This window comes from Helianthus annuus, chromosome 12, assembly GCF_002127325.2.
Source record: "Helianthus annuus cultivar XRQ/B chromosome 12, HanXRQr2.0-SUNRISE, whole genome shotgun sequence".
Lineage (NCBI taxonomy): Eukaryota > Viridiplantae > Streptophyta > Magnoliopsida > Asterales > Asteraceae > Helianthus > Helianthus annuus.
Window position 1 is genome coordinate 136,156,168 of NC_035444.2, and position 72,089 is coordinate 136,228,256.

Sequence of the window (72,089 nt, forward strand, 5' to 3'; positions counted from 1 at the left end):
AACACCGGTTATCACACGAAATTCCCGATAAAGTTCTTATATTTCTTTCATTAAAATTCTGAGTTCTGCGTATAATGAGTTAACTTTCGTGTTTTTACTTCTTCTAATGGTCATCATCCCATGAGGATTTCTTTCATAGTAGCAAATATTGATTCATTTCATTTCTTGGTAAATCCACACGTTACACATGCACTGTTTGTTGCGCATGTGGTTCGTTTGATTTATGAAGACCACTGGAGGGCTTCATTCCAATTTGTTGTTTTTATCAAAAGTTCAAATATCGTTTCACTATGCTTGATCTTTGCATTTATAAACCACGTTTATTGCAAAACGATGACTCTTTGATATCGAGTCAATAAGTTTCTTGAAAAAAAAACTCAATTTCCTTTGGCATACATGGTTTTTGTCGTGACCATGTCCAAAATTTCTTATTGATATATGAACTCGTTTTGTTTACACCAAGTTCAATTGTTTGAACTTGCTCACATTACGTATTCAATTCAAAGTCCCATATGATGGATTAAAGCCATCATATTCAAAATAGTCCCAACAAGCACTTCAATTCTCTTGAACTATAACATGCTTGTTTAGTCTTCGAATTCATCAAATCATTTCTTTGATCACGATCATCTTGTGGTGACGTTTTCACAAAGTTTGAAACTTGCGCTAATCACGTTGCTCACATCATGCTCGGATTTAATTATTTATTATGTATTGATATTAAATCCGCTTGTTCGATCTATGTATTATCAGTCTTAATGCAATTGTGTGTTAAGATAATGGTACCCCAGTTCGTGTTAAATATTCCGGTGTACCTCTTAACGATTCTTACACCATCGAGCGAACATTTCGTGATATTTATTGTCTTTCCTCTTCGCTCAAAAATACTGTTTATTCGTTCCATTTTTCAGTTGTGGATCCTATAAAAAAATTATTTGAAACAAATATTCAGATTTACTATATGACCCCTTCGCTTAATACTTGTTTGATCATTTCTATTATTGCCTTGTTTCAATCACTACGACACCTTGTGGTGTTGGTATGAACTTGCAAATTGTGCTAAATTACTATCAATCATTTCATGCGGAACTATTTATACTTTTCACACATTATATATGGATTTAATTTGTACTGAATCCGATTTGTTGGTTTATCCTATAAAAGCCATCTTAACACAATCGTGTGCTAAGATAATGATATACAAATTCTTGTCATAGTGTATCTCTTAATGATTCTTACAACATCAATCGAGCATTTCGTAATCTTTATTGCTTAATCATTTTCAATCGAAAAACATTTATTCAACTGTTACATTTTCAATTAAAAATCCTACTAGATTGTTTGAAACAAACTTTCAAACTTACTTCGTTAAACTTTCATTTGGTTTCAAACATGATGAACTTATTTAAATCACCGCTATTATTATTCCAATCACTCCGACACCTTGTGGCATCAGTATAAATTTGTGGCTTAGGCTAATTATAAGCATACAAATCATTCCAAAATCATGTATTTCTTTCGCTTGACTCATCCTTAAAAATGGTCTTAATACAACTATGTGTTAAGACAAAGATACACTAAACTCTTTTATATTCTGGTGTATCCTTGTAATTCAATAAATGTCAACCCATTGATTTTTCCTAGTTGACAAATCATTTTCGTATTTTTATTTCATTCAAGCTTGTTGATTCTGATTCTTTCTCAGTTGACAATCGAAATAAGTTTCTTTTGGCAAATCATTCACAAACATTCATATCCATTGATCATATATCTTTTGGCTTGAATCTAATCACCTTGGAAATTATATCATTTCATCTCATTCATTTGAACATCTCATCTTCTGAAATATCCAGATTCGCTTCCTTGAAACTCTCAGTTAATTTCGAAAAACAGGGAATTCATTCGGTCACCATAATTATTGAATTCTTAACAACACTTTGCAGTGTTCGTATAAATTTGTAGCCTGTGCTAAATAATAAACCTTATTCATACATCACTTCGTTTGATTTGTCATTTTAATAGTCCTGATACAGTTATGTACTCAGACCACGATACACTAAATTCTATTGTCCAGTGTATCCTTACCATTTAAGTAAACGATATTGATTTTCGGGTTGATTATTGATAAATCATTTTTTTCATTCACAAAATAGAGATTTATCAATTCAGAATCCCCTCAATGGATCAAAATAAGTTCTTTTCTGACATTAAATCCTATTGTTTCTACAAGTCATTTTATTTCAAATTTCACGCCTATCCAATATCCTTTGATTCATGAAACTTAGTCAAACTTGTTAATGATATTATTTCATCTCCTTTGGTTAACATCGATTCCTGAAACTAAAACTTTAAAACCATTGAATTCCAACTACCCTATGGTATTGATCTTTTGATTCCATCCGAGACACCATTATATATTGTTTTGATGTAAACCCAAGAAGATATCATAGTCCAAATCTCGAGGACGAGATTTAAAACAAGGTGGGGAGGATGTAACAACTCTCACTAAAATTAATACTTATTATATTAATTCTCCAGTAAGGAAAACCTAATTGAGAAACCCAAGTAATCCTGCACAATCCCTAAAATTTTCAGAACAATCAGAATCAGGATCAGGGCCCCTAAAACTCAGGGGGGATATTCCCTACTCGACGATTATCCACATATCTTGCTGTCTAATTCGAATTTATCAATTCTGTCGACTCAGCTAGCCTACCCATGTGTGACAACTCGAGTTTCTGACTTTCACTTTCGCATTAAATGCGCGTTGACTTTGACTGTTTGGTTGTTTGGATTGTGGACTTGAAATTGTACGCGTTGTGTTTTAAATGAAACGTATTGTCGTTTTGCCTATATGTGATTAACTTGCTGTGGTAGAAAATAATATTAGAATTATTAATTAAACACTTAGTCTAAATCACGAAACATGACATACAGTTCGAAGGATCTCGAAACATATCCTTCGATACGAAGGATCAACTTTCGATTCGAAGGATCTCGAAACATATCCTTCGACCGAGGATTCTATCCTTCGACATCTTTCGGCCCAGTCTTTCTAATGGGCTTGGCCCATTCCTGTGATACGTTTAAATACGTGAATGCATGTAAGTCGACGGTTAGTTTCAAAAACCCTAGTTCCCTTATGTGTGTGTGACGGCATATAGCAGACCTACTCTCTGTTCGAAGGATTTCATTCCGTAATCCAGATTTCCGGTTAGTGTGTGATGTTGTTTATGATGCTTTGATTTCATGGTTAATAAATTGTCTTGCAATATATTGTTAGTATGTTAATCGGATCTGTTTTGATGATGTTCAATGATGATGTCTTGTGGATCGGCTATGATAACCGGATATGTATGTTAGTATTGCAATATGTTGTTTGTATGTTAACCGGATATGTATGATAATTGGATATATGTTAATCGAATTGTTCATATTGTAATCGGACATGTTTATGTAATCGGCACCTATGTGTAAATCGGATAGTTTGAATGATTTTGTTATTCAGATTAGGGTTCTTGATAAACATGGGAATCATGCTTGTTTGATCTTGTTGATGTTAGCTGATTTGTGAAATTTGTGTTAATTGATAATCGGATAAACTTGGAAGCTTTGTGTAAACGTAACTGTTATTTGTCGAAGGATGGTAGTTACTCGAAACATAGTTGTGACCGAAAGATACTTGTTAGTCGAAACATAGTTGAGACCGAAAGATACATGTCCTTCGAACCATAGTAGTGTTGACCGAAGGATAGCTTTGACCGAACCATAGTAGTGTTGACCGAAGGATAGCTTTGACCGAAAGATGACATTGGTTCGAAACATAACATTCGGTCCGAATGATAACTGTGATAACTGTTTGTCGAAAGATCACTATGTGTCGAAAGATAACAGCTGGATCGAAAGATATTAGGGATTATGAACATACCTTGAATGATGGAACATGTGCTTGATTTATTTGGCATGCCATGCTTGGTGATGAACATTAACATTTGTATTCGTGCACACTAGCTGATGATTTAATGTGAAATAATACGTGTTGTGCCGATATGCAAACTGACTGTTAGGTGAACATTAAATTGCATGCGTATCATTGTGAACATGAACTGATTTGTTATACGTGCATACAATAGGACGTGATTAAATTACTTGTGAGTGCATAACCTAGCATACCGAGCAAACCAAGGTGAGTTCACACTCTTACCAAGGCATGGGATTCCCGGGGTGTTGGGAATGGGATTGAAAGGATAAGTTTGAATAGATATGCTACTGACACTATGACTGGACTACCACATTACTATCCTCGGATGTGAAGGATACTTATACTGATCACTATCCTCGGATGTGAAGGATACCTATACTGATCACTATCCTCGGTTGTGAAGGATACATACACTGATCACTATCCTCGGATGTGCAGGATACTTTACTTATATTGATCACTATCCTCGGTTGTGAAGGATACCTATAGTTACGAGTAGTCTAGTGGTTATGCAACGTGGAACACCACCACCAATAGAACATACAATCGGCCCAGTAGAGCCACCTGTTACAAACGAAGTTACTATTACGCATTTACTTTCTGTGAACTCGCTCAACTAGTTTGTTGATCATTCTGTTACATGCCTTGCAGATCGTTAGGTACTTGGAGCTTGCACTGGAGAAGCGGGTCGTTGTGGACAAGGATCGTGGCTTTTCTGTTGAACTATTATGACACTTAACATTGTTAACTACTACTGGATTATTTACTATGCTTCCGCTACATTTTGAAACTATGGTTTTGTTTGAACACCTTTCGTGTTGAATGGATGGTTTACCTTTATTTTACTTAATATTAATTACACGTTCAATATGATTGGTGGCTTGATCCTGGTCAGTCACGCTCCCAAGCGGTGATACTCCGCGTGTGGAATTTGGGGGTGTGACAGATTGGTATCAGAGCCATTGGTTATAGAGAACTTGGTTTTAATATGGAAAAACGTTTTTATTAAAACCAGACTATAACCAGAACAGTGCTCTCAACGATCCACAACGACGCTTCGCTCCACGTGCAAGACTCAACTTCCTAGGTAATGAGGTTTATGTTTATTGCCTACATACTAGAATTTGCATAGAACTTTGCTCGTAGTATGCTTACATTACTTTGCTCACAACTTGTCATTGCATGAGAATACTTATGTGCTTACACTCTTCTGTCATCGCACTATTCGCGAACCTTTCTCACTTATGTTGCCTTTGATGTGAAGATCAATGGCCGCACGAATTACCATGACTCAAGCCCAGCTAGAGGCTCTCGTTGCTGCGGCAGTTGCAGCCGCCCAAGCAGGTAGTATACCCTGCAGTATAGACACTAGGATCTTTAGATCCTACATTAATTCTCGTACTTAACTTTGCCCTATTCGTACACAATAGGTCAACCCGCTCAGCAACAACCTGGGTGCACCTTCAAGAATTTCATGGAATGTCGCCCTAGTTCGTTCAGTGGCACGGAGGGAGCAGTTGGACTCCTCCACTGGTTTGAAAAGCTCGAGTCAGTTTTCGAGATGTGTGAATGCCCTGAGGCTCGCAGGGTGAAGTTCGCCACTGGCACACTTGAAGGGATTGCGCTCACTTGGTGGAACGCACAAGTGCAGATCTTAGGGTTGGCAGCTGCTAACGCCACACCCTGGAATGATTTCAAAGAACTGATCAAGAGGGAATACTGCACTAGAGAAGACATTCACAAGTTGGAGGACGAGTTGTATAACTTGAAAATGGTTGGTTCGGAAATCGAAGCTTACACCAAGAGATCAAATGAGTTGGCTGTGTTATGTCCAACTATGGTGGACCCTCCATACAAGCGTATTGAGTTGTATCTCAAAGGATTGGCACCAGAAATACAGAGCCACGTTACCTCGGCTAACCTCAACAACATCCAGGAAATCCAGCGTCTCGCTCATCGCATCACCGATCAGGCAGTGGATCAGAACAAACTGCCTAAGCGTATCAGTGCTACTGCTTCTACTACACTTGCTACTCCCAGTGAAAGTAAGAGAAAATGGGATGGGGATTCTAGCAAGGGATCAGCTTCAGTGCAGTCGCAAGCTCAACAGCGAAAGACAGACAGTTACCAGAGTCCAAGTCAGCACTCCTCAGGCAGCCACAGACAGGGAGGGTATCGAGGAAACCTTCCAAAGTGTAACACCTGCAACAAACATCACAGTGGCCAGTGTAATAAGGTTCGTTGTCAAAGATGCCTCAAGATGGGTCATGAGGCCAAAGATTCTAGAAGCGCTCGACCTGCGAACCAGAATCAGCAGCAGCCACCAGCACAGCAGAATCAACAGCAGGGTAACAAAGGGTGTTTTCAGTGCGGTGCAGAGGGTCACTTCAAAAGGCATTGCCCTCAGTTGAACAGGAACCAGAACAACAACAACAATCAGGGTAATGGTAACAACAACAACGGGGGAAACAACAACAACAACGGCAATGAAGCTCGTGGTCGTGCTTTTGTGTTGGGTCGAGGAGATGCAGTGAATGATCCCAATGTAGTTATGGGTAAGTTTCTTCTCGACGATATTTATGTTACTGTCTTATTTGATTCGGGTGCTGATACAAGCTATATGTCATTGAAAATGAGTAAATTGTTAAAACGTACACCAACACCCCTAGACACCAAACACGTCGTAGAACTAGCCAATGGTAAAAGTGTAGAAGCCGCACAGGTAGTCAAGGGTTGTAGTATTGTTCTAGCGGGTCAGACTTTCTCGATTGATCTCATACCCATAGTTTTGGGTAGTTTCGACGTCGTCATCGGTATGGATTGGTTATCCCAACATCACGCGGAGATCTTATGCAAGGAAAAAGTTATTCGTATACCTCGCTCCAGTCAAGAACCTCTCGAAGTACAAGGTGACAAGAGTGGTGCTGTGGTTGGCATCATCTCATTCTTAAAGGCGCAGAAATGTTTACGAAAGGGGCATACTGCCATTCTGGCACTTGTCACTGACGCATCTGCAAAGGAAAAGAAGCTGGAGGATATACCAGTTGTGCGTGATTTTCCTCAAGTGTTTCCTGAAGATTTACCTGGTTTACCTCCTCATCGTCAAGTCGAGTTTCAGATTGAGTTAGCTCCTGGAGCAGCACCAATAGCCCGCGCACCGTATCGTTTAGCTCCAACCGAATTGGAAGAACTGTCGAAGCAGCTACAAGAGCTCTTGGAAAAGGGCTTTATTCGTCCAAGCTCTTCGCCTTGGGGAGCTCCAGTGTTATTTGTGAAGAAGAAAGACGGTACGTTCAGGATGTGCATCGACTACCGCGAACTCAATAAGGTGACGGTGAAGAACCGTTATCCTCTTCCGCGTATAGATGACCTATTCGACCAGTTGCAAGGGTCGTGTTACTATTCCAAGATTGATTTAAGGTCTGGGTATCATCAGCTGAGAGTCCGGGATGAGGACGTCTCCAAAACCGCTTTCAGAACTCGCTACGGTCATTACGAGTTTCTTGTCATGCCATTCGGGCTTACGAACGCGCCTGCAGTCTTCATGGATCTTATGAACATGGTGTGCAAACCTTATCTTGATAAGTTTGTTATCGTTTTCATCGACGACATTTTGATTTACTCCAAGAGTCAGGAGGAGCACGAGCAGCACTTACGTCTTATCTTGGAACTTCTTCGAAAAGAGCAACTGTACGCAAAGTTTTCGAAATGCGACTTCTGGCTTCGTGAAGTTCACTTCTTAGGTCATGTGGTGAACAAGGATGGGATTCATGTCGATCCATCCAAGGTTGATTCGATCAGAAACTGGCCAGCACCGCGTACACCGACTGAAATACGCCAATTCTTGGGTTTGGCGGGTTACTACAGGCGATTTATTAAAGACTTCTCCAAGATCGCGCAACCACTTACTATGCTAACACAGAAAGGTGTCGTTTACAGATGGGGTAATACGCAAGAGACCGCTTTTCAGTACTTAAAGGATAGGCTTTGCAGCGCACCTATTCTCTCATTGCCAGAGGGCACAGATGACTTCGTGGTATACTGTGATGCATCCATCCAGGGTCTTGGATGTGTGTTGATGCAACGTGATAAAGTGATAGCCTACGCTTCTCGGCAACTCAAGGTTCATGAACGGAACTACACGACGCACGATTTAGAGCTGGGAGCTGTTGTTTTCGCGCTTAAGATATGGCGACACTACCTGTACGGTACCAGATGCACGATTTACACCGATCACAGGAGTCTCGAGCATATTCTTAAGCAAAAGGATTTGAATATGCGTCAACGGAGATGGGTTGAACTTCTAAACGACTATGAATGCGCCATCAAGTACCATCCAGGCAAAGCCAATGTTGTGGCTGACGCCCTCAGTCGGAAAGACACTCTACCTAAGCGCGTGCGAGCGCTACAGCTTACTATTCAGTCCAGTCTTCCTGCACAGATACGAGCTGCTCAGTTAGAAGCACTGAAACCCGAAAACGTCAAAGCTGAAGCCTTACGCGGCTCAAGGCAACGCATGGAACAAAAGGAAGACGGCGCCTACTATGTAACGGGGCGTATTTGGGTCCCACTTTATGGCGGTTTACGCGAACTTGTAATGGATGAAGCTCACAAGTCTCGCTATTCGGTACATCCAGGGTCGGATAAAATGTACCACGACATCAGCACTACCTATTGGTGGACTAGTATGAAGGCTCACATCGCCACCTATGTTGGCAAATGCTTAACCTGTGCGAGAGTCAAGGTTGAATATCAGAAACCATCTGGTCTACTTCAGCAGCCTAAGATACCGCAATGGAAATGGGAAGAAATTTCCATGGATTTCGTTACGGGCTTACCTAGATCCCAGCGTGGGAATGACACTATTTGGGTGATTGTTGATCGACTCACCAAGTCTGCACACTTCCTGCCGATTAAGGAAACGGACAAGTTCTCCACTCTCGCAGACGTCTATCTTAAAGAAGTTGTTTCGAGGCACGGAGTGCCCACCTCTATTATTTCGGATCGCGATGCACGATTCACATCAGAGCTTTGGCAAGCGATGCACAAATCCTTCGGCTCACGATTAGACATGAGCACAGCATATCATCCTCAGACGGATGGGCAGTCTGAGCGAACTATCCAAACTCTAGAAGACATGCTTCGAGCGTGTGTCATTGATTTCGGCAACGGCTGGGAAAAGCACCTCCCTTTAGTGGAGTTTTCATACAATAACAGCTATCACACCAGCATTCAAGCCGCTCCATTCGAGGCATTGTACGGACGTAAATGCCGGTCACCTCTCTGTTGGGCAGAGGTGGGGGATAGCCAGATTACGGGTCCAGAGATTGTAGTGGACGCCACAGAAAAGATTGCACAGATACGACAACGCATGGCGGCAGCACGCGACCGTCAGAAAGCCTACGCGGACAAGCGTAGAAAACCATTGGAATTTGAGGTCGGGGACCGGGTTTTATTGAAAGTTTCACCCTGGAAGGGTGTGGTTCGATTTGGTAAACGAGGCAAACTGAACCCGCGGTACGTCGGACCATTCGAAATCTTAGAAAAGATTGGCAAAGTAGCCTACAGGTTAAACCTACCAGCAGAACTCGGTGCAGTTCACAATGTATTTCACGTGTCGAGTCTGAAGAAATGCCTATCAGATGAGACCCTTATAGTTCCTTTTAAGGAACTCACTATCGACGAGCGGTTGCAGTTCGTCGAGGAACCAGTTGAAATCACGGACCGGGATGTTAAGGTCCTCAAACACAAGAGAATCCCTCTTGTTCGAGTTCGTTGGAACTCCCAGCGTGGTCCAGAGTATACCTGGGAACGCGAAGATCAGATGAAAGAAAAGTACCCCCAGCTATTTGAAACCAATGCATCCACTTCTGAGGCTGAAGCTACTACTACTGAATTTCGGGACGAAATTCCAAATCAACGGGAGGATGATGTGACACCCCAGGAAAACCAGTGAACGATGTAACTTACCTAGCTTCCTCAGTGAGTGCGTACCAAATTTCGGGACGAAATTTCTTTTAAGTTGGGGATAATGTGACAACTCGAGTTTCTGACTTTCACTTTCGCATTAAATGCGCGTTGACTTTGACTGTTTGGTTGTTTGGATTGTGGACTTGAAATTGTACGCGTTGTGTTTTAAATGAAACGTATTGTCGTTTTGCCTATATGTGATTAACTTGCTGTGGTAGAAAATAATATTAGAATTATTAATTAAACACTTAGTCTAAATCACGAAACATGACATACAGTTCGAAGGATCTCGAAACATATCCTTCGATACGAAGGATCAACTTTCGATTCGAAGGATCTCGAAACATATCCTTCGACCGAGGATTCTATCCTTCGACATCTTTCGGCCCAGTCTTTCTAATGGGCTTGGCCCATTCCTGTGATACGTTTAAATACGTGAATGCATGTAAGTCGACGGTTAGTTTCAAAAACCCTAGTTCCCTTGTGTGTGTGTGACGGCATATAGCAGACCTACTCTCTGTTCGAAGGATTTCATTCCGTAATCCAGATTTCCGGTTAGTGTGTGATGTTGTTTATGATGCTTTGATTTCATGGTTAATAAATTGTCTTGCAATATATTGTTAGTATGTTAATCGGATCTGTTTTGATGATGTTCAATGATGATGTCTTGTGGATCGGCTATGATAACCGGATATGTATGTTAGTATTGCAATATGTTGTTTGTATGTTAACCGGATATGTATGATAATTGGATATATGTTAATCGAATTGTTCATATTGTAATCGGACATGTTTATGTAATCGGCACCTATGTGTAAATCGGATAGTTTGAATGATTTTGTTATTCAGATTAGGGTTCTTGATAAACATGGGAATCATGCTTGTTTGATCTTGTTGATGTTAGCTGATTTGTGAAATTTGTGTTAATTGATAATCGGATAAACTTGGAAGCTTTGTGTAAACGTAACTGTTATTTGTCGAAGGATGGTAGTTACTCGAAACATAGTTGTGACCGAAAGATACTTGTTAGTCGAAACATAGTTGAGACCGAAAGATACATGTCCTTCGAACCATAGTAGTGTTGACCGAAGGATAGCTTTGACCGAACCATAGTAGTGTTGACCGAAGGATAGCTTTGACCGAAAGATGACATTGGTTCGAAACATAACATTCGGTCCGAATGATAACTATGATAACTGTTTGTCGAAAGATCACTATGTGTCGAAAGATAACAGCTGGATCGAAAGATATTAGGGATTATGAACATACCTTGAATGATGGAACATGTGCTTGATTTATTTGGCATGCCATGCTTGGTGATGAACATTAACATTTGTATTCGTGCACACTAGCTGATGATTTAATGTGAAATAATACGTGTTGTGCCGATATGCAAACTGACTGTTAGGTGAACATTAAATTGCATGCGTATCATTGTGAACATGAACTGATTTGTTATACGTGCATACAATAGGACGTGATTAAATTACTTGTGAGTGCATAACCTAGCATACCGAGCAAACCAAGGTGAGTTCACACTCTTACCAAGGCATGGGATTCCCGGGGTGTTGGGAATGGGATTGAAAGGATAAGTTTGAATAGATATGCTACTGACACTATGACTGGACTACCACATTACTATCCTCGGATGTGAAGGATACTTATACTGATCACTATCCTCGGATGTGAAGGATACCTATACTGATCACTATCCTCGGTTGTGAAGGATACATACACTGATCACTATCCTCGGATGTGCAGGATACTTTACTTATATTGATCACTATCCTCGGTTGTGAAGGATACCTATAGTTACGAGTAGTCTAGTGGTTATGCAACGTGGAACACCACCACCAATAGAACATACAATCGGCCCAGTAGAGCCACCTGTTACAAACGAAGTTACTATTACGCATTTACTTTCTGTGAACTCGCTCAACTAGTTTGTTGATCATTCTGTTACATGCCTTGCAGATCGTTAGGTACTTGGAGCTTGCACTGGAGAAGCGGGTCGTTGTGGACAAGGATCGTGGCTTTTCTGTTGAACTATTATGACACTTAACATTGTTAACTACTACTGGATTATTTACTATGCTTCCGCTACATTTTGAAACTATGGTTTTGTTTGAACACCTTTCGTGTTGAATGGATGGTTTACCTTTATTTTACTTAATATTAATTACACGTTCAATATGATTGGTGGCTTGATCCTGGTCAGTCACGCTCCCAAGCGGTGATACTCCGCGTGTGGAATTTGGGGGTGTGACACCATGAACGTGGCAACCCTATGGTGAAAGGTGTTCCGTCGCGCCACGCGAAGGAGACAGGTCTCCCTGTCGCGACACGCGGGGGAGACCATTTTCCAGCTATAAATAGAAGGGTGTGGGACTGAGATTTTTGCAATTGAACGACGTTCAAATTCGTTTCCTACACTGAGTCATTCACTTTCTCATTCAAAACACACACAACACGAAACGCTGCCGCGATAACAGGGTAATAACTCGATCACAAAAGCTACGTTTCAAACGGTTCAATTCTTTTCCTTCAGCTTCTATTATAGCTAGGGTATTATATTCTAAATCCCGAAACTCTGCTCGTTATTAGAATAATAACTCTAATCACTAGTACGATACTCTATCCGATCGATTGAAACTATCCGACAGGATGTTTAAGTGTTATCCTTTGTCATTAGTCGTGATTCCGACAGGATGTTTGAGTACCACCCGAACTCGGAGAATACTCTGTCATTCGTTGTGAATCCGACGGATGTTTAAGTGATTGCACTTTATCATTCGTTGTGAGGGTTTTATCTCGTGATTATCGTTAAAGTTGAATTGAGTTAATACACTAATACGAGTTCCCTTGTATCTAGAAATTAGAACTCGTAAGCAGGAAGCTGCTAGAATACTTAAAAGCTAAGTAAACTTAATAAATTAAATAAACTTAGCAGTTAAGTTAGCTGAGTAGATTAATTTGTTAATTAAGTTAAGTATGATTAAATAATCAGTTAATCAATATTAATTAAGCTAACAAGATTAATTAAGCTAAGTAAGATTTATTAAAAAATAGATATATATGGGGTCGTATGAGAACGTTTAATATTAATAATTAAATATATTATTTTTGACCTTACTCCGTTTTTAATGAAACTTAGGTTAAAACATAGATAAAAATATGCTCGTTCTAAAGACATATTCGTCGTTTTATAAAACGTCATATTTTAAAAGTTATACGAGAAAAACGAGTGAAGCAGCTGAATTAATATATATATAAGCAAGCTAGCTAGCATGTCAAGCAGGTAGGTAGACATGTCAATTTATCCCACATCGACCAGAAGATTTGTTGAGGTGCTTGCTTGCTTGCTATAAATAAGAACCTAAGATTTCATTCTTCGTTGCTCATTTCTTTTCTTCTTCTCTCTATACGCTGCTGTTCTAACTAATAATCACCGATGCGATATTCTATCCGATCGATTCAGGAACCAACTAATGGATGCCAAAGTATTATACTTTTTGAGTTCGTTAAACGGATGCCAAAGTGTTATACTTTGTGAGTTCGTTAAACGGATGCCAAAGTACTGTCTGAATAAGACTATACTTTGTGAATTTCGTTAAGGTTCGGATCTCGTGACCATCGTTAGGTTTGATGTGGTTTTACACTAATACGTATTCCACTCTATTAAACTAAATGTTTAACTACCCGAAACTCTACACCATACTCCTACAATCAAAATGGATGCTGAATCATCAGAAGATCCAAAATAATAAAGTATACGCTTAATTATCAGAAAGAGTAGAATCAAGAAGCTTGTTAAATCAATAGTGCATGCTTATACTGTGAGTCATTCTCTTTTTATCAACTGTTTTACAATACTCCAAATTATTTTCCAAAGTTATAATTACAGGGATTAAGTCTTTGTAATCGCCAAATTTACAGCCAGTATGTGGGGTATTGTGCACATTACTACTGTTTGTATCATTTTAGGTGAGCGAGCCTAAATCATGATATACACTATTAGATAGTCGGACCTAAATAGTGATTTACGTCACTTGTGGGTGAAGGACCCAACAGTGATATGACCACAGTCACAAATCCGGTCGAGTGACAAATACTGTGGGTAGTTGGTTGATATGGAAACATTGTAATCGCTCTTAATACTGTGAATTATAGCAAATATACTTTTATATAAACCTGAATGAACTCACTTAGTATTTCCCGCTGACAAAACTTTTTTAAAACGCGTTTCAGGTAACTACAGTAGAATGGAGTAAGGATTGGATCCGGCACTGAAGGACTTCAAGAAGTGGCTTATTTTACTATTAAATTAAATTAAGAAATATTGTTTTTATTAAAAGCTACCTTTGTAAAATATGAGATTATTCCATCTAAATAAAATCCGGTGTTTTCTAAACTCTGATATTTGTCCTAACTCACGGTCCTGATGAAATTTCCGCTGCAATGTTTTTCAAAAATAATCACTGGTACCACTGGGCTGCTCACGGCTCCCGATTCCGCCCAGGGTGGGTCGGGGGTCGTGACAATTAGCTTGAGAATTTGGATTCAATTGCTTGATTTGCTTGAGCTAGGGTTTCCCCCTCCCCTGCCTTGTTCGATCGATCCCCCAGACACACTTACAGTGTGTTTGGGGTTATAATTGTTTTATTTATTTAACTTAACATCTTTACACTTTCACCCCCTTTACTTAGTTGTTAATTACAATTCTAATCTTAAAACCACATTTAACTACCATCTTGCCATAAACCCTTAACTATGTTTAGTCTATTATTTATCCTCACTTATTTTATTGTGTTATCGTTTTTGGGGTGTTACAAGTCTACCCCCCTTAAAAGAGGTTTCGTCCCCGAAACCTTTCTCATTCCAACTAGACCAATTCTACTCCTACTTTTTCGTCTTTTCATTCACGATGCTTACTACAACATAGATGCATTCGAGATCTTGGCAAGAGTTTCATTCATGCATAAACGTCTTTGTACGCATTGTCCCTCCGTTCTTAAATTAAGTAAATTACTTTCATAATCACCTATAAGTCAGAATCTGGTCCAGGGCTCTTATTAGCGTCGTTTTCACTTTATAATGCCAGTTCCTAGCATACATCATCACTAACGATTCGTCCATTGGAATTTATTCCAATGTATACTATTGGTCGTACAAGCTTATGCTTACGGCTTGTTTCTATCTTTCTAAATAAGCGTAACATATTCATACATTTACTAATATAAATAAATCAATTTATTTTATTCCACACACGAATCATGCACGGCATAATTCATTATTGTAATTATAAGCAACCCCATCATCCCATTACTAACGTTCTTCCAATTACTTTCTTGCTCATATGAGGGCTTAGCATAACATTATACGTATACTATAGACATTTAATGACTTAGTGGTACTAATACAAAGCTTCCCACTTCCTAATTACTTTTTCATACTTAATACGAGTATAAGGCATCATTCTACGGTTACCACCGTCACTTGAACTAATTACAAGTTTGAGTTTAGCCTTGAATTTAATCCTTCGCACCCTTTATTATTAGCTCCTTGCATGAACTACTTTTGATAACAACTAGGTATGTTGTGTATGAGCACCATACTAGCGTTTAACCAATTCAGCTCAAACTTTCATTTAAGGTCTTTAATTCTCCCTCTTTATGACATTCATACCTTCTCACGCTGACCATTACAGGTCGATCACTATATAGCATACCATAATTATTCTACCATTCATTTTGTTCACACTTACAAATAAATCTACGGATTCTTAATCATTAACTAAGAATTAAACATTTTACTAACCTCGCTTTCAATGTATAAGTCGGTTATCCGTGTGCCGGATCGATCCGCTTCTTTATATGTACCTTCCGTACCAGAATTGGTCTAATTCATTCATGAAATATGCTCCCACTCGTGGGCATCCTTCCACTAGCTTCAATACTATCATTTCACTAAGAATTCCATCATATTTATCTATAAATAAATAATTAGCACATAACCTTTCATAATTGTGTCCTACAGGGTGTTTGTTCGCCTATTGTCTCTTTCAAAATTTTCTTACGTACATGCTAATCATATCATACATTCCATTTCTTTTTATTGGTTATCTCGCCAACTTTCGCAGTTTGACCTTTCAGTGTCAGATTAACACCCCCTTACCTATTGTAGTTGCATCGAGGTACACGTTCGTACCTTATACTTGCATAATTGCAAGGACTTCATTTATTTCGTTTGACCTTTCGGAGGTCTAATTGTAAATACATTCTCACATATGGGTATCAGTTATCCTATTCTGTCACACCATTCTCTAGTCGAGCCCTATGCTCCTATTAAAAATATAATCTTTTTATACCTACCTGGCGCGGGTCAGAACCCTTGACTCGTCATTCATACTTTGCAACGGTTAATACTTTTCAAACTGTGACAATGCATGCCCATACATTATGCTCACCTATAAGTAATAAACTTGACAAATCGAATATTAAATACCGGGTTCAAATGGCGATGGCCATTTGACCCGTATGACTCATTTGAGTCTCGTTTTTAGTTTCTATTCTTATTCGTTTAATCCGTCTTCATTTACGGATTCGAACTTTTAATTCATTACCTTTCATTATTACTAGTTTGACCCGTGCTTGCTTACGGATTCAACCTTTCATTCCTTACATGGTCGAATCCATTTCTCAGATTCAAACATTTTCCTCCGTACCTTCCTTTCTTCTGCCGTAACATTTACCATGCCATTTCTTACGAAACGTTTTCATATTAATCTTCTACATTCAACTTCGAGTGTTGGGTCCTAACACTTAATTCCATGTCCTATTTCATGTAGCGCGTCTCAACGCGACACTTTACATCCTATTTCTAGTGGTGTTCCCACCCTTCTTTCTTAAGTTTGTCTTACATTCAATCGTAGGCTTATACTTTTCATTCTTATCCTTCTTTCTTTCTTATATTGATCCGTTCCTTTAAGAATCGTTAGACCCCTTTTTGCTAGCTTGACCGGACATAAGTGAGGTGATTCTCATGTTTTTCTCGAGCTTCGGTCAATACATGACCATCCCTTAATATACCATTTCCATTTGTTTGTTCACCGTATTAGGTGTTAATGTTCTCTAACATGTCTTTCACTAATGAGTATTCTACTTTACACGTATTTCTTACGTAATACTTCCAGCATTTGTAAGCAATTATTATTCACTGACTTCTACAATATAACCTTTTAAGGTCAACCACCACCCAGTACTTTTGTATATAAGTATTGTAGTACGAGTTGTTCTTACTTTCAATTCGAACACACTTACAAAACGCCTTTAGCTAACATCTGAACTATTATCCTTTCCATACCTTTCATTAACATTACCAAGTTCTCATTTAATTATACGTTCCACTTAATTTCAATTATTCTAACACGCATACATCTTTATGTAAATACATTCGAAGTGATTGCAAATTCACCTTCCTTTAGCGTCCATGCTCATGCTTACTTTATTACTTCCTCTTAACCCTTTTTGCCATCCATGCTCAAGTAAATTGACAGGATTCCCATCCTTACATATCAGTACTTTCGTAATATCATTAGTTTATGTGAGCATATATACGACTGTTCACTTTCTTTCTATTCATACGTTAATCGACTTTCGTTAGTAGAATTTCGTATAAGTGAGACGTTCATTAATAGTTATCTCATTTCAAATCCATACAACTAAACTATCATCCATCATAACACGTAATTTATCTAGTACGTAACACATTAACTCTTTACTTAAACAATTGTGTCTAATGGCCATCTCATGATATCCCTATACTGTTGACCTTCAGAAGGTCAACTGTCTCATTTACACACTTCAAACCTTCGAACATGTATTCATCTAAATATGGTAGGTCATAATAATAATATCCTGCGTATCTCATACTCGTATTGTACGACACGTACAATTTACGTGATCCTCTAGACAATACACATATACATTCACATACACGTATTTTCACATGCTAATGCTCCATGATTCTACAATTAGCAAATTTCATTCGAAACAACTATATAACATAATTTCAACATATCCTTTACTAATTAGCTCGTATGATTCACATTTAGCACATATTCGCCTCTTAATCATACTAAAGCAAATCATTAAATACACATAAGCATCACACCATTCATGTATAAGGTACAAGCCTCTAATGCATAATTCTATCAAAGCATACATTCATCCGAATTTTCATACGAATTCTAACTCCACTTTATACATTCGTCATTCATTTCATGCCATTCCATACGTTACATTCGATTTTTATAAATTTTACTTTATCGCCGACGGTCTAATCTTCTTATAACTTGACAGGAACATAAAACGGGCATTTCTGAGAAGTATGGGAACTTAAATCATAATTCACAAGCTTCAATACATCATAGTTCATTAGTCCATAATTACTTCGTTCGCATTCTTATATTTTAAGCTTTACTCGCTTTTTCAGCTTTCATCATTCTTTCGTGTCATTCGACACATTACCTTCGAGTTTGATAAATTTCTTTCTAACGTAACCACTAATCGTGGTTGCATATATCTTACTAGGCCTTATATAGACCCTACACGAACATTCATTAGGCTTTTGAACGACTTAGAAACTCATAATACGAAAACAAGACGAAACAAAAACTTTTCAGCGGATTTGAATTCCGCTATCCGTAGGCGACGGCTTCGCACCCCGTCGGCGATGGGCTCTGTAAACGTGCGTCGCCCGTAAACGTCCGTAGACAGCTAGCTAAGCCGTCGGCAAACATGAGGGCGTCGGCGACGGCCCTTCCTTTGCTGAATCGCTGAAAAATTTTGCCCAGACACAGCTGTGTTGATTATCTGAGTACAATGTCACACAGCTGTGTCAGCCTTGCTACACCCCCTGATCTCAGCAACAAGCATCAATGGTCCACACAGCTGTGTCACTTAACGACACAACTGTGTGCGACGCCAGATCTGATATAACCCAATGTTTAACTCCCATTATTACTATTTCACATACTTAACTTAAATATTTATCATAAACACACTATACATACTTGTATTAAACAAAAACTTAAAGTTTTACCTCATTGGCGATCTCGGAGTGAGCACACATTTGCACGAGCCGTCGGTTTGAGTTCAAGCACTATTACTCTTGCTCGAATCCCTCAAACCTAGGCTCTGATACCAACTTGTTAGAACCCCACTTTTCGTTGATGGAATAATGACCAATAGTTTTTACTAGAAGCATAAACCTTTAAATGTACTAATATCATTAATGCATAATTTTACAAAATTTGGGCATGACCCGTCCGTAAAACGAGTATACCCCTGTTTGAACCATAATCAAGACAAATACCATTCTACAAGATACTACTAAAACCAAAACATCGAATGCTAAAAAAGTGTGTCTACCAATAAATTGTACAAAAAGATATTTTGACCCAAAACATTAGTATCAACTAGCGGAAGCGCTTGGCATCACATATGAAGAACACGTGCTCGCTCCAATTCACCGAGTCACCTAAATTAAGGATTTACCTACATTTAACAACAAGCTTTAGAAAGTTAGTCATAATACTTATTTTGCTTATGATACCACTTTTTAGTTGCATTCGTTTATATACTTTCATTACTCTTACGCATTCGATTACCCATTTAAATGGGTTAAGGCATATACTCTCATAATGAGATTCAAGCATACCACTTACGACCCGGTAATATCGGGTTAATTGCTTTCAACATAAATCTTTCGTTCTATCCATATAACGGATTGAACTTCATACTTTCGTTATTGCATTCATGACCACCCGTACTAAACGGTTGGTACTATATTCTTACTCGACATGGTTCGACTCGAACCGGTCGACTTGCATAGCATAATATAACCTTCGTTAGCATAACCAAATCCGCAAGGGATTTGCTATCTACTACTTTCTAGCCACCATAATCATTGTAACAAGGGTTGTTTTTCATAACATAAACGAAATGTAAATAAGGTTTTGTATGCAACGAAACATACCTCGGTCTTGCGTGCCTTCCGTTTTCTTAGTGCTCGTACCTTCTTCCTTCACGCCTACATTACAACATTCATTCATTCATTTAGTCTATCTACTTCATTCTACCATTTTCCATGTTACACATACATTTATCTCTTAAGCATTTCATCAAACACTTGGTAGGCGTCATAATTAAGGTATAAGATACAAGTCTTTAAAGCATATCTTTACTAGTTCATCATTACCCAACATTCACATCTATTCTAATTGCATAATTATTTCCTCCTACATCAATTTATCTAGCATTCAAGTGTTACAAACGAGATCATATATCAAGATAACATACAATCTTAATCATTATGATCTTCCTAATCATAACATAATTTCACAAAGTGGGTTTTCACTACAACCCTTCATATAACCTAAATCAAACATGATTCTTGTTCTAGAAAGCAATTTCTAACTCAGATTTCCTACAATTGATACAAGAAATCGTGATTGGGTTTAACCCCTCATTCTACAAATCATATTTTCAGAAAATTAAGCTTACTACTTAAGAAATTGGGGTTAGCTATTCGAATTTAATGACTTATGCACTGGATTAGCTTGAGAATTTGGATTCAATTGCTTGATTTGCTTGAGCTAGGGTTTCCCCCTCCCCTGCCTTCGATCGATCCCCCAGACACACTTACAGTGTGTTTGGGGTTATAATTGTTTTATTTATTTAACTTAACATCTTTACACTTTCACCCCCTTTACTTAGTTGTTAATTACAATTCTAATCTTAAAACCACATTTAACTACCATCTTGCCATAAACCCTTAACTATGTTAAGTCTATTATTTATCCTCACTTATTTTATTGTGTTATCATTTTTGGGGTGTTACACATATTGAGTAAATTAATATATTACCCTTTATGTTTTAAAATAATTGTGCATATGTGTCATAGTCTGATTGGTGGAGGGGAGTTCTCGCGGTTCTCGCAACTGTGAATGGTTTTCATTTTAGCAGTCCCTATATATATATATATATATATATATATATATATATATATATATATATATATAGAAAAAGTCTAACATACAATAGGGCTTATCGTACGATACGTACGTGATCATCCCAGTCGTACGATCTGGTGCGAATTCAATCTTCGCGTGTTATAAAAAGGCAAATGAAATCGCATGGCTTGAAAATGCAATGAAATCGCATGTTTTGAAATCCCATGCAAATGAAATTGCATGTGAAAAAATGGCTAGCATGGGGTAACGTGAAAAATGGCGTTTTCTATGGACCCCATAAAATAATTTAGTTGGAACCCATAACAATGAGAGTGAGCCTGGTGCATTGGTAAAACTCCTTGTTTACACACAAAAGGTCCCCGGTTCGATGCCTATTTGTTTCGTTTTTTTTGTGTTTTTTTTTAAATCTGATTTTAAAATTGAGTATTCTAATACCCTTTCAAAACAATCAGATCACGCAGCGAAATCGAATCTGTTTTCTCCGCGTATCTGCACATCTAGCTCATATGCTACCCAGGTAATAATTATATTTTCGAAATTGATGATTCCTTTTTTGTTCTCTCATCTATTACACATAGGATTGGTCATAATTGTTATAGATTAGGGCTTATTATTTTTTTTAAAATCAAGTTTTTGAGATTATGGTACATATTTAAAGTTGTTGATTTGGTGAATTTGCAATTACATACTTACAGTTCTTGAATCTTGGTGAATTCTTGCACTGGCCCATTTTTAGAAGTTGAATATTGTTTCAAAACTTTGTTTTTTTTTTTCAAATAATTGTTTGTCATAATCAAGCAATTTATATTGTCACCTTTGGATGGGCTAACACTTTGACAAATACCAAAAAACGAAATTAGTTTTATCTAGCAGAGTTTTGATGTTCGAATCCAGATTGTACTAATTTTCTACCGTTAACCATTTTGGTATTGGTATGATTTCAAGTTTAAACTGTTGTTCTCAAACTAAAACCATTAGTAAAGTGTTCCCGATCAGCTAGTAAATCACTTGTAGTTTAGTTATGATATTGTTTTCTATTATGTTTCTCGATCTGACCCGACCCGAACAACGACCGATCCACAAAATTTGAACACCGGCAAAATGGGACCCCATTGTCCAAAAATCCTGGGTCCGCCACTGTTTATGTCGGCTTTTCATTATTAAAAATCTTTTTTTCGAATGTATCGTCTTACACTTACCGGCGTTAAGACTTATATCCTTTAGTATTAACCATTTTTTTAATATCTCTCATAATATTCATATTTGTTAGAACGTTGTTTTTTAATAAAACTGAATTTTAGTTTAACGTTTATTTCTTTAACTTATGTCAATTACTCTTATCTAGGAATTGACGACAAGAATTTATTCTTTTCCGCTGGAGCATTCCCGACCGAGTTTCGACAACAATATCACGATAGTCTATAGCTTTATCTATGTCTCCGACAACCAATGCAGCAACTTCAAATGTGGTGGGTAAGTTATATGTCCTGCCGTCTTTTTATCTTCTATAAATAAGTCGCAGACTAAGGTTGGGCTCTGAAGATTGGTGAAAATGGTCTCTAACCATCCTATATGTCATAACTAACATATTTTGTGAATCTAATAAAGCCCTCAAATACTCTATCATTTCGACATCTATATATATAGGCTTATCTTTGTGAAAACCCGGTATTCCGAGCTAAAAATCATTTAACTTTTTGATTTCTTTTTCTATGCTGATGTCCCAACTTAACTGTCAAAATCATTTGGTTACTAGGCCCTACAATTACAAAAGTTATTGTTTTTTAGACATACAAGTAACACTTGTTTACCTGTAGGCTATATTTATGTACTTTACGTTCCGGAAAAGAAAGCATATGTTGTTTTTTGTTTTTTGTTTTTTGTTTTTTGTTTTTTGTTTTTTTTTTGTCATTACTTGTGTGGTATTTTGATAAATTTATGTTTCGATTTTACATATATTCATACTAGGTTAGAACCCCGTGTATTACACGGGTTGAATAAATGTAATTTTATATACTAAAATAAAACAATTATTCTTTAAAAATCTTGTTTATTACACGGGTTGAACAAATGTAATTTTATATATTAAATAATAAAAAAATTATATCTCTAAGAACCTCATGTATTGTACTGAATAAATGTAATTTTATATACCAAATAATAAAAACCCGTGTATTGTACGGGTTGAATAAATCTAATTATATATACTAAATAATAAAAAAAGTTATATCTTTAAAAACACTGTGTATTACAAGGGTTAAATAAATGTAATTTTGTAACCTTGTATATTACACGGGTTAGATAAATGTAATTTTATAAACTAAATAATAAAAAAATATATCTTTATAAATCCCGTGTATTATACGGGTTGAATAAATCTAATTATATATACTAAATCATCATCATCATACTCAGTAAATCCCACAAATAGCAAAGCTAAGGTACTGAGGAGAGTAAGATGTAGAGGCTGCTTTCAGTAAGACCCCCGACTCGATAGTAGTTTTGCATCAAGCTTTGGATATAAGGCACGTAACACTTAGCAATCGGGACAAAGACCGATTAGTGCATGTTCCCTTTTGTCTTTCTGCTATCAAAGCCACCACATGATGATGATGCATGATTAACCGTCCGCCGCTTTTAACATTATTTTCACAAATTTAGTAAAATAACGTTAAAATTAGTGCAATTTCACTTTTGCCCTCCGAGCGTCCACACATATATACATTATTAAAAGTTAGATTAGATTATATATGAAATTAAGTGTATAAAAAAATCTTTATAAATTTCACATAGAATTAATTGGAATCCTTTATTAAAAGTAGGTTAGATTATATATGGGCTTATACGTGTGAGTAATTGTGATTATTGAATGGTTGAATTTTGAGGGTTTTGAAATGTGAATTTAATTATGATATATTATATTTTAGTTTTAAAAGTTCTAGAATGATTGAATCAAATAAAAGGATTATGATTTCCTAGAAACAAAAATAACTGAGTTTTTTTTTCTGATCATTTTGAACATGAGCAAATAGAACGATAGCATCTTAATAAAAAAATAACTAATTACAAATGTGAAACCCAATAATTTTACTTCTGTCCCATTTGAACGAAAAAGATAAGTACAAACTAAATTTAAAAAAAAATGCAATATGAAAATAAGAGATAGAATAATCGATATTTTTTTTTTCATAAAATATGAAATAAGGGTAAACTAAATAAAAAAGTCACTTTGGTAAATAATAATATTAAGTATAAAAAGGTAGGAAATTACAAATATAGATATCTTCAATGAATGACACGTGTCCAAAATCAGGTTTCTTTTATTATATAGTATAGACTAGCCTATATCCCGTGTGACACACGGGTTTAAAAAATACAATTAATAACTTATTATTTAATATGATCTTTTATATCTTAACAATCAAAATAACATCTAAGAGCATTGACATTCGTGCCTTTATATTCATTTAGATAATTTAATATAAAATTTATTTTTCTCTAAATTATCTTTAGTTTTAAATAACGTATCACGTCCATCTCTATATCTATATCTTGATCTAACTCACAAACACTAATTTTATTATTTATTTCTCTTTCCTACAGACTCACAAACACTTAAGTGAACCGAGTTTTTTTTTAGAAATCATATAAAACTGAAACATAAAAACAAACGGTTGAAAACCGATACAAAAGGTTCGAAATAAATTACAACATAACTGAAATATTCAAATCAAGTCGTTATCCCAGTCGAGGTACGTGGCTTTGGCTTGGTGTTTCGCCCAAAAGAAAGTGTCTTCCTCTATATGCTCTCCTATTTTCTGAACCGGGATCATTTTGTCGTTAAATTGTTTGTCGTTTCTCGTCAACCACAACCTTCAGAAGTCGCCAAAAAACAACAATGAGCTGCCTTCTTTCGTCTTTTGGAGCCAACCTGCTCATTAACATGCTTTATGATCTGACCCACTGACTCAAAGTCCATCATAATGGCAATTATCAACCATATAGAGACATGCTACCAAACACTTCCGGTCCAAATACATGACATGAAGACATGGTCACATATTTCCTCTCGGAAGACGCACATACTACACAAAACATCATAGAAGAGCATACCTCTATTTGCTAGCTGAACCTTTGCCACAACTTTGTTTAAATCTGCACAACTACCAGATAGTTCGCCTTCAGTGGAGCCCAAGAGTTGTACCAAAACGAACCCATATCAATTTACACTTCAGCTTTCAGCGTCATTTCATGTCATAAAGCCTTGGTCGAGAAGTCTTCCCCTCCAAATTATCCCACCGCCACCTACCATTCCCACCCTTGAGATTAACCTATTGCAACCAACTCATTTAGTTGCCCACTTGAGCCCACTCTTCAACTCAATTAGGATCTTTTGACCAGCCCCAACTCCAATGAATCTGGTTATAAATTTGTTGAAAACAGTTACTAACGCATGTCCTTTTGTTAGCCGCAAGTCTGAAGATCAACGGGAATCGATGTTTAAGAGTACCCTGCCCAAGCCAATCGTCAAGCCAAAACCTTCTTGATTTTTCGTCCCAACTTCGACTTTCAGTTTTTTTTTTAATCTTGATACCAAACTTTTTCATCTTTCCACCATCCAGCAATAGCACGCTTAACCGGGATGATTTTATCTTCGTTATCCGGCCCATGTATAGCTAAGATGACATCTAACCAAAGGTGGGTGGGTGGGGCAGTCCCGAAACCGCCACCACCATTTAGCCATCATGGCTACGTTAAACTCTTCCGGCCATCCAAATCCAAATACTTCAATCACCAGTCAACGGGCATTGCTCTCTGTGCAACCAATTGGATCCACAGTGCCACCTATCACAGTACCACACCAACAATTGCAGTTAGTTTATTAGGTATATATTTGACACCTTTGACACTATTAATAAAGCCTAAATTAAAATTGGTTTTCTTTTAACATAATGCACCATTTTTTTAGGAAACATGCAACAATTTCTATTTCAGTGTTTGTTTTCGTGAGTTAGTGTTTTTTAATAGGTCACAACTTGTCGGGTTTAGTCTGACCTTACTGGATTTTCTTGATTTTAAAAAATTAAATTGGTAAAAAAATTTAAATTTTAGTTTACTTTTTTGAAATGGAACAGTTTTTGAGAAGCTTTTATGGATTTTGAATACATATGTGGATGATGTTTGACCCATTTAACCCACTCAGATCCATTCAACTCGTTTCCATTTTAACTATTTGATTCGCTAGACTTGCTAAAGCCTAATACAGCCCATACATCCATAAATGGGTTAAATATGGACCAACAATTTTTTTTTGAAAATCTACCCATTTGGACACTTTAGACGCAGCAACACCTAGGCCAAAATCAACTCGTGCATCCATTAATGGGTTGAAGCATCAACCTCCAACTGATTCTCTTTCTAGAACTGGTCAATATTTAGGGGTGTTCGCGGTCCGGTTTTAATGATTTTTAGATCAAACCGTGAGCCAAGCCAGTAGTAACGATTTTTTATTATCAAAAAACTGAATCGAACCATTGGAAGTTATAAAAAAACCAAACCATTGCTAGTACTTTGGTTCCCGTTTGACTTCACGGTTTGAGATTATTAGTCATCTCTAAAAAATGCACAAAATCACATGTTATATCAAAAAACTTGTTATATCAGCAGATTGATTGTGTTCATAGTTATATGTATGTGTGTGTTTATTAGAATCTAAGAAACTCAGGATATTCCATTAAACTAAATAAACGACAGTAAGTTTTGTTGCCATAACATGTATTGATTAAGAAAAAAAATCTTAGCAGAAGCAAAATAACTGTAAGGTTAGTAAACATAGCCCAGGTTATTTAATACAAACAAAAAACGAATACACGCAATATAGAATATATAAAAACGAAAATATATATTGTGTAATCTTATGGCCCGTCCGGTTTTAATCAACCGGTTCGGTACAAACGATGAACCAAAACGTTCGCTACGGTTTGAAACTTTTGGAAACAATCAACCAAAAGTTAAAAAAACCTGGCCGCAAAACCAAACCGATGACCGATTTGGACGGTTTCACGGTTTGAAACCAAACCATGAAGACCCCTATCAATATATATCTATTTAACGCTGAAAGTCATAAACGGGTCAGAACTACTCGATGAAATTTGCTAAAAATTAGAAGTTGGTAACGTGTCAAAACGGGTTGGCACTAAAACAATCAAGCAATAATTTCAGTCACTGTGAATAGAATATGCTTACTTGTTACAAAGTTGATCGATCATTTCAATTTGTAGTTGGCGCTTCTTTGTAGTCCAGGTCAGGTGCAAAACATCATAATATGAGCTTGTAGCACCAAAGATAGTTTTGGAAGAAACAAAGGAATTCACATAGTTTGGCCTTTTGTGTAAAGCCTAAAGGATTAAAAAATCTCAATTTTTTTCGTAATGGCAATGTAATAATGCTAAAGTTCAGTTAGAAATTAACTAAAATTATTTTAAAGAAGTTAAAGCATTCAGTTTTTAGCATCAAAAACAGTTTGTACCTCATGTTTGAAGGCCTATCCATGCATTAGGAAGATGCACACCAGGTTTACACAAACATTTTCAACTAAAATACTACGCATTTTATAGATTAGTCATCGTTCTTTGCGTTGGTTTTTAATTATAGGAATTCAAAGAAAACCAAGAAAAAGCATACCTGAACACAGGTGTAAATTTGATCCAGTGGGTGGAAAATTCATCGGCGACGACCTTCCTAAACTATAAGGGGAGAAGCAACAACGTTGATTAGGGCTTCAATTTTCAAAGAAGTAAAAAGATAAGGATAAGCATCAGCAATAGGAAAGAGGAAATGGCAATGGGAAAGAGGAGATGAAGCAAGAAACCTTAAAAGTGATCTCACCGTTTGCTTGTTTGAAGAAATTGATGGGATTCAAAATTTGAATCTTTTTGAAGCCAAATGACCCGCTAATTTTACTTCATATAGATTCAATCAAGCTGGGAAGAATGCTGCTTAGCTTTGACCTTCTTGTTTAGGATATATGCATCCCTGGGTTGACACGTTGGATGAAGATAAAGGTGAGGGCTCATGGATTTTTGTAGATCTGGCTTGGGAAACAATGAATTTGAATTTTGAAGAAGAAAGGGAAAGATGGGTATGAGCTGGGTTTTTGACGTTTTGTGTGTACAGGGTGAAAGAGATGTTACAGAGAGAGTTGGGGACTGTGCTTTAGTTAAACATAAAAAAGTAAAAAATCTCACAAAATTACACATAAGATTATACTAACGTGGAGGGGCTAGAATTTTGACAAGTGTGTTGGTTTAATGAGGTGATGCCAAGTGGCAGAACCTTGTTGTTTTATTAGGTATAGAGATATAGATGTTATGTTATTATTAATAGATAAGTTTATGATTTTAAAATTTTAGAAGGAGCCCAATATGCGTTATTTAATTGGATTCCAATGCATTCAAGGGACACGAGTGTCGCTTTCACAAGGATTGTCATAATAGGAATCTTTATTAAACTTTGTTAATCAACGTCCAATTATATTAAACTTTTTCTAGGCTAATGGAATTACACATAGGAATCTTTATTCTGCAAAATTGTCCCTTGTATTAAGGCCAATTAAGATGTAGGGCTTGTCACAAAAATAACTGAGTTTTTTTTTTCTGATCATTTTGAACATGAGCAAATAGAACGATAGCATCTTAATAAAAAAATAACTAATTACAAATGTGAAACCTAATAATTTTACTTCTGTCCCATTTGAACGAAAAAGATAAGTACAAACTAAATTTAAAAAAAAATGCAATATGAAAATAAGAGATAGAATAATCGATATTTTTTTTTTCATAAAATATGAAATAAGGGTAAACTAAATAAAAAAGTGTCACTTTGGTAAATAATAATATTAAGTATAAAAAGGTAGGAAATTACAAATATAGATATCTTCAATGAATGACACGTGTTCAAAATCAGATTTCTTTTATTATATAGTATAGATAGATATAGATGTTATGTTATTATTAATAGATAAGTTTATGATTTTAAAATTTTAGAAGGAGCCCAATATGCGTTATTTAATTGGATTCCAATGCATTCAAGGGACACGAGTGTCGCTTTCACAAGGATTGTCATAATAGGAATCTTTATTAAACTTTGTTAATCAACGTCCAATTATATTAAACTTTTTCTAGGCTAATGGAATTACACATAGGAATCTTTATTCTGCAAAATTGTCCCTTGTATTAAGGCCAATTAAGATGTAGGGCCTGTTACATTAGTATTTTAACTAATTGTTATTTTAATTAAGAAAATTTTTGGAAACTTATGAGTTATGATGACTCATTTTAACTACTTTATATAAATTATTTTGATTTGATTCTTTATAATAAATATAACAATAAACAAATAAAAATACTCATCTATGTCTATATCTATATCTTTTATTTACATATAATAAATACAACAATGAACAAATAAAAAAATACTTACATTTATGTCTATATCTATATCTTTTGAATACATAGACACTATGCTTTATTTAATAGGCAAACAAAATCAATATTGCTGATAGCTCTTTGTACTAATATGTATCAAATGTAATAGTAGGGTGCCCGCGTAATGCGGTGGGGACTGACACTTTGCATTGCGGTACTGGTTTCTGGTAGTTTTTTTTTATTCGTATAATATTTATGGTAGCATTATTACAATGGATATATGTTATAAGTATTACACATGTAGGGGTGTTCAAGATCGGATAATCCGGTTTTCGGATATCCGAAAATCGGAAATCCGGTTTTCGGATATCCGAAAATCGGATATCCGAAATTTCGGATAGTAAAATATTGACATCCGAACCCGAATCCGAAATTTCGGATATCCGATTTTCGATATCCGAAATTTCAGATTCGGGTTCGGATATCTAATCGGATATCCGAATATCCAATTTTTTATTTAATTTTTATTTTTTATTATTTTTTAATATTTAGAACTGGATTTTTTGGATAGTTTCGGATATCCGAACATAAATTTCGGATATTTTTCGGATATTTCGGATATTTTTTCGGATATTTCGGATATTTTTCGGATACTTCGGATATTTTTTCGGATATTTTTCGGATACTTCGGATATTTTTCGGATATCCGAAAAAAATAAAAATTAAATTTTCGGATATTTTCGGATAATCCGATTATCCAAAAATTCTCAATCACTATCTGAATCCGAATCCGAATTTTCGGATTATCCGATTTTCGGATATCCGAAAATTCGGATATTTCGGATACGGGTTTTCGGATATTTCGGATTCGGTTTCGGATTCGGATTTTTTTGAACACCCCTATACACATGTCTAGTAATTAGTAAATTTAAAATTTAAATTATCAAGTAATTCAAGAAACCATTAACGCAATAAAGTAACACAAGAATAAAAAAAAATAAGTGTTAAACATAAATAAAAGTTATATAAAGTAGTACACGAATGAGGAAATATAAGTCTTAAATATAAAAGTTGAAAACTAAAAGCTCAAGTGTCAAGTACTTTGCATCATAATGAGATCAATTTAGTAATCATACAGCTTAAACATCTCAAGGATGTCATCTATATTGTCACACCACCATTTGTCATAATCGAGATCAATATCCGCCGAAATTTCTTGTATCTCTTCCTGTTTGATTATTACATTCTTTGGATGATGAGTTTCTTCTCTGTTCTCTCTTTAACTGATACATAAGTAGTAGCTGGAGTAGTTTGGGGTAGGGATGAGCAAATACCGATACAGTCCCGATACTGTCCCAATCCCGAAAAATTCCGATCCCAAATTTTGTGTAAACTTGGTACCGATACCGATACAGAAATATGTCGGTACGGTACGGTATCGGTACGGTATCGGTATTTTAAGGGTAAAATTCGGTATTTTACCGATACCATACCGTACCGATACCGAAAATGCCAAAAAGTGGATACCGTTTCTGGTACCAAAAAATTCGGGATCGGGATTTCGGGATTGGGATCGGATCGGGATTGGGACGGTATTTTATACCAATTGCTCATCCCTAGTTTGGGGAACTGAAAAAAATGTTAATTATTTTAGTTACATATATTATCATGTTACCGTTATAAATAATATAGAATAAAAAACGACGTTCACAGTTAAACATGATATAAAAAAACAAACAATATATCATGTTTTAGAAACATACATACCTACCTGTGTAAAGATCTGAAAGGATGAATATTGAAGCTTCAAAACCACTGAATAACAAATAAGATGAATGTTAAGTGTGGGCATAGAAAAATAAATCAAAGTTATACACAACAAAAAATTGAAATACCTGTAAACCAAAACTTCTAAAGAACAAGAAATTTCTTGAAGTGAAAAAGATTAATGAATTATACTATATATAGAACCTATAAACCAACGAATTAAATAACATGTAGTTTTTTTCAACTAACCAATGTTATCTATAAGAGTATTTTTGTACTTATAATCCCTAAAAACTGCAACAGAATCTGGTATTCAGTTTTTGAAGATGTATTATGTTTAATTATGGACTTTTTCCTAAAATTTTGTTGGTGGAAAACTTATTTACCAAACTTCTAAAAAAATGTTTTTATAAAAAATAATTTTATGAAAACAAAAATGCTATAAAAACGTTTTAATAATTTTTTTATGAAAACTAAAATTCCATTTTGTTGAATATGGTATTATATAAAGTTTTTTAATACAACCAATTAGATAAAACAAGTGAGATTGTTTGATTTCAATTTACTACCTGTTAACCCATGTAAGTATGTGCACCCAACCAAGTAAATACAAAAACATACAGAATACGAACAATGCTCATATCAAACCCGGATGTGCAAGGTTTCGAAATTTAATCTAGTCGCGGGAACAAATTGGTCAACAATCTTAATCAAACGAAAATTGGGGTGAAAAGGGTTAGAATATTATTAAACTGATACTAATGACAACAATGTAGAGAGTCTTGAGCATTTAAAATATGATAGGACCTATTGCTTTAATCACTTGTACACTAATGCATCATCTACTTGTACATTTTAATCCGCACAACAATACTGACCAAGACAACTATCGAAATGTCGACAAAAATGAGTAGGTCATCACGGTATCTTTGGATTTTTTTAAACATTATAGTTTATAAAATATGACAATAATACGCAAAATAATTATAAGTTTGTTGTGGAAAGTGATAAGTGTAGCTAATTAGCCATAATTTTGTTAAAATAAAGGGATTTAAATTTAAGTGTAATAATATGAGGGACTAAAATATAATTAGTGTTTAAAAGACCAAGTTACTCTCATTTAGGAGTGTTTTTATAAATAAAGAGTGAAGAAGTTCTTATTTTTTGGGTATCTTAAAATACCACTCACTCATGCATTATAATATAGTATAGATATAGATATGTTACCATTTGGTTTCTAGTGAAAAATCTTCATTTCTAGTAATTAACTTTCTGTAATACTTTGTTGACATAATAACAAACTATATAACATCAAACCACAATAACTCATAAGATATCTGGATACGTGATTTAAAAGTGATTATTACAAAACCGAGCATAAAATTCATTTTACCAACTTATTATGTATTTACATTGATTTTGTCCCCAAGTATCACTGATACATCGCCTAACATTATGAAACCAAATAATATATCTACAAAGATGATAAATATTGTGAAATAGTTTAATCATAAAAATGAAAGAAACAGGTATCTTATCTTACTTTTAATTGATCAATTATGCCAAAAAAATAAAAATAAAAAATAAATAAAAATTGTTAGCGACAACTACACATATACATGGTTTCAACACCTATATCAATTTTATCAGAAGTTAAAAAATTGTCCATTACTATTATCAATTTACAACATACCTATGCATTGGGTAGTGATATCTTCGACTATCTAAACGTAATTTGTCTGTTGTTGTTATACCCAAGCATTCTTGGTTTGTACATGACTATTATCTAGGGGTGTTTAAGATCGGATATTCGAAAATTTCGGATAGTGAATATTGACATCCGAATCCGAAATTTCGAATATCCGAAAACTTAAAAAAACAAAAAACCTGTTTTCTAATTAGATCAAAACTAAACCTAATTTTCAAAAGTTAATGTCTTCTGGATTGAATGAGCGTGTGTAGATAATATATCTATTTTTTTAAGTTTAGGAGTTAGGTGGTTAGTGGAATTAATTAATTTATATTTTTTTTATTTTAAAGTTTTCGGATTCGGATAATCCGAATATCCGAAAATTTTTAGAATTCACGTCCAAATCCAAATCCGAATTTTCGGATTATCCCGATTTTCGGATTATCCGATTTTCGGATATCCAGATTTTCGGATAATTCAGATACGGGTTTTCGTATATTTTGGATTCGGTTTCGGATTTGAATTTTTTTTAACACCCCTACTATTACCAATTTACAACATATTGATGCATTGGGCAATGGTACCTGCAACTATTTGAACGTTATTTGTCTGATATTGTACCCAAGCATTCTTGGTTTTTACATTCGTTGGGTGAATAACTTATGTTTATCATTGGGTGAATCAGTTATGTTATCACGAATTTTAGCTTTGGATATGAACGCTATGATATTGCTCGGTATTTGGCTTCACATTTTTAATGCACTCGTATCGTTATAAGCTTCGTTAGTCGTTTGTCCTTTTGGGAGTTTTGCATAAGGCATGTTGTACATTGATAACATATGAATTTTTTGTAAATGGGCGATGATGTGTATAATCTGAGTTTATTAAATTGAGAAGGCTTGTATAAGCAACTAGTTAACCCATGACGTTTTCTTTTTCTAAAATCTTACATTTTTGTATTAGCTTTTCATCGTTATCTTTTAAAGCCTTTTCATTTTCAAACATTTGTTTACATTTATCTTTGAAAACTCTTTCGATTTTAGAAAAATCCATGTCTCTTGTTCTGAATTTTTCATCTTTTTCAGTACAAGCTCTTCACGGTTCCATGCATTTCTTGCACTGTTCAACAGTTTTATCTAACATGTCAGAAGATTCAGTTGGAGTTATTACCTCAGTATTTAGCACCTCGGCTTCTTTTGCCATCTGCTTCTGATCCTCTTCCTGCTCCTGATGTTTCTCAGCAATAGCTTCACTAGCATCAGCTTCACCAATCAACTTTTCATTAACTTTCTCATGTTTCTCTTTATCAGCTTCTTTTGCTGGCTTTTCCAGCTTCTCGTCAGTCTTTTCTTGATTTCCATCATCAGCTGCGTCTTCATTCTTCACTTCTTCATCTTTCTTTTCATCTTTACCATCTTCTTGACTTACTGTTTCTTTCAGCTCGTCCACGATTTTCTCAACACTCTTCTGTAACCTCTCTTCATCTCTTTTCTTCAAGCTAGCTGTCATCACCCCCCCTGATTATCTTGTCCAGCTTCTTAAGATAATCTTTATCTGTTGCTTTCATTGAATAATATTCGTCGAACAGAGGAATAACAGCAAGAACATCATTGTACACCACTTGGCTTTTATGAACAACAGGATCTCCTTTTCGATTGATATAACATTCTCGTTTCTTATTCCATCTTCCATAGCTTCTAGCTTCTTCATACTCATTTTGCATTTCTTCTATTCTGCAATCTGCAAAATGTCTTTCTCTGTATGTTTTCTCTTATAGAATTTCTTCTTTCATTCTCTTTTTCACTTCAGCAACCAACGCTCTCTCATCTTTTAAGTATTTACCCCAGTTAAACTCTTTGCCCCCATGAATTATCAGGGGTATATTACCTTGAACCAATAAAGCTTGTGTTTTTTTCTTTTGATGAACCTTCAGCAATTTGCCTTAGACCTGTTCTGGACGTATGCTCACTGGTTTTATGATAAATGGCCTTTTTGTAATAGTCATCATGGAATGGATTACCATGATCAGCTACTTCTCGGTTAACACACTCCCTTTTGAAATGACCCTTTTGTTTACACCGGAAACATGTGACTTTTGACTTGTCAAACCCGAGCTTGGTGCTTAACAACCCTCCAAGTTCTTGTCTGCCTCTTATCTCCATAAACCGTTGTGCTCTTCTAATGCCGCTAGCCAGACACCATCTGATATCAATCAATTCCATCTCCTCTGGATCTATCTGGTCATAATCTTCTTTTGTTAACTCAGGATTTCCGATTCTCCCTGCTACCAGACTCTCGTATGATTCCAGAATCGATGCTAAGAAACTCATCTGTTGTTTAGCAGCATTGATGCTCATTGTTGGAGAATTTTTCAGCTTTAAAGCAATGTTACACTAAATTTCATCTGGTTCAGCTATGTTTGATATCGTGGAAGATGAATGATAACCTGGATCATAACTTGATGAGCTCTTCTGTGAATCTTTTATCTTTTCGACACTAAAAGTTGTACCAATCTTTGGTGACTGAATTGTTGAAGGTACGCTTCCCCTGTAATAAAGACCCACATTTTGTTGATAAGTAGAGTTGCTCATTTTGTTCTGGTTTTGCAACTCGAACTCAAGACTCTCAATCTTCTCAATCAATACATCCAAAGTAATCTCATCGAACAATACATCATTTTTCAATATGAATACAAATGTTTGCCAATGATATGCACGTGGTAAAGCTTCAATAACCTTGTCAATGATTTCTTCTCGAGTTTTTGTTATCCCAAACCTGTCAAGTTCGATTTTTAGATGACAAAATCTCTCAATCATTTGTCTCACAGTTTCACCTTTTATACTATCAAACAAATTGAATTCTTTCTTAAGCAATGATATGTTGTTCTTTTTAATTTGCTTTCCTCCCTCAGCTTTCACTCGCAATGTTTCCCAGACAGACTTTGAAGAACCTTTATGATTAAGTAATGCAAAGATATCATCTCTGATCGATTGTTGAATTAACGCAATCATCCTTTGTTCATGGGAAAATACTTTTCTATCTTCAGTATCTAAATCTCCAAGTTCAAGTTCTTCGCCTTTATCATTTCTTGACCTTTTATACCCAAGTTCCATACAAAACCAACTTTCATGAGCATATGCTTTTGCCCAGTTAAGAAATCTCTCTTTCCACCAAGTATAATCTTCAATGTTGTCAAGTTTTGGTGGTTTAGAATGAGTTCTATAAAAGTTTTCATGTTTTATATTATCATTTATAGCTTTAGAAATGCTTTTTGGTGCAACAATTGTTGTTTCGAAAGACTCGGAAGTGAACTCATTATAAAACTCGTTATAAAATTCTTCAGCCATGCTTACGTGCAAACAAATAAACACTTAGACAATTCCGAATGAAATTAACCAAGACAATCAGTTCGTACGAAGCTAGAATTGTGCCTTTGTACAAAGTGACAAAGATAAACTCTTCAGACAATAATGTGCATTCGTACGAAGTGAGATATGCTGCCTTCGTACAAAGTGATTCAACTCTTTAAAATTGTTTTCTTGGTGGGTTCGTACGAAGGCGGAAATTTGGGTTCGTACAAAGCCAAACTTTACAAAATCACAACTACTGAAGTGGGTTCGTGTCACACCCCAATATTTCCACATAATCCGGTGGGCCCGATGGGGAGTATCGAGACGTAGTTGATATCATCATAGTCAATCAAACACAGTTATAGCACAGCGGAAGGCTTGGAAGGTAAATTACTATTACAACCCAAGTGTTCAAAGTACGAATAAAAGAACATACAGACAATTGTAAAAGAAAGGATCCACAGGCGGATCTTTAAATAAAAACATAAAACGGAGTTCAACAGACTTAAGGCATCTAGGGATTTGCAAGATCCTCTTATTTAATGCCAAGTTGCTCCAGCCTACTTCGCGAGGTACCTGTCACTTAGTCTTTGGAAAATACGTCAGTTTACACTGGTAAATACAATTAACTGTCTCATTTGAAAACATTTATGAAAATTGGTTTAAGTGCTCGAAGCACAAAAATTCTTCAATAACTTGGGACAGTTACATTTATAATCTTGTATACAGATTTACATGTTTGTCATACATTTGGGGCCGGTTTAAAAAACTGGTCATGATTAACTGACACACCACTTATAAAACCCACAAAGGAGTTATCCCCAACATGTGGGTAATTTATATTTTAGCATTTGCATCTGTCTGGTGTATGCCTACACCCCGTGAATAGGTCGTGGCCATTAATAACTTAAATGAGCTGAGGATATCCAGGACACGGTCGTTAACCCCCAAAGTTTATGTTATCAAACAAAACATATTAAAACGGGTTATGTGGATTTATTAATCCCAATCCGACCAAATGATCCCACACCCGACCAAGCGGTAATAATTTATCGTATCCCAAGCCCGTATAAGGGAAAATAAGTTAAAAGTATTTACCTGAGTTTTAAATGCAAGAATTTCAACTCAACCGTAAATTATTAAGACTTTATGAAGGTATCTTCTACAGGGGCTCCCTAATCTAGTATGAAGGTTTTATTAACCTATTAGAATACTAACGTGTCTTATTTAAGTCAAGGACTTAGACCGGTTAGTTTAAAGGATGATTTACGGTACGGAACGCTAGATTAAGCGGTGACCGGAATGGAATAGAATTTAGACCCAACAAGTATGAAAACTTGAATAATATGGGTAAACTAGTTACATTCTGGATTTTGAAGTTTAGATGACAAGTTTAGACCCGTTTTGGTTAATTCATGCAAACTAGTTACATAAACCGAACCGAATGCGTATAAGCGAAAACGGGTAACCGAATGAGTCATATACAAGTTCCATATGTTATTATACTTAAAATATGTTATGATATCAGTAGGATATCAACATGTATGCCCACAAAGGTTTTAAAACCGAATTAGGCCCCATAAGGGCATTTTGGTCATTTTAAGGTTTATAAAAAGGGTTTATATGTAAACTGAAGTTCTAGTCATAAACATTCTGTAAAAACATTTAATTTATGATATTATAACAATAGAATATCATACATATGTGTGGTTTATAATTTATGGCCAAACTATGCTCTGAAGGGGGCATTTTGTTCATTTCACACATAGTTTTAGGGACTTATTTGAGATTCTGAGTTCATGACTTTTACCTACTGTAAAAATATTTAAAATAATTTATAAATTTAGTAGGTAACAAGTCTTGGGTACCGAATGTGGTTTAAAACCATACTATGCACTTATTTAGCGTAAAAATCGACAACTGACGATGTTTCCAAAGTTTAAGTGATTCTGAGTTTGTGACCAACCTTGAAGGGTCAAAATAATTTATTTCTCATAATACATCTGTAGCAAAAGGTTTTGCACGTTAATTATGTTTTAAACTCATTTTATTTGCAAAAAAAGGGTATCATCGTCATTTATAGGGTTTATACAAGAACTCAAGGTTAAGGTCTATATTCTGACCCAACATCCCAATAATTCCAAAATATGATATCACAACAGTAGGTAAAGAGTTTTATATCAAAATTATGTTAAAAACTTGATTTACATGCTAAAGGGCATTTTAGTCCTTATAAAAACATAATTTTCGATTATTTTCATAACTCCAGTTTATGACTAGAATGTAAGTGTCAAAATATTCTAAATATGTTTACAAATCAGTACTTAGTTCATTTGCATATTTATTTATATTAAAAACCTTAAATTTTTGACAAAAAGGCATACTAGTCAACATAATGCATAATAACGGAAACATGCATATAAACTCAGATTACTAAGTGACCATGTAACACAACCTCCGAGGGTTATGCTACAACATATTATGGTCACAAAGGAACCCTAATGCATAAAGGAATTAAGCTAATTCGGGTCAGAATTGAAAGTCAAAGCAAAAGTCAAGCTTTTGCGACTTTCGGTTGCAAACCAAGCTTAAACTTAGAATTGTCTGGTTGAACATGCTTAGACATGTTCTATTATTGTTTATCAAGTTATTGAAGTGCTAAAACATGTTTTATAACCTTTACATTATTAGATTTGATTTTATTTAAAAATTGACTAGTTTGACTTTTTATTTTAATTACTTTGACCCGACAATTAACTAAGTAAACGTGGTAATTAGGAGGTGTCATTTTGAGGGATTAACACCTACTTAATTACGATCACGTAGCCATATTCGCCTCGAACAATGGCTGGACCGTTTAGGTCTAAACCGAAAGTCAAAGCTGATTAGCGGCAACTTTGACTTTCAGCTTTTAAATGCCTAAAAACCAAACTAGAGTCGCTAAGGACACTTACAATAGGTCTTAGCTCGAAGATTAGACTAAGGGGAGCTTCCTTTTTTTATCAGGAACCTCAGTGAATGAGAAGAGAAGTGATTTTTTAGAGGTGTAACTTTAAATGGCAACATAAGAGCTCCATTTATAGTGCAAGGAGCCTCCTCAAGATCAATCCAGGTGTTTTATGATGCTCTCAGATGTCTCTAGGTGTCCAAGAGGTTCTTAGAAACAACAAGCATGCTCCTTGTTTCGAAATCAGGCTGCATGGTGGTTTGATTGGGGCTCAAGGCTGTAATACATGCAGCAGTCCATTTTTCTGTTACTGGGCGTTCTCTCGCGCCCCGTGAAAGACAAGGGGTTGGGCTTTGCGGCCCGCGACCTGCCTATCTTCCGGTTAAAACAAGTTTCCAACAGGGCAGTTTCAGTCCCTTGTTCATATAACTTCATATATCTTTTATTTTTAGCACTTTTGGCCTCAAGGTTAGTTTTTAAGGATCTTTGGGAATTATAATAAACCTCGTTAGGCTCTCATGTGGTTAACAGATTACCCGAAAGCACTAGTTTCTTTCGTTGACGCTTTTAACCCTTCTTCTTGCATTCTTGCACAATTTATCATATAATGATACCGAAACCTTTAGTAATTAATATCAAGCATTCTCAGAAGTATAATTGAACATTACAAAGCCCTAGGTTCGTTAAAAGGTCACTCAGGGGTAAGAATTACATGTTGACACTTTTAACCCTTTTGTTACCCTAACTTTCATTTGTTTTCACAAACGGCTTCTTACGTCCAACATTTGACTTGCTTGAGAATACGAATATCGTATAAGGTCATTCAGAGGCATAAGTTTAGCATGTTGTCACTTTTAGTCCCTCTATATACATTTTTTCACTGTTTGTCAGTTTTAGTCCTTCAAAGTCAACTTTTTACAGGTTTAGGGTTTAGGACACATGTCTTCACATAATTGGTCACGATTTTACGAGGTGTTACATCCTCATCCCCTTAAAAGAAATCTCGAACTTGAGATTTACTGAAATAAGTGAGGGTACTTTTGTCGCATAGTGGACTCAACCTCCCACGTATATTCAGGGCCTCTACGGGCATCCCACTTCACTTTCACAATTGGTACATGCTTCCTTTGGAGCTTTTTAACCTATCGATCCTCGATCGATATAGGTCTTTCAACAAACCTCAGGCTTTCATCTATCTGCACGTCTTTATGAGACATTGCTAGCGATTCATCAGCTAGACATTTCTTTAAGTTGTAGATGTGGAACACATTGTGAATTCCACTAAGCTCCTCGGGCAAGTTCAGGTTATAAGCCACACTCCTGACACATTCGATGATTTTAAATGGTCCAATGTACCTTGGGTTTAGTTTTCCCTTCTTACCAAAACGCATCACACCTTTCCAGGGTGATACCTTTAGTAAGACTTTGTCTCCTACCTTGAACTTTAGAGGTTTACGCCTTTTATCTACGTAGCCTTCTGCCTATCTCTGGCAGCCTTTAGACGATTACGAATCTGAACAATCTTGTCAGTCATCTCAAGGACTATCTCAGGTCCTGATAGTTGAGCCTCCCCAACTTCTGCCAAACAGACGGGCGTTCTACATTTTCTTCCATATAAAGCCTCGAAAGGCGCAACCTGAATGCTGGTATGGTAACTATTATTGTAGGAGAACTCAATCAGGGGGAAATGGTCATCCCAACTACCACCTAGATCAATGACACATGCACGAAGCATGTCTTCTAGTGTTTGAATTGTACATTCACTTTGCCCATCCGTTTGAGGATGGTAAGCAGTATTAAAATTCAAACGAGTTCCTAACGATTATTGGAAACTTTTCCAGAAATGAGAAGTGTATCTAGTATCTCTATCGGATACAATAGATACTGGCACTTCATGGAGAGACACAATCTTGTCCACATATATTTGGGCTAGTTTATCGGAGCTATGAGTCTCCTTAATGTGTAAGAAATGAGTTGACTTAGTTAGTCTGTCAACTATGACCCATATTGTATCATTTCCATGTCTTGTTTTAGGTAGCTTGGTGATAAAATCCATAGTTACCATTTCCCATTTCCATGTGGAAGTTCTAACTGTTGTAGTAATCCTGACGGCTTTTGATGTTCGGCTTTAACATGCGAGCACGTCAGACATTTAGCTACGTGTGTGGCTATGGATTTCTTCAAACCCATCCACCAATAGTTTGCCTTTAAATCTTGATACATTTTGTCGCCCCCAGGGTGAACTGAGTATCTGAAATTATGAGCTTCCTGGAGGATTATATCTCTAAGTCCTCCATGAATAGGAACGCAGATTCGACCATTTAATCTGAGGGTTCCATCTTTCCTAGGTGACAACTGATCAATAGTTGCACCTAATCTCTCACCTGGAAGGTTAGCTTCCAATACAACTTCTTTCTATGCTGCTAATAGTTTTTCATTTAAACTGTTCTTAAGCTCAATACTCTTAGCATTAATCTATATATGTTTGACTCTTTCCTTTCCGTTCAATGCATCAGCAACCACATTCGTTTTGCTAGGATGGTAGCGAATCTCGCAATCGTAATCGTTTAATGTTTCCATCCAACGGCGTTGTCTCATATTGAGATCCTTTTAGTTAAACAAATGTTGGAGACTTTTGTGATCTGAGTATATCACACGTTTAGTTCCATATAGATAATGTCTCCATAGTTTCAGTGCAAATACAACGACACCCAATTCAAGATCGTGGGTGGTGTAATTCTTTTCATGCACTTTCAGTTATCGCGATGCGTAGGCAATCACCTTGCCTCTTTGCATAAGCACACATCCTATGCAAGTGTGCGAAGCATCACAGTAGACAACGAATTCTTCTATTCCCTCAGGCAATGTCAACATAGGAGCGTTGTTCAACTTCTGTTTGAGGATTTCAAAAGATTCCTATTGTTTTGGACCCCAATTAAATTTTACATTCTTGCGGGTCAGAGTAGTTAGAGGTGCGGCTATCCTTGAGAAGTTTTCGATAAATCTTCGGTAATATCTTGCTAATCCCAAGAAGCTACGAGTTTCAGTAGGTGTCTTAGGTGCTTCCCAGTTCATGATTGCTTCTATTTTAGCGGGATCCACTTGGGTACCATGCTTGTTCACAACATGTCCAAGGAATTGGACTCCGCGAAGCCAGAATTCGCACTTGGAGAATTTAGCGTAAAGCTTCTTCTGTTGTAGAAGTCCTAAGATGCACCGTAGATGTTTCTCGTGATCTGCCTGATTACGAGGGTAAATAAGTATGTCATCTATAAAAATGATGACAAACTTATCCAGGTACGGCTTGCAGACTCGATTCATGAGGTCCATGAATGCTGCGGGTGCGTTAGTGAGCCCAAAGGGCATCACTAAGAACTCATAGTGGCCATACCTCGTTCTAAACGCGGTCTTAGGTGCATCTTCAGTTCTAACTTTGAGTTGATGATACCCCGACCTTAGATCAATCTTGAGAAGAAGCTTGCCCCTTGTAGCTGATCAAACAGATCGCCAATCCTGGGCAATGGGTAGCGGTTCTTGATTGTTACCTTATTTAGTTCACGATAATCAATGCACAGACGCATTGAACCATCCTTCTTCTTTACAAACAGTATGGGTGCTCCCCATGGTGATGAGCTGGGTTGAATAAAACCCTTCCCAAGAAGTTCATCCAATTGGGTTCTCAGCTCTTTCATTTTGGTTGGTGCTAAGCGGTAAGGGGCTCGCGCCATAGGTGCTGCCCCAGGCATGATGTCGATCCTGAACTCTACTTGCCTCTCGAGAGGTAATCCAGGCAGTTTGTCAGGGAAGACAACTGGGTACTCAGAAATGATTTGAATGTCTTCTATCTTTGGTTTCGGCTCGTCCACTGTCACCTGTGCCATGTAGATGACACATCCGCTCTTTAAGCACTTGGATGCCTTAAGTATAGACACATTATCAGGCAATCCGTAGTGCGTATCTCCTTGAATGGTAATCGATTCACCAGATGGGGTTTTGATATTGACTAGTTTCTTATCGCAAGCGATTTGGGCTTGGTTACAAGACAACCAATCCATGCCTAAAACTACATCAAACCCAACCAATTTCATTGACAGAAGAGACAATGGAATTGAATGATTCTTAATGGATATAAAACATCCATCAAGAAGAGTCGAAGTAGTGTCTAAGGTACCGTCAGCGAGTTCTACCTCATATTTAATATCTAGAGTTTTAATAGGCAGATTCAACAGTTTACTAAACTTAAGGTCTACAAAAGACTTATATGCACCTGAATCAAATAAAACTCTAGCAAAAATATCGTTTATGAGGAAGGTACATGTTATAATTTTGTCATCCTTCACTGCCTCCTTGGCATTCATCTGGAATACCCTAGCATTCGATTTCTTAGCCTCTTCAGGCTTCATTGTATTCTTTGGGCAGTTTATCTTGATATGCCCCTTTTCATTGCAACCATAACAGGTTGCATCCTTTAAATCCTGGCACTCCAAAGACTTGTGCCCCTTCTTCTTGCAGATCCCGAAGGGCTTGGTCTGCGGGTCTATTGTTCACTTCCCAAAGTGCTTTTTTATCGCAGTTCTTGCATCGGGGTTTACCGCTAGACTGATTTGAGTTTTTCTTAAACCCGAACTTCCTTTTCTTATTTTTGTTGGACTGGTGGGATTGATCATATTCTCTCTTTCTTTTTCCTTCATCCGTGGCCCTCCTAGACCTACTCCTTATCACATCAAGTGTAAGGGACAAGGACAGGTCTATAGCTGACCTGTAGGTGGTAGGTTTTGAAGCCTTGACATTTCCTTTGATTTCAGGGGCTAGACCACCAATGAAGCGCACGATGCGCTTTGGTTCAGGAGTGACCAAGTAAGGGACAAGTCTGGACATTGAATTGAAACTGGTAACATATGATCTGTAGTCCAGATCTTTCATGACCAAGGTTAGGAAATCAGTTTCTACCTTCTCCACTTCATGTTGTGGACAATATGTTTCTTTAACCAACTCAACAAACTTAGCCCAAGAGAGATTGTATAGAGGAATCTTTCCGGTGGATTAAACCAGAGCCTTCCACCATGTTAGGGCGTCGCCCTTGAATGATTGTGAAACATATTTAACCACATCCTCCTTAGTACATCCACTTATATCCACCACTGTTTCCATCTCATCGAGCCACTTCGTGCGGTCGATGGCTCCTTTCTCTCCTATGAAGTCTCTTGGTTTGCAAGAGATGAAATACTTGTAGGTACAACCTTTGTTGAAACGTGGTGCCTGATCAAACATGATCTGTTTGTGGGGTTCACTCTTCTGATTGGATGAATACTCAGATTCATCTTTCTTTGATGTATGCGGTTTTGAAAGGGATTTAGAATGAGTTTTCGAATGAGCATCACTTGACTCTTTTAGTATCTTATCCACAGCTTTTGTAACGGCTGTATTTATCATGGCTTATAATTCAGCGCCAGTGATATTCAGTTTTGTAGTATCATTCCCTTCAACAAGGTGACAGTGTGCCTCATCTAATCCGGTCATGGTGAAGCTTCGAATGCTATATACCAAGTAACAATAATTTGTTTAGTTTTTATATAGCAAATCATCTTATTCGATGATTAACTAGCCAAGGTATAAGTATCCATATAGGCTAATAGGTTTGACATTTCTGAAGAATGTATATTTGAGATTATTTTATTACAATTAGCCTAGGTTACAATTGAACCGTCAAAGGCTTAAAACTGAATATAATCTTTTATGTGTATCAGACAGGGGACATATGTCACAGCTGTCATTATCATACAGACTCTCCTATATAGCTCAAAGGCTCATCCCGAAGGACATTTAGATGGCACAAAAGGCCTTGTTTCCAAGACAATTTAAATTATGAGTCGAGATCTTATTAGATCATGGGCTCTAAGGTTTGAACAAGTTCTTCACCTTTAGATAGAGAGTCATCAACTATGACTGCCATCGTTATAAAAACGAGATAGCTTGGCCCGTAGGCAAAATGAATAACATCTCTAATGAATGTTTTAGTATGGACATCGTTTTTGATGATATTAGCCATGATTCGTATTGATCATATAGGCTATGTGAAGGCTTGGAGGAATCCAAGTACTTTGAAGGCTGGTGTTGTTTCTCAAGCCACACTACCAGGAGTGTTAACATGTTCTGGATGTTAACAAGAATTTACTGTAATACTGTCTTAAGAGGGTTGTACCATCATAGCCATGTTCATATTGACATATAGGCTTGGTTATACCATAAAGAAGATCTTTTGGAATTTCTTGGCAGATCAATTAAGAATTGAAATGATTGTTTGCACCTTGTTGTAATGAAAGTACATATATATAAATTCCAAAAGAAAATTTCCATTGATAGTACTAAAGATTACAAAACTGCCCTAAACGGGTCTTTGAAATAATATAATTTGTCCACGCAGGGACTGAAAAAGAAAAACAAGTCCTCGCAGGGACTGATACGTAAAGATAATGTCCACGTAGGGACTAATACTAAAAGGAAGTGTCCACTCAGGGACTTAAAATAACAAATACAAGGTAAAATAGAAATCTTCAATCGTCGTTCCTTTTTCCCTTGATAAATTTTGAAAGACCCTGAAGAAACTTATGGGTCTTTCTCCCACCTTTATCCACCCTATGTTCCACATTTTGCACCCTTTTCAAAATTTCCAATTGTTGTTGTTGGGGTGGTTGTTGTTGTTGAGGTGGAGGTTGAGGAGGTGGCTGTGGTTGGGATGGAGGGTATTGATACCCATAGACAGGATACCCAGTTGGGTATGCAGGTGGGAATGGCGAAGGATAGAGAGCATTATAATTGGCTGCTTCGACGTATGGGTCGTAAGCAGGCGGTTGGTAGTTATAACCTGTAGGAGCTTATAGCTCGAACGGGTTATACCCAGTCGTATCTGGGTAGGTAAGAATTGGGTTTTCAAAACCCATCAGAGGTGGTTGTGGTGCAAAGGTGGCCGGCGTGATGTCGATTTCCGGCACAGCATTTGAAGGTCCATCCATTTGTGGATCTTCAGGAATTGAAGGATAGTTGATAGAAGCTTGAGGTGTGCTAAAACGTGGCCCCCTCGCATGGACATGCGTGCATTTCTCCTCCATCTTGGGGGTTCTGGTGGTGGCGAAGGTTGTTCCTCTGCTGGTGGTGGTGGTTGTGTCACCGCTTGAAAGTGCGGCTCCTCTGATGGAAGTTGTGGTTGGGTGTTGTGGTAGGAAGGAGTGTTTTCAAATTTCCACTGTCCCCACCATTCATTGTGATGCATCCATTCGGGGACTTGGATGTGTGTTAATGCAGCGCGACAAGGTTATTGCTTACGCTTCGCGCCAACTTAAGATTCATGAACGGAACTACACGACGCACGATTTAGAGCTGGGAGCTGTTGTGTTCGCGCTTAAGATATGGCGACACTACCTGTACAGTACCAGGTGCACGATTTACACCGATCACAGGAGTCTCGAGCATATCCTTAAGCAGAAGGATTTGAACATGCGTCAACGGCGATGGGTCGAATTACTGAACGATTACGAATGCGCTATCAAGTACCATCCAGGCAAGGCCAATGTTGTGGCTGACGCCCTCAGTCGGAAAGACACTTTACCTCGGCGCGTGCGAGCGCTACAGCTTACGATTCAGTCTAGCCTTCCAACACAGATACGAAATGCTCAGGTAGAAGCATTGAAGCCCGAAAACGTCAAGGCTGAAGCCTTACGCGGCTCACGACAACGATTAGAGCAGAAGGCAGACGGCGCCTACTATGTAACGGGGCGTATTTGGGTCCCACTTTATGGCGGTCTACGCGAACTTGTGATGGACGAAGCTCACAAGTCTCGTTACTCGGTACATCCAGGGTCGGACAAGATGTACCACGACATCAGAACTACTTATTGGTGGCCTAGCATGAAGGCCCACATCGCTACTTACGTCGGCAAGTGTTTGACCTGTGCGAGAGTCAAGGTCGAATACCAGAAACCAGCGGGCCTACTTCAGCAACCCAAGATACCGCAATGGAAATGGGAAGAAATTTCCATGGATTTCGTTACAGGCCTACCCAGATCCCAGCGTGGGAATGATACCATATGGGTGATCGTGGATCGACTCACCAAGTCTGCACACTTCCTAGCTATAAAGGAAATGGATAGGTTCTCCACTCTCGCAGACATCTATCTCAAAGAAGTTGTTTCGAGGCACGAGGTGCCCACATCCATCATTTCGGATCGCGATGCACGATTCACGTCAGAACTATGGCAAGCGATGCACAAATCTTTCGGCTCACGGTTAGACATGAGCACAGCATATCATCCTCAGACGGATGGACAGTCTGAGGGAACGATTCAAACACTTGAAGACATGCTTCGTGCATGCGTTATCGATTTCGGCAACGGCTGGGAAAAGCACCTCCCTTTGGTGGAGTTCTCATACAATAATAGTTATCACACCAGCATTCAAGCCGCTCCATTCGAGGCATTGTACGGACGTAAATGCCGGTCACCTCTCTGTTGGGCAGAGGTGGGGGATAGTCAGATTACGGGTCCAGAGATTGTAGTGGACGCCACAGAAAAGATAGCACAGATACGACAACGCATGGCGGCAGCACGCGACCGTCAGAAAGCCTACGCGGATAAGCGTAGAAAGCCATTGGAATTTCAGGTCGGGGACCGAGTTTTACTAAAAGTCTCACCCTGGAAGGGTGTGGTTCGTTTTGGCAAACGGGGCAAACTGAATCCGCGGTACGTCGGACCATTCGAAATCATAGAAAAGATTGGAAAAGTAGCATACAAGCTAAACCTACCAGCTGAACTCGGTGCAGTTCACAATGTCTTTCACGTGTCAAATCTGAAGAAGTGCCTATCAGATGAGACCCTTATCATTCCTTTCAAAGAACTCACTATCGACGAGCGGTTGCAGTTCGTCGAGGAACCAGTTGAAATCACGGACCGGGATGTGAAGGTCCTCAAAAACAAGAGAATCCCTCTTGTTCGAGTTCGTTGGAACTCCAAACGTGGCCCAGAGTACACCTGGGAACGCGAAGACAGGATGACAGAAAAGTACCCCCAGTTATTCGGAACCAATGCCACCACTGCTGAGACTGAAGCTACTACTTCGAAATTTCGGGACGAAATTCCAGATCAACGGGGGGAGGATGTGACACCCCAGGAAAACCAGCGAACGATACCGCTTACCTAGCTTCCTCAGTGAGTGCGTACCAAATTTCGGGACGAAATTTCTTTTTAGTTGGGGATAATGTGACAACTCGAACTTTGGACCTACTTTGTGTAACGATACATGGTTATGAGAATGTTATTAATTGAATAATTATGTGATTATGTTATGTACTTTATGTGTTACGTGTTTGTATGTTAATGACCCGAGCGCACAACACATATCAACCGCACAAGGCCTTTGGGCCGCACCATTGTATTCGGAGTAGAGGCAGCCCAAGCAAGGGTCGGCCCACTCCCCTTGAACGTGTAAACACTCATAGTTAGGGTTTGTGCCCTCATTTGTTACAACCAACTCTCACACAAAAGAACTCTAGCTCTTTTCTCCCTCACTCTCTCGAACTCGAAGGCAGCCGCAAAACTCATAGTGTTTCGGATCAACTCTTGACCCCATTCTATTCGGTTAGTATGATTAATTGTTTGTGCTTAATGTTTTTATGTGTGCATGATGATATAGGATTTTTGGATTAATATGATTGTTCATGATTGAATGATAGTGTTCTTGATAATCGGATCCCATGTACACTTGATTTGCAAGTTCATTAATGTTTATACGTTTCTAGCATGCATGATCTAGTGATCGGCTGTTATGAGTTGTTAATCACATGATGCTTGAATTAACCGACTGTAATATAGTAGAACTCGGATAGATGATCAGGTTTAATTCGATTAAATGCTCATAAGATGTGTTCATGTATGTTTCGGTTAGGGTTCTTGATAAAAACATTTGAATTATGCTTGTTTGATCGATAAAGGATTGGGATAGAATCTTTGATTTTGTTAATTGATGCGATAAACTTGGAAACTGTTATTAGTTGTAACCGATTGCTTGATATCCGGATAATTAAACAAATCGCGCAAGGTTCCTTGGATCGCACAAGGTGCTTCTTGATCACTGTCGGGCCTCAAGCCCAATGGACCATTCGCACAACCCAACTCAGCCGCACAAGGCTTCGGGTCGCACAAGGGGTCCATTTGCACAAGTCTACCCAGCCGCACAAGAGAACCTGAATCGCACAAGTCATATGTTTACTTAACTGTTGGGCCGGATAGTTAATTGGGTTGGGCTTGTTTGGATCGCACAAACCGTCCAGGTCGCACAAGATCGACCGGACCGCACAAGTTATTTGCATGCTATTTGGGCCGCATTGTTTTTGGATCATATATGATATGGGATTTCTTTTTGGTTGGGCTTAATTATTTTGGGCCGGTACATGTTAGATCGCACAACATGTTGTGGATCGCACAACATGTTGGGCCGTTTACATTTGGGCCAATAGTTTAGACGCACAAGTATGATTGCATTGTTATGCTTTGACTGTTTACGTGCTATACGTGTTGCTATGATTTATAAGTGCATTACTTGAAGTCAAAACCTGACTTGTGTGGTAACCCTGTTAGGACGTGGTTGACCACTTTAGTTCAAGAAACCCTCTTTGTGTATCTGCCGAGCAAACCAAGGTGAGTTCACACAGCCAAGGCATGGGATTCCCGGGTTGGGAATTGGGTTGGAATGTTTGATATGGAATAATTACTCGTACTTACGCAATCACTAGACTATAGACCATCGTCCTCAGGATAGTCAGGACACTTACGTAAATCCTGCGTAAACTAGTATCTACCATTGTCTCCCGGGTCGGGAGGACACTTACGTAAATCCTGCGTAACCTAAAACCCACTACTGTCTTCCGGGTCGGAAGGACACTTACGTAAATCCTGCGTAAACCCCACACGTACCACTGTCCTCGGGGAAGGGCACTCACGTAAATCCTGCGTGACCTAGTACGTATCCCTGTTCTCGGTTTAAGAAGAACACATGGTTGGAAGTAGTCTAGTAAGTACCATAATGGGAAACCCTCATTATAGAGAACAATTGTGAGAATCCCTCACCAGTAGTATATACTTGCATGGGAAGCCCCCCACTAGATGAACTTACGCATTACTGTTACGAACTTACTTTCTGTGAACTCGCTCAACTAGTTGTTGATTATCTGCTGCATGCCTTGCAGGACCTTAGGTACATTATGGAGCTTGCACAGGGAGGAGCAGGTCGTTGTGGGCAAAGGATCGTGAATGCTATTTGAACACTTATGATATTTCACACATTAATACTTATGTTTGGGTTTTTACATTAATGCTTCCGCTATACTTGACTATGTTGGTTTGATAAACACCTTTCGTATTGATGGATATTTATTACCATTTATTACATGTTCAATATGATTGGTGGCTTGATCCTGGTCATGTCACGCTCCCAAGCGGTGATACTCCGCAGGTGGATTTTGGGGGTGTGACAGATTGGTATCAGAGCCATTGGTTATAGAGAACTAGGTTTTAATATGGGAAAACGTTTTATTAAAACCAGACTATAACCGGAACAGTGCTCTCAACGATCCACAACGACGCTTCGCTCCACGTGCAAGACTCGACATCCTAGGTAATAAGGTTTATGTTTATTGCTTGTTTGCTAGAACTGCTTAGAACTTTGCTCGCATTACGCTTAGATACACATGACTTTATTACATGAGAATACCTACGTGCTTACGCTTTTCTGTCATCGCCCTACTCGCGAACCACTCTCACTTACGTTACTTTTACTATGAAGATCATGTCTGGACGAATTAACATGACTCAAGCCCAGCTAGAGGCTCTCGTTCAAGCTCAAGTTGCTGCGGCACTTGCAGCTGCTCAAGCAGGTAGTATATCCTGTAGTCTTAGCACACACTAGGATCTTTAGATCCTACACTCCTAAACTAGCCCTCGTATTTAAACTTTGTCCTATTCGTACACAATAGGTCAACACGCGCAGCAACCTGTCTGCACTTTCAAGAACTTCATGGACTGTCGTCCAAGTACCTTTAGTGGCACTGAAGGAGCAGTTGGACTCCTCCACTGGTTTGAGAAGCTCGAGTCAGTTTTCGAAATGTGTGAATGCCCTGAGGCTCGCAGGGTGAAATACGCCACTGGCACGCTGGAAGGAATAGCACTAACTTGGTGGAACGCCCAAGTTCAAATCTTAGGGTTGGCAGCTGCTAACGCCACCCCATGGAACGATTTCAAGGAACTCATCAAGTGTGAGTACTGCACGCGTGACGACATTCACAAGCTGGAAAATGAGTTTTGCCATTTGAAGATGACGGGGTCAGAGATAGAAGCTTACACGAAGCGATCGAACGAACTGGCTATTTTGTGTCCTACCATGGTAGACCCTCCGATCAAGCGCATCGAGTTGTACCTCAAGGGTCTAGCCTCAGAAATTCAGAGCCACGTTACGTCGGCTAACCTCGATAACATTCAAGACATCTAGCGTCTTGCTCATCGCCTCACGGATCAGGCGGTGGATCAGAACAAGTTGCCCAAACGCATCAGTGCTACCACTTCAGCCGCTACTCCCACTACACCCAGTGACAACAAAAGAAAGTGGGATGGGGATTCAAGCAAAGGTTCAGCAACAGTTCAATCCCAAGCTCAGCAGCAGAAGACTGATCACTACCAGAGTCCTGGTCAGCAATCCTCTGGTGGTCATAGACAGAGAAGGTATCAAGGGTTTCACCCTAAGTGTCACAACTGCAACAGGCATCACAGCGGCCAGTGCAACAAGGGTCGTTGTCAAAGATGTCTCAAGATGGGTCACGAGGCCAAAGACTGTAGGAGCCCACGTGTGACAACTCGTAATTCCGAACCTACCTTGTGTAACATTCGTGAACACGACACGACTTTATGAACTTGACTGATTATGTGAATAATATGGTTATTGAACGCATGATATGTTGTTATGTGGATGTGTGCTATGTATGTATGTATGTTAATCGAGCCCAACCAGAACCGCACAACACACACACTCGAACACACAAGGCCATTGGGCTGTATTGCTTGCACTCGGATCAAAAGGGCAGCCCAAGAGTGGGTCGGCCCATCCCCCTAAATCGATAAACACATGAGATGTGGTAACCATCTCATATTTTACAAAAACACACAAGTCACAAAAACCCTAGCTCTCTCTCTCTCCCTTTCACGAACTTGAAGGCAGCCGCACATCATCGGAATTCATAGTGTATCTGACCAATTCTCGTTTCCATTTTATTCGGTTAGTATGTTATCTATTGTTTGATGATTTTATGATGTGTGCTTCGTATGCTTGTTATGATTGATTGAATAAAATGTGATTAGGCATAGATAAATGTAACTGATTATATATGCGTTTGAGTTTGAAATCCGAAGAGTTGATGATAGTGTTCATATAATCGGCTTTCACATATGTGCGTTAGATATTGTTTACATGAATCGGATGTTGTAATGATGGCTAAGGAACCGAATAGATAAGCAATCGGCTGTGATGTGGTTGAACTCGAATATTATGTGTAAGTTCTAGGGTTAATTCAATTAAATGGTGTGGAATGAATTAGTGTTCATGTCTTGTTCGATTAGGGTTCATGTGATTTGGATATAACAACTTTGTTTTGATCGATGGGAGGTTGTTGGATAGAAAGGAAACTGTTAATTGATTGTAAAAATTGGAAACTGATAAAGATTAGTAACCGATTGCTTAAATCACGGAAATAACAAAACTAATCACACAAGGGGGCCTGATTGCACAAAGCGGTCCCCAGTCGCACAAGCTCTCGATCGCACAAATCAATTGTGAATTAGTTGTCTGGATCGCACATGTTGTAGGTTTGCTTGAACTGTTGGGCCGGATGGTTATTTGGGTTGGGTTAATAAACTGATCGCACAAAGTCGGACGCACAAGATAATAAGTTTTGCATGATCGCACAACATGTTGTGGATCGCACAAGCTGGTGCCGATCGCACAACATGTTGGGCCACACACAAAGGTATAAACTGCTAACGTTGTTGGGCCGGACAGCCCAAAATCCCACTCGCACAAGACTAATTCAGTCGCACAAGGTTACCCGGATTCGCACAAGATACTTATGTGATATTTTGTTTGGGCCGAGAACGTGTTATTGATCTGTTATGATAGTTGGGCCGGGAATTGTTGGATCGCACAACATGTTGTGGGCCGCACAACATGTTGGGCCGATTACTTTTGGACTTTCTAATCGCACAAGTTGAATGTATTGCTTGACTGTTAAAGTGTTGCCATGATCTATATGTGTTTGTAACGTGTTAACTCTGTGTAATCGTACGTGCTTTACTTGAACCCAACCTGACTTGTATGATAAACCTGCTAGGACATGGTTGATCACATTGTAGCTTAACTGAACCTTTTCGTGTATCATACCGAGCAACCCCAGGTGAGTTCAATGCATTTTCTCAAGCATGCGTCCCGGGGGTTTGGGACAACTGGTAAACATTTGGAAGGGAAACCTTGGGTAAACAACTTAATCGGTTTTGGTTATTGCCTGGAGGGCAATGGGGTAATTAGTTGATAGCGCTATTAGGTGGGAAACCTCACACCGGGCCGTAAGGACGGGGGTGAACTAATTATCTGGGTTTCACTATGGTTGTTTAGAGGCACACTCCTCGGTTACGTAAGGGCGTTTTCCCTAGGGTAACTAACTGAACAACATAGTGGGTTGCTAAGAGGCACACTCCTCGGTTACGTAAGGGCGTAGTCCCTAGGGTAACTAACATGAGCAACATCGTAACACAACATTGAATCGCATTAACATATATCTGGTAACTCAACACGTTAACAAAACCTTGAACTCACCAGCGTAGTCTGACACACTTGTTTGCATGCTTGTAGGTCGTTAACTTTGGAACATGGACTTGCTATCTGGGAGTGCTGGAGTGGTCATGGATCGAGACACTTGGATTCACTTATAAACAATACATTGATTTTGAATATTATTATGAAACGATTGCTAAACGATTACATGCTTCCGCTACACAACTATTGGGAATTGTTATCATGTTTGACATTTTTATTGGTAATTAATAACATGTTTTATTTAAGTATTTATTATTGGTTCAATGTGATTGGTGGCTCGAACTCTGATGCATAACACGCCCCGCGGGGTTTCCGCAGGTGGAATTTTGGGGGGTGTTACACCACGGCCTGCAAATCAGAACCAGCAACCGCAACAAGCAGCTCCACAGAACCCACAACAGCAGCAGCAGCCACAGCGTGGAAACCGGGGATGTTTCCAGTGTGGGGCTGAAGGTCATTTCAAACGCGATTCTCCCCAGTTGAACCAGAACCAGAATCGCAACAACAACAACCAGGGCAACGGGCACAACAACGGGGGAAACAACAACAATGGCAACGAGGCAAGGGGTCGAGCTTTCGTGTTAGGACGAGGAGATGCAATGAACGATCCCAATGTGGTTATGGGTAAGTTTCTCCTCGACGATATTTATGTTACTGTTTTATTTGATTCGGGTGCGGATACAAGTTATATTTCTGTGAAAGCTAGTAAATTGTTAAAACGTACATCAACACCCCTAAACACCAAACACGTCGTAGAACTAGCTAATGGTAAGAGTTTAGAAGCCACGCATATAGTCAGGGGTTGTAGTATTGTCTTAGCCGGTCAAGTTTTCTCCATCGACCTTATTCCCATAGTCTTGGGAAGTTTCGATATCGTCATAGGGATGGATTGGTTATCCCAACATCAGGCAGAGATCTTATGTAGTGAGAAGATTATTCGCATTCCTCGTTCTGGTCAAGAACCTCTCGAGGTCCAAGGCGACAAGAGTGGTGCTGTGGTTGGCATCATCTCTTTCTTGAAGGCTCAGAAGTGTCTGCGGAAGGGTCACACCGCAATCTTGGCACTCGTTTCAGACGTGTCAGCAAAGGAAAAGAAATTGGAGGATATTCCAATTGTTCGCGACTACCCTCAGGTGTTTCCTGAAGACTTACCTGGTTTACCGCCTCATCGTCAGGTCGAATTTCAGATCGAGCTAGCTCCAGGAGCAGCACCCATAGCTCGCGCACCGTATCGTCTAGCTCCATCAAAATTGGAAGAATTGTCAAAGCAGCTACAAGAGCTCTTGGAAAAGGGCTTCATTCGTCCAAGCTCTTCGCCATGGGGAGCTCTAGTACTTTTCGTGAAAAAGAAAGACGGTACGTTCAGGATGTGCATCGACTACCGTGAACTCAACAAGGTGACGGTGAAGAACCGTTATCCTCTTCCACGCATAGATGATCTATTCGACCAGTTGCAAGGGTCGTGTTACTATTCAAAGATAGACTTGAGGTCTGGTTATCATCAGCTGAGAGTCCGGGATGAGGACGTCTCCAAAACCGCATTCAGAACTCGCTACGGTCACTACGAGTTTCTTGTCATGCCGTTCGGGTTGACGAACGCACCTGCCGTATTTATGGATCTTATGAACAGGGTGTGCAAACCCTATCTTGACAAGTTCGTCATTGTCTTCATCGACGACATTCTGATCTACTCCAAGAGTCAGGGGGAACACGAGCAGCATCTACGCCTTATTTTGGAACTCCTACGGAAGGAACAGCTGTACGCTAAGTTTTCGAAATGCGACTTCTGGCTTCGTGAAGTCCACTTCTTAGGCCACGTAGTGAACAAGGATGGGATCCATGTCGATCCATCCAAGGTAGACTCGATCAGAAACTGGCCTGCACCACGTACGCCAACGGAAATACGCCAATTCTTGGGTTTGGCGGGTTACTACAGACGGTTTATTAAAGACTTTTCAAAGATTGCTCAGCCGCTTACGCTACTGACACAGAAGGGTGTCACCTACCGTTGGGGAGATCCCCAGGAAACTGCTTTTCAGCACCTAAAGGATAGACTTTGCAGTGCACCTATCCTCTCTTTGCCAGAGGGCACAGATGACTTCGTGGTTTATTGTGATGCATCCATTCGGGGACTTGGATGTGTGTTAATGCAGCGCGACAAGGTTATTGCTTACGCTTCGCGCCAACTTAAGATTCATGAACGGAACTACACGACGCACGATTTAGAGCTGGGAGCTGTTGTGTTCGCGCTTAAGATATGGCGACACTACCTGTACGGTACCAGGTGCACGATTTACACCGATCACAGGAGTCTCGAGCATATCCTTAAGCAGAAGGATTTGAACATGCGTCAACGGCGATGGGTCGAATTACTGAACGATTACGAATGCGCTATCAAGTACCATCCATGCAAGGCCAATGTTGTGGCTGACGCCCTCAGTCGGAAAGACACTTTACCTCGGCGCGTGCGAGCGCTACAGCTTACGATTCAGTCTAGCCTTCCAACACAGATACGAAATGCTCAGGTAGAAGCATTGAAGCCCGAAAACGTCAAGGCTGAAGCCTTACGCGGCTCACGACAACGATTAGAGCAGAAGGCAGACGGCGCCTACTATGTAACGGGGCGTATTTGGGTCCCACTTTATGGCGGTCTACGCGAACTTGTGATGGACGAAGCTCACAAGTCTCGTTACTCGGTACATCCAGGGTCGGACAAGATGTACCACGACATCAGAACTACTTATTGGTGGCCTAGCATGAAGGCCCACATCGCTACTTACGTCGGCAAGTGTTTGACCTGTGCGAGAGTCAAGGTCGAATACCAGAAACCAGCGGGCCTACTTCAGCAACCCAAGATACCGCAATGGAAATAGGAAGAAATTTCCATGGATTTTGTTACAGGCCTACCCAGATCCCAGCGTGGGAATGATACCATATGGGTGATCGTGGATCGACTCACCAAGTCTGCACACTTCCTAGCTATAAAGGAAATGGATAAGTTCTCCACTCTCGCAGACATCTATCTCAAAGAAGTTGTTTCGAGGCACGGGGTGCCCACATCCATCATTTCGGATCGCGATGCACGATTCACGTCAGAACTATGGCAAGCGATGCACAAATCTTTCGGCTCACGGTTAGACATGAGCACAGCATATCATCCTCAGACGGATGGACAGTCTGAGCGAACGATTCAAACACTTGAAGACATGCTTCGTGCATGCGTTATCGATTTCGGCAACGGCTGGGAAAAGCACCTCCCTTTGGTGGAGTTCTCATACAATAATAGTTATCACACCAGCATTCAAGCCGCTCCATTCGAGGCATTGTACGGACGTAAATGCCGGTCACCTCTCTGTTGGGCAGAGGTGGGGGATAGTCAGATTACGGGTCCAGAGATTGTAGTGGACGCCACAGAAAAGATAGCACAGATACGACAACGCATGGCGGCAGCACGCGACCGTCAGAAAGCCTACGCGGATAAGCGTAGAAAGCCATTGGAATTTCAGGTCGGGGACCGAGTTTTACTAAAAGTCTCACCCTGGAAGGGTGTGGTTCGTTTTGGCAAACGGGGCAAACTGAATCCGCGGTACGTCGGACCATTCGAAATCATAGAAAAGATTGGAAAAGTAGCATACAAGCTAAACCTACCAGCTGAACTCGGTGCAGTTCACAATGTCTTTCACGTGTCAAATCTGAAGAAGTGCCTATCAGATGAGACCCTTATCATTCCTTTCAAAGAACTCACTATCGACGAGCGGTTGCAGTTCGTCGAGGAACCAGTTGAAATCACGGACCGGGATGTGAAGGTCCTCAAAAACAAGAGAATCCCTCTTGTTCGAGTTCGTTGGAACTCCAAACGTGGCCCAGAGTACACCTGGGAACGCGAAGACAGGATGACAGAAAAGTACCCCCAGTTATTCGGAACCAATGCCACTACTGCTAAGACTGAAGCTACTACTTCGGAATTTCGGGACGAAATTCCAGATCAACGGGGGGAGGATGTGACACCCCAGGAAAACCAGCGAACGATACCGCTTACCTAGCTTCCTCAGTGAGTGCGTACCAAATTTCGGGACGAAATTTCTTTTTAGTTGGGGATAATGTGACAACTCGAACTTTGGACCTACTTTGTGTAACGATACATGGTTATGAGAACGTTATTAATTGAATAATTATGTGATTATGTTATGTACTTTATGTGTTACGTGTTTGTATGTTAATGACCCGAGCGCACAACACATATCAACCGCACAAGGCCTTTGGGCCGCACCATTGTATTCGGAGTAGAGGCAGCCCAAGCAAGGGTCGGCCCACTCCCCTTGAACGTGTAAACACTCATAGTTAGGGTTTGTGCCCTCATTTGTTACAACCAACTCTCACACAAAAGAACTCTAGCTCTTTTCTCCCTCACTCTCTCGAACTCGAAGGCAGCCGCAAAACTCATAGTGTTTCGGATCAACTCTTGACCCCATTCTATTCGGTTAGTATGATTAATTGTTTGTGCTTAATGTTTTGATGTGTGCATGATGATATAGGATTTTTGGATTAATATGATTGTTCATGATTGAATGATAGTGTTCTTGATAATCGGATCCCATGTACACTTGATTTGCAAGTTCATTAATGTTTATACGTTTCTAGCATGCATGATCTAGTGATCGGCTGTTATGAGTTGTTAATCACATGATGCATGAATTAACCGACTGTAATATAGTAGAACTCGGATAGATGATCAGGTTTAATTCGATTAAATGTTCATAAGATGTGTTCATGTATGTTTCGGTTAGGGTTCTTGATAAAAACATTTGAATTATGCTTGTTTGATCGATAAAGGATTGGGATAGAATCTTTGATTTTGTTAATTGATGCGATAAACTTGGAAACTGTTATTAGTTGTAACCGATTGCTTGATATCCGGATAATTAAACAAATCGCGCAAGGTTCCTTGGATCGCACAAGGTGCTTCTTGATCACTGTCGGGCCTCAAGCCCAATGGACCACTCGCACAACCCAACTCAGCCGCACAAGGCTTCGGGTCGCACAAGGGGTCCATTTACACAAGTCTACCCAGCCGCACAAGAGAACCTGAATCACACAAGTCATATGTTTACTTAACTGTTGGGCCGGATAGTTAATTGGGTTGGGCTTGTTTGGATCGCACAAACCGTCCAGGTCGCACAAGATCGACCGGACCGCACAAGTTATTTGCATGCTATTTGGGCCGCATTGTTTTTGGATCATATATGATATGGGATTTCTTTTAGGTTGGGCTTAATTATTTTGGGCCGGTACATGTTAGATCGCACAACATGTTGTGGATCGCACAACATGTTGGGCCGTTTACATTTGGGCCAATAGTTTAGACGCACAAGTATGATTGCATTGTTATGCTTTGACTGTTTACGTGCTATACGTGTTGCTATGATTTATACGTGCATTACTTGAAGTCAAAACCTGACTTGTGTGGTAACCCTGTTAGGACGTGGTTGACCAAGAAACCCTCTTTGTGTATCTGCCGAGCAAACCAAGGTGAGTTCACACAGCCAAGGCATGGGATTCCCGGGTTGGGAATTGGGTTGGAATGTTTGATATGGAATAATTACTCGTACTTACGCAATCACTAGACTATAGACCATCGTCCTCAGGATAGTCAGGACACTTACGTAAATCCTGCGTAAACTAGTATCTACCATTGTCTCCCGGGTCGGGAGGACACTTACGTAAATCCTGCGTAACCTAAAACCCACTACTGTCTTCCGGGTCGGAAGGACACTTACGTAAATCCTGCGTAAACCCCACACGTACCACTGTCCTTGGGGAAGGGCACTCACGTAAATCCTGCGTGACCTAGTACGTATCCCTGTTCTCGGTTTAAGAAGAACACATGGTTGGAAGTAGTCTAGTAAGTACCATAATGGGAAGCCCTCATTATAGAGAATAATTGTGAGAATCCCTCACCAGTAGTATATACTTGCATGGGAAGCCCCCCACTAGATGAACTTACGCATTACTGTTACGAACTTACTTTCTGTGAACTCGCTCAACTAGTTGTTGATTATCTGCTGCATGCCTTGCAGGACCTTAGGTACATTATGGAGCTTGCACAGGGAGGAGCAGGTCGTTGTGGGCAAAGGATCGTGAATGCTATTTGAACACTTATGATATTTCACACATTAATACTTATGTTTGGGTTTTTACATTAATGCTTCCGCTATACTTGACTATGTTGGTTTGATAAACACCTTTCGTATTGATGGATATTTATTACCATTTATTACATGTTCAATATGATTGGTGGCTTGATCCTGGTCATGTCACGCTCCCAAGCGGTGATACTCCGCAGGTGGATTTTGGGGGTGTGACACATTAGGGTCAAAATAACCCTGGGAATGGGAGTGGTGAGAAGAATGATGAGAATGATGGGAAGAATGGTGAGAATGGTGTGAATGCAGCCAATGCTGTGAATGGTGAGAGTGTTGGGGCTCTTGTGGTTGTTGTGGCCCAAAGGAATGGTGGTAAGATGGCGAAGTGCTTAGTGAAACAGATCGCCTTGCTGGTTCTAGTGAATGTCTCCAATCTTCGTAAGGATCGGAGCTAAATGATGCCGAGGGCGTGCGGCAGTGAGAAGGCCCTGTCTGGCTAGATGGTCCTCCTCTCATAGGACCTTTCCTTTTCCTCCTCTGACACGTGGTGGCATCTTTTATGTGAACCTGTAAAAAATATGAAAACAACATATATAAACCAAATAAAGATTAAGAGTAATCCTAGGTCATTGGCCTAGACTCGGAAGTTTAAGGAATGTGCTACTGTGTCATTGAGATTAAACACAAATGGCTAGTGTTTAATTTACTCAATGTGGGCTCTGATACCAACCTGTCACACCCCGATATTTCCACATAATCCGGTGGGCCCGGTGGGGAGTGTCGTGACGTAGTTGATATCATCATAGTCAATTAAACACAGTTGTAGCATAGGGGAAGGCTTGGAAGGTAAATTACTATTACAACCCAAGTGTTCAAAGTACGAATAAAAGAATATACAGATGATTGTAAAAGAAAGGATCCACAGGTGGATCTTTAAATAAAAACATAAAATGGAGTTCAACAGACTTAAGGCATCTAGGGATTTGAAAGATCCTCTTATTTAATGCCAAGTAGCTCCAACCTATTTCACGAGGTACCTGTCACTTAGTCTTTGGAAAATACGTCAGTTTACACTGATAAATATAATTAACTGACTCATTTGAAAACATTTATGAAAATTGGTTTAAGTGCTTGAAGCACGAGTATTCTTTTATAACTTGGGACAATTACATTATAATCTTATATACAGATTTAAATGTTTGTCATACATTTGGGGCTGGTTTAGAAAATCGGTCATGATTAACTGACACACCACTTATAAAACCCACAAAGGAGTTATCCCCAACATGTGGGTAATTTATATTTTAGCATTTACATCTGTCGGGTGTATGCCTACACCCCGTGCATAGGTCGTGGCCATTAATAACTTAAATGAGCCGAGGATATCCAGGACACAGTCGTTAACCCCCAAAGTTTATGTTATCAAACAAAACATATTAAAACGGGTTATGCGGATTTATTAATCACAATCCGACCAAATGATCCCATACCCAACCAAGCGGTAATAATTTACCGTATCCCAAGCCCGTATAAGGGAAAATAAGTTAAAAGTATTTACCTGAGTTTTAAATGCAAGAATTTCTACTCAGCCGTAAATTATTAAGACTTTATGAAGGTATCTTCTACTAGGGCTCCCTAATTTGGAATGAAGGTCTTATTAACCTGTTAGAATACTAACGGGTCTTATTTAAGTCAAGGACTTAGACCGGTTAGTTTAAAGGATGATTTACGGTACAAAACGCTAGATTAAGCGGTGACCGAAATGGAATGTAGTTTAGACCCAACAAGTATAAAAACTTGTATAATATAGGTAAACTAATTACATTCTGGATCTTGAAGTTTAGATGACAAGGTTAGACCCGTTTCGGTTAATTCATGCAAACTAGTTACATAAACCGAACCGAACGCGTATAAGCATAAACGGATAACTAAATGAGTCATATACAAGTTCCATATGTTATTTTGCTTAAAATATGTAATGATATCAGTAGGATATCAACATGTATGCCCAAAAAGGTTTTAAAACCGAATTAGGCCCCATAAGGTCATTTTGGTCATTTTAAGGTTTATAAAAAAGGTTTATATGTAAACTGAAGTTCTGGTCATAAACATTCTGTAAAAACATTTAATTTATGATATTATAACAGTCGGATATCATACATATGCGTGGTTTATAATTTATGGCCAAACTATGCTCTGTAAGGGCATTTTGTTCATTTCACACATAGTTTTAGGGACTTATTTGAGATTCTAAGTTCATAACTTTTACCTACTGTAAAAATATTTAAAATAATTTATAAATTTAGTAGGTAACAAGTCTTAGGTGCCAAATATGGTTTAAAACCATAATATGCACTTATATAGCGTAAAAATTGATAAATGACGATGTTTCCAAAGTTTAAGTGATTGTGAGTTTGTGACCAGCCTTGAAGGGTCGAAATATTTTATTTTTCATAATACATCAGTAGCAAAAGGTTTTGCATGTTAATTATGTTTAAAACTCATTTTATTTGCAAAAAGGGTATTATCGTCATTTACAGGCTTTATACAAGAACTCAAGGTTAAATGGCAACATAAGAGCTCTATTTATAGTGCAAGGAGCCTCCTCAAGATCAATCCAAGGGTTTTATGATGCTCTCAGATGTCTCCAGGTGTCCAAGAGGTTTTTAGAAATCACTAGCATGCTCCTTGTTTCGAAATCAGGCTGCATGGTGGTTTGATTGGGGCTCAAGGCTGCAATACAAGTAGCCGTCCATTTTTCTATTACTGGGTGTTCTCTCGCGCCCCGCGAAAGACAAGGGGTTGGGCTTCGCGGCCCGCGACCCGCCTATCTTCCGGTTAAAACAAGTTTCCAACATGGCAGTTTCAGTCCCTTGTTCTTATAACTTCATATATCTTTTATTTTTAGCACTTTTGGCTGCCAAGGTTAGTTTTTAAGGATCTTTGGGAATTATAATAAACCTCGTTAGGCTCTCATGTGGTTAAAAGATTACCTGGAAGGACTAGTTTCTTTCGTTGACGCTTTTAACCCTTCTTCTTGCATTCTTGCACAATTTATTATATAATGATACCGAAACCTTTCGGAACTAATATCAAGCATTATTAGAAGTATAATCGAACATTACGAAGCCCCGGGTTCGTTAAAAGGTCACTCAGGGGTAAGAATTACATGTTGACACTTTTAGCCCTTTTGTTACCCTAACTTTCATTTATTTTCACAAACGGTTTCTTACGTCCAACATTTGACTTGTTTGAGAATACGGATATCGTATAAGGTCATTCAGAGGCATAAGTTTAGCATGTTGACACTTTTAGTCCCTCCGCACACATCTTTTCACTGTTTATCAGTTTAGTCCTTCAAAGTCAACTTTTTACATGTTTAGGGTTTAGGACACGTGTCTTCACATAATTGGTCACGATTTTACGAGGTGTTACAGTTCGTACGAAGCTGAACTGTGTGGCTTCGTACGAAGCTAACCTGCTACAAGACTAGTTATGTTTTTCATAGTTTTTCACTAATTTGAGTACAATTTTGTTTGAATTTTGATCTGAAACTTTGTAGGATTGCTCAAAAACGTTTTTCACACAACATATCCAAAAATTAGGAAATTTTAACCGTGGAAACTATGTAGATCTGAATTTTATGTTTAAAAAGAATATGTAGAAGATGAGTAGAAGAAGATGTGAGTAGAAAATGATGATTTCGGCTCTGAATCTGATGAAGAAGCTTGAATCTTCATGTCTTCAATCCGTGCAAACAATCACCCGCTCTGATACCACTTGTGGATTTGAATCCTGGATCGATTCCTTGACCGTTGAATGCGTACGAACACGTAAGTTGTGCGGAATCTAATCACGTGTGTGGTTGAGACACAAAGAAGTAATTATAAACTGATTTCTATTGATACTTTGACAGTACAAAACCGTGAAATCAGACGAGTAGAGCTTCGCCTCAAAGTTGCACAAAAGTTACAAATGACAAAGACCTACACCTCTATATATAGTAGTAGCGCCTTCATACGAAGCTATGAGTGGCTTCGTATGAAGCCATGATCTCATGTTTGTACAAAGCCAACGTCCCTTCGTACGAAGCTGCTTTATCACACATGATCTTTATGAACTGCTCTGTTCAGCCCCAGTCTTATCTCATTTGTTTAAGCTACGATACGTGATTGACGGAAGTGATAGACATTATGCACTCATAAGTTTGCAACGTATAACATAAGTATGTATAAAATCATTGAGTTTTATTATGATCAAAGACTCGGATTACAATGTTGGAAAAGAAATACGAATACAATACAATTACAAGTTTCCAAAACTAGAAATATGATTACACTTTCTAAATATGAAAAGTACAAAATGTGAAGCGTTACAACTCGGGCCTTAGCTTGCTTAAAGTAAAATAGTTGTTATGTTCTGTTTCGAATTACCAAGGACAATGTAAAATATTAATTCAATAAAACAAAACTTTAAATACCATGTGTTTGAAACAATTTGTAACGTGACCCCCTGACGTTTCCGCTGCGGATTGTTTTATACGCGGTAAGGGGTGTTACAAAAGGGACTTCGTCGCATTAATAGAGTTGTTGTCCAACGCTCAGCATTGTGTAAGTCGGCGCAGGATTTGAGACCATACCCCTTCAGGGGGAGAAACGAATCTTCCGATAGAAAAAAAAAAGATGTTTGGTTATCATATGAAAATGTAGTGGATTATTCCGTAAGAAATTTGATTCCTTTAATTTTAATAATTTTCATTTCAGAAGGGGTTTTTTCATTCCTTCAAGTAAGACAAGAAATCTGTTACTACTATTATTAAAATGTTATTACCTTATATTACTTTTATTGTTAGGTCAAAGGGTGTGGCATCGCGCCACCCCGCCATGTCACCTAATATAGCGTCCTGGGGCGTCATCAACCACATCACTATCGTTAAACAGGGGGCGCTATCGAAGCCCTGCCAGCACGTTAACAGACGAATTTTGGGTGGATCGAGGCATTTGGTCACATAATTTTTAAATGGGGCGCTAGTGATGCTTACGTGGCGTGATGAAGCCCATAAAGGCTTTATACCACACCCTGTAGCCTAATAGTTATTGAGACTATGTTTGTCATTTTTAATAAATTTTATTTCATTATTTCGTCTTTTTTTGTCACCAAACTATACAAAGTAATAATCATTGGATTAGTATATATATAACCAAACATAACAATGAAATAACAATATTAATCCAATTCCTTTATTTATCTTATTATCTCATTCATTAGATCACCTTGTACAAATAGACTCTCTAAATAAGGTAAGATTTACAAATCCATCTTTGCCTCCGACTCTTTTTTCTTTTTTAACAGCCAACAAACTCAATCTCGAGCACTATCGGGACACCCACTGGACAAACGGAGTACTCCGAGAGTAACCCGAGTCCACCACCAATTCCGGGGAAAACCCGGTAACCCACCCGCCTGTAGGCACGACGGTGAAATTACCGGTAAAACCCGTTTGGCTCAAGGATCCAACCCAGGTTTCTCTGGGTCTCCTATCATTGCCCACCAGTGCCTCACTCTGCACCAAGTGAGTCGAACATGCATCTCACAAAAGAAATGCAAGCCCTCCACCACTTGATCTAGAGATCATTGGCTAACTCCGACTCTTTTAATTAAAGAGATGGCTTAATTCAACTGGCTTACTCGTCACAAACCTTTTTATTAATTTATATTTATTATTAATCTATATTTATAATAGATGAATTACACAATATTTACTTGGTGGAAGCAAAATTGGCATCCTCAAGCCAAACAGTCGAATGCACTTTTATTTTGGAATATAGTACAATATAACTATTATTAGATTAAAAGAATGAATATTCATGTGGTTTTAAAATTACTACCCCACATGCATCTTAGTGGGTCCCACCTGATATTGGCTCCGTATAGAACACTCGCGAGTCAGCAGCCACCCACATACAAAACTACAATCACATGACATGACACGAAAATATCACTTTTACCCCTTCTACTATTTGTTGTTTTTTATTTTTAGCTTTAGTCTTTTCTGTTTACCCGATCATATATATAGACACATATATTAGGTTACAAACCCGTGATCTATATCAGTTGAATAAATGGAAAAATTAACGATTCTTCGCTGACTCGATTGTAAAGAAAAATAAGAAAACGATTAAGGAATTTCAAAAGAAGCAGGTCGTGGGTCATGGATCAGGCCATGTTATTAAAAAATCAGAAGGAAACAATGTTGGGTTACAAAATTATGCCACATGACTTCACATTTAATTATTTTTTAAGTATAAAGACAAAGAAATATGTTACAACTTTATTATACGCCATTATTATTGTATGTATAAAAAACAACACGCATAATCGATAAGTTAATTAAGTATATAAATATATGTTGTGTGACTCCAACCAATCATGCGACCAAAATTTGTTTCAGGATTTAAAAAGTAGTCTACCAAACAACAAAAACACTTGGAGTGAGTTTTGTTCCATTCGATGGTGAAGTTAGAAGTGATGACATAGTGAGTGTATGAAGAATACTAATAGCATTCATATCCAACTTTTCATTTTTTTTACCATATTTTACACTAAAATTGACTATTTTTTTCTCTTTTTTTTTCAATTAAATAATATTTTTATTATTATATTTTCTCTCTCTTCCACTAACAAATATTTTCAAAATATATTAAATAATTATAAAAGATGAACAACATCCCCTCAAATTTATAGATGAATAGTAACATTTTCTCTCTTCTCTACTTAGAATGACTTGCAACCAGTTTTCATAAAATAAAAACCCCTCTCACATAATTTAGTTTGGGAGGTTGGACATAAATTATGGAGTTAACTTTCTTTTTGCTCCCTGTGGTTTGGTCATTTTAACGGTTTTGCTCCAATAGTTTAAAAATAATTATTTTACTCCCTAATCTTTCGAGTTTGTCGCCAGTTTGCTCCCTGGCTCTAACCCAGTTAAAACGTTCAATTAAAAGTAGGAGTATTTCTGTAGTTTACTCCTTGGCTAAACTCAATTAAAACGTTTCGTTAAAAATCGCGGTAGTCGTGGTCGGCAGGTGGTAGTTGCAGGTGGTGGTGGATGGTTGTGGATAGTGGTGGCCGGTAGAAAGAGTGGTTAGAAAGATGGGGGATCAGAAAAAAAACTACTTATATACATGTAAATAAACAAGTTATAGGTTTATTTAGGTGAAAAGACTCACATGCCCTTGCTTTTATCTATAAAATTACCAAAATACCCTTCTAGTTAATGAATTTTTTGGATGGAGTTAGACGCAGAGAGCAAAATTACAATAAATTAGAAAAATTAGGGAGGAAAATAGCTATTTGGTTAAAATGAAACATTACGTGTGAAGAATGTTGTACAATAAAAGAAGTCCCAGAAGAAAAGAAAAGAAAAGAAAAGATATTTGGTTAAAATGGATATTAGTAGAGTTGTGGGGATCGTATTGAAAATATAACAAGTTGTCCATAAAAAGGTTGAGGTGGTGGATGAGTCAGTCATCCACGGGCAAAGGCAGGCAGGCGTTTGAGGGACTTGCGTGGCTGCCTTGCTTGCTTGCAGCCGTAGCCATGGCGTCCTCCAATCCATTCATCATCTCATTTTTCCTTATCCTCGTCCTTGCGCTCAACTCTGACGGTGATTTTTCATCTGTTATTAGTATTAGGTTTCATTATATCTAAAGTTATTGTTTACATAATCTCATCTCATTCTACGTCTTTTCAATTGCAATCGTTTTATCAATTTGATTCATGTTTAACTTTGAAATATAAAATTATCGTATCTGATTTAACTGAGTTAGTTAAATCTGTTTTGAGTTTATTGAAGGTTTGAAGATTGATTTGTATCCTGAAATCTTAAGAGAAGAGGCAGTAGCAAGACTTTATGAGCTCGGAAAGGTCTTCTGCAAACATCATTTTCCCTATCTTTCTTTCTTTCTTTTAAAAAAAAAAAAAAAAAAAAAAAAAAAAACTATCTATAGTGGATGACGATGATTTTGCATTGGATAACAAACAAACAGGTAAGTGACGCTGATGGCTATCTTGAAAGGACTTTCCTAAGCCCAGCTTCTGTCAGAGCTGGGAATCTAATCCGTACGTGGATGGAGGACGCTGGATTGACTACGTGAGATGCTGTTTGACTTTTGTGTTTGACCTTTCTCAACTGAGAGACTGACTGCCATTCATTGATTCATTTCAGGTGGGTGGATGGATTGGGGAATGTTCATGGTCGACTTCAACCACCAAATGCTAGCAAAAAGGCTCTTTTAATTGGTTCCCATCTGGTAAACGAAACCACTCCCTTTATCTATCTATGATAGTGATTTAAGTATAACACACAAGTCCTAAAACTACCGAGTGACCACAGGATACTGTTGTTGATGCTGGTATGTTTGATGGTGCACTTGGTATCGTATCTGCTATATCAGCAATTAAAGTGTTGAACGTCACAGGAAGGTTAAGGCATTTAAGGCATCCAGTCGAAGTAAGTTCTTCGTTCTAACTTTTGCTTTCAGACTAAAATAAATTCTTGAAAACTAAGTATTTCATGTTTAGGTCATTGCGTTTAGTGATGAAGAAGGAGTTAGATTCCAATCTACGTTTCTAGGAAGTGCAGCTATTGCAGGTGTACTACCTGTTTCAACATTGCAGATACCCGACAAAAGGTACACTGACTTCCTGACTGTCTTCTATCCAATTCTTGATTCTCAGTGAAGCTTACACAAACTTTATTACACAGTGGTTTGACAGTGCAAAATATTTTGAAGGAGAACCTGATAGAGACTACAGAAGAAAATCTCAACCTGCTCAAATATGAACCCGACTCTGTTTTGGGCTATGTAGAGGTAAGCAATTCGATATAAATCTAGTTAATCTCTAATTTCTCTACTGTTTTGGTGGGATCATGCTTTAGAAGTTTGAACGATTTGGTCGCTTATCATCTTTGTTTTATGGCTTCTTGGCAAAATGGATGACGGGTTAGGATGCTTGACTAAATGGGTCATATGAATCAGTGAAAAGAAACACTTTTTTACTGGGTTTGACCCACAAACATTTTTCTGTCATTTTTACTTTATTTATGAATAACTATTGCATTAGATATAATTACAGAAAGTAAACTATTACGATAATAATCTACATTTTTGAACAAAAAGATTTTGGAGGTTTGTTGCATTAATATTAATACACTTTGGGCACTTTTGATCCGCTTGACATGTTTATCCTTTGACCCATATAACCTATTTCTGTTTTAACAATTTTTTTTTTTTAAATTTCGACCCATTTGAGATGTAACATAAACCAAATCGACCCATTGACAAGTATATTGGGGCTTAACTATCTTAATGCAAGTGAAGCTGAATATAGGACCCGCTTCTGATTCATGGTTGTCTTGGATTCATGTATCCCCCATTGATTTGAGTCGCACAATATATGCAGGTTCATATTGAACAGGGACCTGTGCTGGAATCAATTGGTCTTCCTCTTGCTGTGGTAAAAGGCATTGCTGGACAGACCCGGTTAAAGGTATTTAAATGCTTACAACATCCTGAATTCTTATATCTCAAACTTTCAAGTTATCGTCTTAGTTTTCAAGTTATTGACCTGGTGGGTTCATGGTTGACCCATTCTTTTAAATATTTTAAATGTGTATTTTATGCCGAAACTAAAAGAGAAATTAACATCAACTTCAATAGTTTAAACGCAGTTGTTTTATATACATTTGTATTTCTATTCATCATCATACTCGGTAAATCTCACCAATAGCAAAGGTAAGGTAGATATGTCCGAGGAGGGTAAGATGTAGACAACCTTACCTCTACCCCGTAGAAATAGAGAGGCTGCTTCCATTAAGACCCCTGGCTCGATAGTAGTTTTGTATCAAGCCTTGGACATGAGGCACATAACACTCGGCAGTCGGGACAAAGGCCGATTTGTGCATGTACCCCCTTGTCTTTCGGCTATCAACGCCACCACATGATGTATGATTAGTCGTCTGCCGCTTTTAACGTTATTTTCACGAAATTAGTAAAACAACATTAAAATTAGTGCAATTTCACTTTTGCCCCATGAGGGGCCACACATATATACATTATATGCGCACACCGCAAGCAGGGCGTAATACATTTGTATTTCTATTGTAAATATATAATTTTAGATAATTAAATTGCAAAGTAAAACTAGAAATTGGGTTAAACGAGTCATGTTCGTGTCAACCTGCGAATACTCATGTCGTGTTTGGCTTCACGTGTGTGAATTACCAGAGATTTCCAGGTTTACGTTGGGTTTGACCCACAAACACAACCTGTTTCTTTTTTCCAGTCCAATTAAGCTGGTAGCAGTTATGGTCTCTATATTGCAGGTAACAGTGAGAGGATCACAAGGACATGCCGGCACAGTTCCCATGTCTATGCGCCAAGACCCAATGGTTGCTGCAGCTGAATTAATTGTATCTTTAGAAAGATTATGTAAAAATCCTCAAGATTTTCTAACAAATGAGGCTTCTGATGGCCACTGTAATGCATTTTCTCTTAAAGCACTCTCCGGATCTCTTGTTTGTACTGTTGGTGAGATATCAACTTGGCCCAGTGCAAGTAATGTCATTCCTGGCCAGGCATGTACCCAACATCCCTTATTTTTTCTTTTAATGTTTGCAGATTCATTTATATTTTTCTATCTTGATATTTGCAGGTAATATTTACGGTTGATATTCGTGCCATAGATGACATAGGAAGGGAGGCTATAATATATGAATTATCAAATCAAATGCACAGTATATGTGATCGACGATCTGTTTCTTGTTTAATGGAGCGTAAGGTGCGTTTTCTCACTAGATTGTTCTGTTTTCTCCCCATACAACATGTTGGTCATTGGTGATTCTCCTATGGGTGTGAACTTCTTACAAAACACGAATCTTACACAAAATTACTGGGTTTGGAATTAATCTAAATGGGTTTGGGTCACTTTTGAGTTGAACCCGCGAATATGCTTAGCTAAATGGGTTGTGTTGATGGGTTCGCGAGTTAATCCGTTTATTTTTAGTATATATAAAAAAAGATATTATTATGTCATAACTTAAAACTGTTTGGGAATTTTATGCTAAAGTTTAAAAGATAAAAGATTAATGAGCCTCAGATTATATAGTTTAAACATAATATGTTACATATATATTTATGTGTCCAACATGATATTCGGGTTCATTTTGTGTTTGGATTCATGTGTTCGACACAATATTTGGGTTCGTGTTGTGTTCAGGTTCAGCCACGAACCCGACCCATTTTACATGTTACTCATTTGCTGATTCTATTGTAAATTTCTGTGCAGCATGACGCGAATGCTGTAAAGTGTGATACAGGATTGAATTCACAGCTCAAATCTGCAGCATATTCGGCTGTAAAACGAATGACAGGCGAGGATATTGGCGATGTGCCAGTACTGATGAGTGGTGCAGGACACGATGCAATGGCCATGTCTCATCTGACCAAGGTCGGTATGCTATTTGTTCGATGTCGTGGAGGAATTAGCCATTCTCCTGAAGAACATGTGTTAGAGGATGATGTTTGGGCCGCTGGTTTGGCAATCCAAGCGTTCCTGGAAACCAACTTGTAGGTACTGAATCATTAGATGTCTGTGTATATATGGAATATTGTTCATAATAATGTAGCAATGATTAGTTTCGTTGCATTTGCTTAAGTAAATGATTAAACCAAAATCATCTTCTAAATTACACACTTGTAGGCCAAAATCATTTTTTAAATTTACGGTTTTGACTACAATTCTTATTTTAAATCTAACTAGTGGGATTATAAGTGGTGGGAATTTGGTTGTTATCGATATTGGTCTGTTACT

General features: G+C 38.2%; 2 protein-coding genes and 3 long non-coding RNA genes across 7 annotated transcripts; 2 read left to right on the plus strand and 3 right to left on the minus strand.

Annotated features, from left to right (window-relative positions):
* Nucleotides 1–19,212: 19,212 nt before the first annotated feature.
* On the minus strand, nt 19,213–20,641 carry LOC110896981. Its single transcript, XR_002568340.2, has 3 exons — nt 20,518–20,641; nt 19,991–20,044; nt 19,213–19,509 (listed from the first exon to the last, which is right to left on the minus strand). It is a non-coding gene; the product is annotated as an uncharacterized LOC110896981 (long non-coding RNA).
* Nucleotides 20,642–21,446: 805 nt separating this feature from the next.
* On the plus strand, nt 21,447–27,883 carry LOC118484973. Its single transcript, XR_004875331.1, has 3 exons — nt 21,447–21,505; nt 22,334–22,461; nt 27,643–27,883. It is a non-coding gene; the product is annotated as an uncharacterized LOC118484973 (long non-coding RNA).
* Nucleotides 24,584–28,017, minus strand: LOC110895582. 3 transcript variants are annotated; one of them, XR_002567252.2, is made up of 5 exons: nt 27,877–28,017; nt 27,673–27,734; nt 27,518–27,590; nt 27,235–27,386; nt 24,584–25,833 (listed from the first exon to the last, which is right to left on the minus strand). It is a non-coding gene; the product is annotated as an uncharacterized LOC110895582 (long non-coding RNA). The 3 variants fall into 3 exon arrangements; XR_002567250.2 differs by lacking the exon at nt 27,518–27,590; XR_002567251.2 differs by having other exon boundaries at nt 27,518–27,734.
* Nucleotides 28,018–33,786: 5,769 nt separating this feature from the next.
* On the minus strand, nt 33,787–34,587 carry LOC110893288 (protein PXR1-like). Its single transcript, XM_022140399.1, has 3 exons — nt 34,488–34,587; nt 34,042–34,388; nt 33,787–33,858 (listed from the first exon to the last, which is right to left on the minus strand). The coding sequence occupies exons 1-3, from the start codon at nt 34,585–34,587 to the stop codon at nt 33,787–33,789; spliced, it is 519 nt and encodes a 172-aa protein (XP_021996091.1).
* A 33,045-nt stretch (nt 34,588–67,632) lies between these two features.
* On the plus strand, nt 67,633–71,967 carry LOC110895581 (allantoate deiminase 2). Its single transcript, XM_022142905.2, has 11 exons — nt 67,633–67,881; nt 68,071–68,141; nt 68,264–68,367; nt 68,443–68,527; nt 68,611–68,727; nt 68,799–68,908; nt 68,983–69,088; nt 69,681–69,767; nt 70,603–70,854; nt 70,932–71,057; nt 71,565–71,967. The coding sequence occupies exons 1-11, from the start codon at nt 67,734–67,736 to the stop codon at nt 71,847–71,849; spliced, it is 1,491 nt and encodes a 496-aa protein (XP_021998597.1). The 5' UTR covers nt 67,633–67,733; the 3' UTR covers nt 71,850–71,967.
* Nucleotides 71,968–72,089: the final 122 nt, after the last annotated feature.

Bases quoted from the DNA above. Each gene is read 5' to 3' on its own strand.
- LOC110893288 (XM_022140399.1), bottom strand. From the start codon at position 34,587: ATGAGTATGAAGAAGCTAGAAGCTATGGAAGATGGAATAAGAAACGAG. The intron at 34,389-34,487 runs GTACAATGATGT...CAAGATAATCAG, and splicing joins GTTCATAAAAGCCAAGTGGT to GGGGGGTGATGACAGCTAGC. The intron at 33,859-34,041 runs GTAATAACTCCA...GAAAATGAAAAG, and splicing joins CCGAGGTGCTAAATACTGAG to GCTTTAAAAGATAACGATGA.
- LOC110895581 (XM_022142905.2), top strand. From the start codon at position 67,734: ATGAGTCAGTCATCCACGGGCAAAGGCAGGCAGGCGTTTGAGGGACTT. The intron at 68,728-68,798 runs GTAAGTTCTTCG...TTTCATGTTTAG, and splicing joins ATTTAAGGCATCCAGTCGAA to GTCATTGCGTTTAGTGATGA. The intron at 69,768-70,602 runs GTATTTAAATGC...TCTATATTGCAG, and splicing joins CTGGACAGACCCGGTTAAAG to GTAACAGTGAGAGGATCACA.